We start from the raw sequence: 70,938 nt of genomic DNA, 5'->3' as shown, positions 1-70,938 counted from the left end.
CAGAAGCTGAGTATAACAAGAGTACCTTCCTCTATACCTCTACTCACTCCTATTCTATCGCTAAGTACTATAACCGAGCACTCAACCTCTCCTTTCTATACTTCTAGAAATGATAATGAGATTGTCCTAAACAACAATTTCTAAGACACTTTAGATGATTGGAAATCACTCTAGGCTTTTACACAAAAGTATGGAAATTGGTGTAAGGTATTTGCTTTGCTTTTCTCACAGATTCTTCGAGTATGAATTTGGTCAGTGTGATTGCTAGTTGAAGATCTGCATCGATTGAAGCAAATGGATGGCCTTTATATAGTGACACTTGAGACATCTGGTTATTTCGAATTTCGAAATAACCGTTGGAGGGAAACGGCTTCCTATCGTTGTCACTCTGTGCGTGCTCAGCGTCGTTGGCCAATAGAATTCCTGCATCTTCTGTCTTTGTCAGTCTTTGGCAGAATGTTTCGCCATTTATGGAAAAGTCCACGAGACAGCTTTCTGCGCCTTCTGAACTTTACCCAAAGTAGAAATACTTTGTCTAGAAGTTGAACATTTCCTGCCGCTGTCCTGACTGCTTTGTCGTCCAACTCAACAGCTTCATCTTGAAGCTTTTGCCACGAATTCTTCTCGATCCTTCTCTTGCTGAGTCGTCGTTTTAGTTGATACGGCTCCGTTTTGGAATCTTTTGGGCCGAATGATATTGATATGTTGACTTGGGCTTGACTTCCACTTAATGGGCCTTTGGTCTTTTTATTCTCAATGTCTTATATACAATTAAACTCAACATTGAACAAACACATTAGTGTAATAAATCAAAGCTCATTAAATTTAATGTGTTAGAATATTTTTACTTAAATAATTTTGTCAAATCAAAATCATGTGGAAAGGTGTTTCAACAAACTCCCCCATTTTGATGTTGGCAAAAATATTCAGTCGAAGAACTCAGTGTTGAGCTCCCCCATGATAGTTGTCCTAAAGTAATTAACTCCCCCGTAAGGGTTGAGCTACTGACTTAGTTTTACTCTAAACATTTCAAGGTTTAATTGAATAAGTCTAAGGTCAGTTTTCAGAGATAGGTCAGCTCATGGAACATATTCTATTTAACTCAGTTTTACGCGGAAGGTTTTAAATATCAGAGAGCGCTGAGTATGATTTGTTCAATGAGTTTTAGTTAAATCGACATATAAGAAGTGGTCAACATGCATGATCAACACAGCAGTCATATCATCAAATAATATAGACAGTAAAGCACAGATGATTAAATGAAGATGCGTTTTTAACAAATTATATTAATTACTTAAGTAAGAATCGCATAAAGGTAGTCATTTCGAAAGAGATAATTTGTTTTGAGTCAGCACAACAGAGTTAACAAAAAGAACAGATATAGTGGTTCAAAAGACAACAACTAGCTATCCTATTCTATATAAGCTAAGCTACTTTTGTTTGCCCTTGCCCTTCTGTTGCTGACAACCTGAAGCTTGCTGAGTTCTTGGGGCTTGATCTTTCTCCCCCTTTTTGCCATCATCAGGTTTGGGAATGAAGGTTGAGTCATTGGCAGCTTGAGCGAGATGTTGAGAAAATGCCTTTAGCTTTTTCGAGCTTTCATTCATTCCGTCGAAGATGGGAACGCCATCATCGATAATGTCTCGAGGAATACCGATAGATGCGGCACTCATCATGCTTAACACATCGGCTTGAGACTTGCCAATCCAGTGCATGGTGTCAGTGAGGATTGCAAAAGCTTGATGAAACATCTTGAGCAGAGATGAATCATAATACTCACGCTGATCCTGGATTTTGCGCACATCGCTGTAGATGGCTCGAGAATACTTCAGAAGCTCGTTTGTTTTAAGCTCGTCAGTGGCCATCTCTTGCCTATTCAAGTTCAGCAGACGCACAGCCTCAGAAATTTGCTCAATGGAGCATTAGGAGGAGGTGGAAAGCTGATGATTCGTTTTCTCTTGCTTAGTGTGAAGTTGGCGAAAGAGATGTTGGACTTCGGCAGAAGTGGCATATGCTGAGTTCGCAGCTGACAGTTGATGAAATTCCTATTGAAGAGAATTCATATGGTTGACAATGGTCAGCTGGAGTTCGGCCAGTTTTAGTATAGAGTCCTGCCGGGGCTGTTGAGATTGCAGTGTAGTTATAACACTCAGAAGGTCCTTCATACCTTTAATCTCGATGAGAAGCTGAGTGATAGATGAGAGTGAAGTTATCTCAATAGAACTGGATTCAGCGGCATTGGTACTTGATTTTTGGAGGTCCTGGATGAGAGCTTGAGCTGAGTCAACAATGCGTCTACCAGACTCAGAGGCAATGTTGTAATTAAAAGATCCATCCAGTGTTGGCCTTGATGCCGGAAGTGGAGTAGAACCGAGTAGGGGCAATGTTTGGTTCTGCTCGACATTGGTTGGCCCAGCATTGTCAGTTGAGGCTGAATGATTCTGATTCTGCACATTTACTTGGGGAAGTGGAGGATCGGTAGAAAGAGTTCCTAGCACTGTGTCAGGCTGAAGCTGACTTGGTGATGGAATTGGAGGAAGTTCAGCATCCACCTGGGCAGGAAATTCCTTGTTTTGCTCAACAGTTTGAGGAGCGGAATCTTCGAGCAATTGCTCGGCATTGCTTGGATTTGCGGAGGCATTCAAGTCGGCATGTTCCTTTGGAGAAACAGAGGCTTGATTTTCTAAGTGCTCTTGGTCAGACTTAGGAGGGTTGGAGAAGTATTTGAGATGTACCTCAGTAAGGTCAGTGATTTCATCTCTCAGTGGGGAGTCTCCCATTAGGTCAATGACCGGTTTTCGAACGGCGCTCTTCTTTCTGAGTCTTTTAAGCTTTGGAGGAGTGGGATCACAATGAATGGACTCCATAGAGTCATTAGGTGAGTTTTCCCCTTGAGCAGCAGGAGTAGTTTCTGTGTGCTCAGCTTCTTCTTCTTCAACCAACTCAGTGTTGATTGGTTCAAACTGCTCATCCTCAGTAGTTTCTTCAGTGTCATCCTGACCACTGTCTTCCGCATCTGACTCATCATCCAGTTCATCTTCTTCAGACTGGTCATCCAACTCTTCCTCATCAAGCTGACCGCCTACTTGATCTTGATCGTGTTCTTCCTCAGCCTGTTGCTCAGCGTCAATTCCTTGACTTTGTGCATAGTGAGAGTTAGGAGGAACGACGATGTCAGTCGGTATGGCTTTGATGGGTCTTAACTCAAAGTTGAGCTTCCTATTCTTCTTCTTACTCAGCGGTTGCTCTTCAATGTCGTCCCTTTCCTCTGTCTCAGGCTCATCTTCCTTAGGTCGTTTTGAAGCTGATCTAGATACACCCGGACTTTGCTGAGTTTGAGGTTGTGTTCCGGTATATACAACTTTGATCCTCTTTGGGGCAGAGGCACCTCTTTTAGAGGTGCTTTGCACAGCTTTCCTCTTTCGTTGTGTTCTGCCCTTGTGAGTCACAGCCCCCTCAGTGTTTTCCCCCTCAGCATTCTGTTCAGCTTCCCCCTTTCCTTCCTTCGGCACAATTGGTAGGTCATATGCCAAACCAAATAGGGCAGCATCTGTTATTTCAGTTCCCTGAATTCGAATCTCCGAAACCGTATCTACCTTGTGATCCTGGAGGATTCGAGTGATGAAGGAGCCCAACCTAAGGGTTCCTGTACTTCGTAAAAACCCACCGATGATGAAAACAGGCATATTGATCGGCGTGTAGGTCAGCATGTGCCATATGAAGCACTGCTCGAAGTTGGTTGCTGAGTTGGTGCAGCTTATTTTGGGGTAGAGGAAATTTGTCAGTATATAATGGGCCATCTTTTGATGCTGACCCATGGACGTGCTCGAGATTTCACCTTTGTGACCCTCATGTTTGCAGAAGGTATTAACATAGTCGGTTTTGTCATGGTCACTTGACTTACGAAGTATAGCTCCTTCGTTCTTTAACTTGAACAGTGAGGCAGTGTACGCTGGGGTGATGGAGATGTTCTTTCCTCGAACATTAGTGGCTAGGTAGTTCCTGTCATCTTTGGCGACCTTCAGGTTGGTGTAAAATTCGCGTACCAACTCAAGGTAAGTATAATCACGAACTGAGAACAGCTCGGTCCAGCCATTTTTCTTGATCCACTCGCAGAAAGGTTGCTCGGCATCCACGAATCCGGGTGAGAACCAACGAGATTGGTCAATCTTCCACCCCCTCACACTCTCAAAGACTTGAGTGTAGGTGCGTTGTACGACTTTCTTACCCTTGTCCTTCGTCTGCTGTTTCCCTTTAGAAGAAGTAGCTAGGACAGCTTGAGCTTTCTTGCTCAGCGTAACAGCTCCAGTGGGATTACGCTGGGTAGGAGAAGTGGGATTGTCATCGGAGTGGTTTTGGGAGTGACCGGCACCGGAGATGTTCATAGAGACTTTTGTCATATTCTCAGAGAAGTTTTGGGAAGTTTGGGAATATTTTGAGAGAGAAATATAAATGCCAAAGATTTCTAAGCGTAAAGAGATCATAGTGGGAATACATCCACTATTTATAGAGATATTGAGTCGATCCAAGACGTTGCGTTGTCAATTTGACCTCGAGATTCTCAATCGACAAGGATTCTGGCATTTATGACATATACGGCGCATGGCTTTTCTAATTATAGCCTATACGTCATCCTAGGTGGCTATTGAATTCGCGTGTTTGGCATTAAAGTTTGCAACGGCTCTTAACTCAGTGTTAAGAATTTCAAGCATTTAAAGTTCTGAGTAGTCAGTGTTTTGCAAAGGAATGGTTCTTATGCTTAGTAGGTCAGCTTGATATAATCACTCAGCATATATCTATCTACTTAGCAAGTAATAGCATAAATCATTCAGCATGGTGATTCACTCAGCATTTTGAATATATATTTAGGACTGGAATTTACTGAAGAGGATTAAACATACCAATGGCTTCTCTCAGTATGCTGAATTGCTCACGAGCTAGTGGCTTCGTGAAGATATCTGCAAGCTGCTCATCCGTTGGGACATAGGTCAGCTTGATCTCACCCTTGAGTACATGGTCTCTAATGAAGTGATGTCTGATGCTGACATGCTTCATCCTGCTGTGCTGGATTGGGTTCTTTGATAGATCAATTGCACTTTTGTTATCACATTTGACCTCAATTATCTTTGTTAGAACGCCATAGTCTTCAAGTTGTTGCTTAATCCATAGGACTTGAGCAACACAGCTTCCAGTAGCAATGTACTCAGCTTCAGTGGTTGACAGGGCTACTGACGCCTGCTTCTTGCTGAACCAGGATACAAGACAGCTCCCTAGGAAGTGGCATCCTCCAGAGGTGCTTTTTCGTTCAAGCTTGTCTCGTCCATAGTCAGCGTCAGTGTATCCAACAAGTGTGAAATCATGAGTGTTGGGATACCATAAACCTGCATTCACTGAGCTTTGCAAATATCTAAGGATCCTTTTTACAGCTATGTAATGAGATTCCTTAGGGTTAGATTGATATCTAGCACAATAGCATACTGAGAACTGAATGTCCGGTCTACTCGCTGTTAAGTAAAGTAGAGAGCTTATCATACCTTGATACAATTTGCTGTCTACCGACTTACCGTTCTCGTCAGCGCATAGGACAGTGTCAGTGCCCATAGGAGTAGATATTGGCTTGCAATTTTCAAGATCATATTTCTTCAATATCTCCTTGACATATTTAGCTTGACTTATGAAGATGCCATTTTTTCCTTGTTTGATTTGAAGTCCAAGGAAGAAGTTGAGTTCTCCCATCATTGACATTTCAAACTCAGTCTGCATTTGCTTGCTAAATTCCTTGCACATTGACTCGTTAGTGGCACCAAAAATGATATCATCCACATAAATCTGAGCCAACAGGGTATCTTTACCCTTCCTCTTAATGAATAAGGTTGTATCAGCTTTGCCTCTGACGTAATTTCTAGTCAGCAGGAAACTGGTCAGCCTCTCATACCAAGCACGTGGTGCTTGCTTGAGGCCGTACATAGCCTTTTTGAGTTTATAAACGTGGTTTGGGAACTTAGGGTCCTCAAACCCTGGAGGTTGATTAACATAAACTTCCTCGTTTATAACTCCATTAAGAAATGCACTCTTAACATCCATTTGAAATAATTTAAAGTTCATATAAGATGCATATGCACATAAAATTCTAATAGCCTCTAGTCTTGCCACTGGGGCAAAGGTCTCACTGTAGTCAATACCTTCTTGCTGACTGTAGCCTTGAGCTACAAGTCTTGCTTTATTTCTGACCACGTTCCCTTGTTCATCCAGCTTGTTGCGGAAGACCCATCTTGTTCCTATGGTCTTCTGACTCCTTGGATGTGGCACTAACTCCCATACATCATTTCTTCTGAATTCATCAAGTTCTTCTTGCATTGCACTCATCCAGAATTCATCGTGCTCAGCTTCAGCGAAATTCTTTGGTTCCTGAACTGAGACGAATGCTAAGTTGCTAAGGTATCTCCTGAGTTGATTTCTTGTCATCAGGGTATTCTCAGCGGCATCAAGAATAGCACTCTCTGAGTGTCCTCTTGGAATTCTTATCTCCTTTGGTAGGTTGATGTCTTGCGCTGTCTGTGTTTCAACAATCTCTGCAGGAGTAGACTGGTCAGTGAAAACAATTTTAGGTTCACTTTTACCTTTAGTCAGCCCTTGAGGGAATAACTCAGCGGCTGGTTCTTGGTCAGCGGGTACTGAGTGTGGATCATCCTCGGTCAGCGGCTGGTATCTACCTGCAGGGTTAGTTTCGTCGAACTCAACATGTACTGAATCTTCTAGAACTTGAGTTCGTTTATTGAAAACTCTGTATGCTTTGCTGTTTGTTGAGTAGCCTAAAAAGATAGCTTCATCAGCTTTTGAATCAAACTTAGCTAAGCTATCTTTGGTATTTAAGATAAAACATTTACAGCTAAAGGCACGAAAGTATCCAATGTTGGGCTTTCGTCCTTTCCAAAGTTCGTAGGGGGTTTTCTTTAGTATAGGTCTAACTAGAGCCCTATTAAGAATGTAGCACGTTGTGTTAACAACTTCTCCCCAAAAGTACTTTGGAAGCCTATGTTCACTCAGCATTGTCCTGGAAATTTCAACCAAGGTTCTGTTCTTCCTTTCAACAACCCCATTTTGTTGAGGCGTTCTAGGAGCAGAGAAATTATGGTCAATGCCGTTGGTTTCACAGAATTCAACAAACTGTTGGTTCTTGAATTCTCCACCATTATCACTTCGGATGTGAGCTAACTTAAGGTCTTTATCATTTTCAAGTTTTCTTACCAAATTTGAAAATGTCTCAAAGGTTTCATCCTTGCTACTCAGCAAGATGATCCAAGTATACCGAGAAAAGTCATCTACAATGACCAAGGAAAATCTTCTTCCACCCAAGCTCAGCGGCTGGACTGGACCGAAGAGATCCAAGTGTAGTAACTCTAATGGACACTTAGTTGAGACAATGTTTTTACTATGAAAAGATTGTTTGGTTTGTTTTCCAGCTTGGCAAGCGTGGCATAGTTGATCTTTTTCAAATTTAAGTTCTGGCAGACCCTCAACCAATTGCTTTCTTGCCAATTTGGCTAGGAGGTCCATGCTTACATGACCAAGTCTCATGTGCCATAGCCAGGAATTTTCTTCCTTTGACACTAAGCATACAGTTTTTGAAAACTTCTTTTCTAAGTTCAGCATGAAGACATTATCAATACGAGGGGCAGTTAAAATTAACTCATTTGTTTTACCCTCGAATATTTTACATCCAGTGTCATCAAATATAACTCTTCTCCCATTGTCACATAGCTGAGCTACACTGAGTAAGTTATATTTGAGTCCGCTGACTAGGGAGACAGACTCAATAGTAGGATTACCACCAACGGTTCCTGACCCTATTATCTTACCCTTTTTGTTGTCTCCAAAACTTACGCTTCCTCCTCATTTACGCTCAAACGTGATGAACTGAGTTTCATCACCAGTCATATGCCTCGAGCATGCGCTGTCAATGTACCACATCTTTGACTTCTCAGCACACCTCAGGCTTACCTGCAATATAGCTAGTTTCTTTTAGGTACCCAATTCTTTTTGGGTCCTTGCTTGTTAGGTTCAACAGGTAAAACATCATATTTTATTTTATGACGACATACTTGGACAGTATGTCCATTCTTTCCACAGAAGTCACAGCTGACCTTCCGTTTAGGATGTCTCACTGACTGGTCAGCACCCCAATGCTGAGCGTGCCAGCACACCTTTATGGTGTGTCCTTTCTTCCCACAGAAGTCACACTGGACATTCCGCTGAGGATTCCATCTCTGCTGACTAGTACTTCGGTACTCAGTGTTCAGAGGATTATTTCTTTTATTCGGAACCTTAAGTTGGTTCTGAATTAATGTGACGTCCTTCCTCAGTTTCTTAGAATCTGATTGGACCTTAGAGACAAACTTTTGCATAATTCCTATGTTACAATGCAAATCTGAGTTGTCCTGAAGAAGATATCGAAGGTCACTCAGTTTGACCTCCTCAACCTCGTCACATCGCCTGCTGAGTGCTCTAACCTTTTTTATTACACTTTTTGAGAAGTGTGTAGAGGTCACTCAGGGCATTAACCATTTCATTTCTGAGCAAGGGTAGTGATATTACCTCAGTTGAATGTTCCTCATCGTCAGATGCAATTGAGGGGTCAGCATGCTCAGAAACACATGGCTCAGCAAGTTCATCAGCCATGAAACAAATCTTTGCTGACTCAGTGGCATCAGCTTCAGATGATGATGAATCATCACTATCACTCCAGGTTGCCACCATTGCCTTCTTGTCGTTCTTCCTTTCTTTCCTCAGTGAGGGACATCTTGACTTGATATGGCTAGTTTGATGACATTCAAAGCATGTAATGGGCTTTGAGCTGTCCTTCTTGTACTTGCTGTCGTTGGAGTCAGCTTTGTACTTATCAAACTTCTTGTAAGGCTTCTTAGAATATTTGTCATTCTTTTTGAACAACCTTTTCATCTTTCTGGTAAACATAGGCATCTCTTCATCGTCTGTTGAGCTTCCATCAGTGGAGTCAGCTTTCATGACAAAAGACTTTTTCTTCTTGTCTTCAGACTTTTCCTTCACCTCGAAATTCTTCATTGAGATCTCATGGGTCAGCAGTGAGCCAATGAGTTCATCGTATTTATAGGTGGTTAAGTCTTGAGCTTCCTCAACAGCAGTCTTCTTCGCTTGCCAGCTTTTAGGAAGACTCCTAAGAATCTTCTTGACTTGTTCTTCCTCAGTGAAGATCTTCCCAAGTCTCTTGAGCTCGTTGATGATTTTTGTGAATCTTGCATTCATGTCTGAGATCCCTTCATCATCGTTCATTTCGAACAGCTCGTAAAATCTCATATGCTGGTTCACCTTGGACTCTTTCACCTTGTTGGTTCCTTCGTAGGTGACCTTCAGCTTCTTTTAGATCTCATGCGCTGACTCACAACCTGAAATCTTGTTGTATTCTGCAGCATCTAGTGCACAGTGAAGCATGTTTATAGCCGAAGCATGATTTTGTAGCTTCTTGAGATCATCCTCTGTCCATCTGGTCTCAGATTTGACAACCGTTTGGCCATCAACAATTTCAACAGGAACAAATGGGCCTTGGACTATAGATAGCCATGCACTCATATTTGTAGCCTGAATGAAATTTTTCATCCTATTCTTCCAGAAGGTATAGTTAGACCCGAAGAATAGGGGAGGCCGAGTTATGGACAGACCCTCAGGTAAAATCTGAGTTGTCAGATTTCCTGGGAGAAACCGAGTGCTGTTTTCAGCCATAGTGCGGATCAGCTCAAGGTAGTTAAACCATGCACAGTGAGCTTTTAAGCTCTGATACCACTTGTTGGTCCCTTATAACATAACAAGTATAGTTCCAAGGGGGGGATAGGAACTATTTTAAAATTTGTTCGTTTAGGCTGACTTCTTTTTCTTTATGAAGAGAATTACACAGCGCGCTGAGTGATTTTAAGACACTGGCTTAGTCAACTAGTGACTAATTCAGCTTCTTTCCTTGAGTCAGGAGATAGCACTTGAGTCTATTCCTGAACTCAGATACTCAATGCACACAACTCAGCGTGACCTCTTTACTTAGTCAGTTTTCAAGCAAGCAATATATATATATCAAAGGAGTTTAAGGTTAGAGAGATGTTACTCAGCAGATTTATCCAGGTTCATCCTTTATGCCTACGTCCTGTCCCCGGAACACGTTCCGAGCTTTCGAATTCTCTACTGAGCTCTTTAAAGGTAGAGCACCAAACCTTTTACAACCAGAAGCTGAGTATAACAAGAGTACCTTCCTCTATACCTCTACTCACTCCTATTCTATCGCTAAGTACTATAACCGAGTACTCAGCCTCTCCTTTTTATACTTCTAGAAATGATAATGAGATTGTCCTAAACAACAATTGCTAAGACACTTTAGATGATTGGAAATCACTCTAGACTTTTACACAAAAGTATGGAAATTGGTGTAAGGTATTTGCTTTGCTTTTCTCACAGATTCTTCGAGTATGAATTTGGCCAGCGTGATTGCTAGTTGAAGATCTGCATCGATTGAAGCAAATGGATGGCATTTATATAGTGACACTTGATACACCTGGTTATTTCGAATTTCAAAATAACCGTTGGAGGGAAACAGCTTCCTGTCGTTGTCACTCTGTGCGTGCTCAGCGTCGTTGGCCAATAGAATTCCTGCATCTTCTGTCTTTGTCAGTCTTTGGCAGAATGTTTCGCCATTTATGGAAAAGTCCACGAGACAGCTTTCTGCGCCTTCTGAACTTTACCCATAGTAGAAATACTTTGTCTAGAAGTTGAACATTTCCTGCCGCTGTCCTGACTGCTTTGTCGTCCAACTCAGCAGCTTCATCTTGAAGCTTTTGCCACGAAGGCTTCTCAATCCTTCTCTTGCTGAGTCGTCGTTTTAGTTGATATGGCTCCGTTTTGGAATCTTTTGGGCCGAATGATATTGATATGTTGACTTGGGCTTGACTTCCACTTAATGGGCCTTTGGTCTTTTTATTCTCAATGTCTTATATACAATTAAACTCAACATTGAACAAACACATTAGTGTAATAAATCAAAGCTCATTAAATTTAATGTGTTAGAATATTTTTACTTATATAATTTTGTCAAATCAAAATCATGTGGAAAGGTGTTTCAACAGTTGATTCCTCAAGTTCGTGATGGGGATATCAAGAGGATCCATGGGTGGTCCGTGCAACCAAATGAGGGGCGTTGGAAGATCATCCAAGCATTTATTGGGAAGTGGTTTGACAAGCTTCGCCAAGACATACCATTCGATGTTGGAAGAGCATCCGATATTGGTGGAGATGGGGAGATGAGTACCACGAAAGATGAAGTCCGGGGTGAGGCACTTATGGAGATATGGGGAAAAGATCGTGAGGAGAAGGTGAGTCCGACAATACGTGGAGTGGACTTCTTGAATTCATCTTGAACAACAATTTGGTTCGATTTGAGGGCTTGGGTTCATTCACAACGAACACGTCTCATCAATATGTGGCAATCAACTTGGGGTCAAGTTCTTTTTAAGAGAGAGTGTATGATGCGGTGCATCTTTCCCTAGGAACGGGTCCGGACGAGGGAAGTCGGAGGAAGAATCAAGCACGAGCAACAAGCGAGTAAGGAGGCCAAAACTGTGCCACACAATAAGTGGGGCACACTCCGTGTACTTGAGGGTTTGATCTAGAGAAAAGTCCAGGAGGCCATCCACGCGGGGCTTGGATCAGGCACGCTCCGCGTAGAGTTAAAATACGCTCCGCGTATAAGAAGAAATGATCCGGAGGAAGTTCAACAGCCAAGGCACGCCCCGCGTAGAGTGAGTACTGATCCAGAGAGGAGCTCATCAGCCAAGGCACGCCCCGCGTGCCTTCAGCTTAAGGAACTTGCTCCTTACTCCAGCTTCCTCCTTATTTACAATCCTACCACTCCCTATTTACACCTTTGCCACTCCCTTATTATAACCATGCCACTCCCTATTTACCACCTATGCCACCCCTTTATATTTCACCCATTTACCCCTTATCTTTATGTTTTAATTAGCTATGTAATTTGCCCTTTATGTAATTTGGCAATTAGGGTTTTTGAGATGATATAAATTCATCTCTTTATCTTTGTAATGCTTTAACTTTTTATCAATCAAATATAATTCTTCTTCAAGAAGCTTTGTTAAGGTTCTACCTTCAACAATGGGGATTTTATTATTCCTATGGATTTAGTCCATGAAAATTGGGATTCACTCCTTCTAGTTTAGCTAGAGAAGAACATCTTTGTTAGTTTACGATTAAAACTAACACGTCACGAATTCAGATAAAACCGATCTGTATCATATATATATATATATATATATATATATATATATATATATATATATATATATATATATAGAGGATGGCTCTTGTGAGAACCCTTTTTTAGGTGAGGACACTTTGTTATGTGAGAACACTCAAAACTACGTCGTTTTGAGTGTAAAAATTAAATAAAACAAAAAGTGCTATTGGTGGGATTCAAACTCAAGCACTCAGGTCTACACTCCATGCTGCTTACCACCAAACTAATTGGTTTTCTTGTAGATCATGTCGCGTGCTGCTTAATATACTATTATCCTTGTATTTTCTATTGTTTAATATTTGACGCATACACTTATTAATATTGATTAAATGTGTATAATAATGAATTATTAATAGAAAAAAAAAGAAATGTGCATTATAATGAATTATTAATAGAAAAATAAATCTAAAAACATGCTCCAATTTCTTATTTATAATTTCTCTATATTTTTGTCTGGGACACTTGCTTTAATTTGTTTATTGTACAATTCTTTTATTTATATATTATTAAGTGTCTCTGATTCTAAAAAAAAAATTAAATACTATATTTTTTAAATAAAAATACACTTGTTTTAATTTGTTTATTATACAATTCTTTTATTTATATTATTAAGTTCATTTGATGCTAAAAAAAATCCAATACTATATTTTTTAAATAAAAAATATATTATATATTTTAATAAAATTATATAAATATTTTTAGAACATACGATATATTTAGAACTTATGACATGAAATTTAGAACATATGTTTTAATTTTTAGAACACAAACTATAAAGTTTAGAACATACGATATATTTTTTAAAACATACGTTAAAACATATATTTGAACTTTTAGAACACGAACTATAAAGTTTAGAACGTACGACATATTTTTTAGAACATACTACGTTATGATTTTTAGAACATGCGTTACGTTTTTTCGAACATGAGTTATAAATTATATTATATAACAAATGCAAAAATGATCGAGATATTTACTGATTTTTTTAAACATTATACTGATTTTTTAGAAATTTTTTTATAAAGTTTAGAACATATGTAACATTATTTAGAACATCGTTCTTAATATTTTAAAACATAAATTATAAAAAATATTGAGGAATTAAATAAATAAGAAATTGGAGCATATTTTTGGATTTTTTTCTATTAATAATTCATTATTATGCACATTTCTTTTTTTTTCTATTAATAATTTATTATTACGTACATTTAATCGATATTAATAAGTGCATGTATCAAATATTAAACAATAAAAACTACAAGGATAGTGGTATATTAAGCAGCGCGCGACATAATGCACAAGAAAAGCATAACGTATGTTCTAAAGTTTATAGTTTGTGTTCTAAAAATTAAGTATAATGTTCTAAGAAAATCAGTAGATATCTGGATCATTTTTGCATTTGTTCTATAATATAATTTATAACTCATGTTCGAAAAAACATAACGCATGTTCTAAAAAACATAACGTATGTTCTAAAAAATATGTCGTACGTTCTAAACTTCATAGTTCACGTTTTAAACGTTAAAATATATGTTCTAACGTATGTTTTAAAAAATATATTTTCTTATAAAAATAAAATATTAATATGAAATTTTATTAAAATATATAATATATTTTTATTTAAAAAATATAGTATTAGATTTTTTTTTAGCATAGATGCACTTAATAATATATATAGTGAGGTGCCCGCTATGGTTACTTTGTTTTTTACAAAGTACCGTTACTTGGTGTGTTTTCACCATTGGATGATGCAGCATAAAATTAATCAAATGGTGAATATGAGCATCAAGTAACGGTACTTTGTAAAAAACAAAGTAACTAAAGAATTGTATAGTGAGGAAACTAAAGCAAGTGTATTTTTATTTAAAAAATATAGTATTGGATTTTTTTTAGCATCAAAGGCATTTAATAATATATAAATAAAAGAATTGTATAATGAACAAACTAAAGCAAATGTATTTTTATTTAAAAAATATAGTATTAGATTTTTTTTTTAACATCAGATGCACTTAAAATATATATATAAAAGAATTGGGTAATGAACAAATTGAAGCAAGTATCCCAGCGGTAGAGGCCGCGTGCGTCACTTCTTCTGTCCCCCTAGTCCTAGGTTCGAAAGGTGTCCTCATCTAAGTGAGGGTTCTTACTTGATCCCTCCCCTATAGAACCACCTAAAACTACGTAGTTTTGAGTCTAAAAATTAAAAAAAATACTGCTGCCATGGGTAGTTTGAACCTTGAACCCTTTGTTTACACTCCTTATTACTTACCACTGAGCTAATTACTTTTCTTGTGTGTTATGTCGCGCGCTGATTAATATACCACTGCACTTCTAGCTTCTATTATTTAATATTTGACGCATGCACTTATTAATATCGATTTAAATGTGCATTATAATGAATTATTAATAGAAAAAAAAAGAAACGTGCATAATAATTAATTATTAATAGAAAAAAATCCAAGAACATGCTCTAATTTCTTATTTATTTAATTCCTCCATATTTTTGTAATTTATGTTTTAAAATGTTAAGGACGATGTTCTAAATATTGTTTAATATTTGACGCATGCACTTATTAATATCGATTAAATATGCATAATAATGAATTATTAATAGAAAAAAAAAGAAATATGCATAATAATGAATTATTAATAGAAAAAAATACAAGAACATGCTCTAATTTTTTTATTTAATTCCTCTATATTTTTGTAATTTATGTTATATAAGAAAATATACGTTATGTTTTTTCGAACATGAGTTATAAATTATATTATAGAACAAACACGAACTATAAAGTTTAGGACGTACGATATATTTTTTAGAACATACGTCATGTTTTTTTTTAGAACATGTGTTATGTTTTTTCGAACATGAGTTATAAATTATATTATAGAACAAATGAAAAAACGATCGAGATATCTACTGATTTTTTTAAAACATTATACTTAATTTTTGGAACATAAACTATAAACTTTAGAACATGTGTTATGTTTTTTAGAACATGTGTTACGTTTTTTCGAACATGAGTTATAAATTATATTATAGAACAAATGCAAAAATGATCGAGATATTTACTGATTTTTTTAAACATTATACTTAATTTGGAGAACATAAATTATAAAGTTTAGAATTATGTAACATTATTTAGAATTCCGTCCTTAACATTTAGAATTCCGTCCTTAACATTTAAAAACATAAATTACAAAAAATATAGAGGAATTAAATAAATAAAAAATTAGAGCATGTTTTTGGATTTTTTTGTTCTATTAATAATTCGTTATTATGCACATTTCTTTTTTTTCTATTAATAATTTATTATTATGCACATTTAATCGATATTTAATAAGTGCATATATCTAATATTAAACAATAGAAGCTACACATGGTGAAGAATTTTTATGAAGATTGAGAGTTTTGAGATCTATCTCTTCTCTTTTAGATCTTTCTCTCTCTTTTAGATCTATCTTCTCTTTTTCAGATCTGGCTTCTCTCTCTCAGATCTGTTGTCATGGTGAAGAATTTTTATGAAGATGGAGAATTTTGAGATCTATCTTCTCTCTCTCAGATCTATTTCTCTCTTTTAGATCTTTTTTCTCTCTTTTAGATCTATCCTCTCTCTCTCAGATCTATTTCTCTCTTTTATATCTTTTTCTCTCTTTTAGATCTTTTTCTCTCTTTTAGATCTATCTCCTCTCTCTCTCTCTCTCGGCTAGGGTTCATGGTAAAGCGTGTTAGGGATAGATCTAGGGAGAGGGGGGCTGTGGCCGGCGAGGGGGGGTCGGATCTGGAGGGGATTTGCGGCAAGGAAGGGGGCGGTGGCCTGGTGGTTTGGGGCGAGAAGGGTGAGGCAAGTTTTGTTGGCGGCGAGCGTGCACCTAGTGTAGATCGGGGCGGGGCGCTTGGCGGGGTGGAGGCAGGGGAATCCAGGGGCGTCGGTAGGGATCTCGTGGGCATGGATGGTGCATCGGCAGGGTTCTCGCGGGCGCCGCCCGTGCGGCTGGGGACGGATCTTTGCGATCCACAGGCGGCAGATTCGACAAGGTTGTCGCGGCTGGGTGCGGATCAATGGGAGATACGGGCGGCTGGGTTTTCTGATGCCGGGGGTAAGGCTTCCCCAATCTCGAGGGGAGAAGTGGGGCCGGGGGTGCCTGGCGCAGGGCTATGCGCCGATAGTGCCGGGCACTGCCCAGGCGCTGCCGGCTCCTCGGTCGGGCAGTGGGCTGGGGCTGTCGGCGCAGTGCCTTGCGCGGGATCCTCTCCTCCGGGCTGTGAGGGGCAGGCAGGGGCTACGACGGGGAGGCAGGCTGCCTCGGGTCTGGATGTTTCTAATAATTCGGAAAGGGTGGGTGTTGTAGGAGTAGCTCATGGGAAGACGGTCTCCCCCAGACCTAGGGTTCAGATGAGCGAGATTGGTAAAAACTCTTGGAAGGACACGGTCATGGGGGTGGCTGAGGAAGAGCCGGTTTTAGAGGAAGTTTTAATGGTGGGAGATTCTGATGATATGTTCTCGGATTCTGATGAGGAAGATAATGGCCATGAGGATCCTCTCTGTCCGGTCATTAGACTTTCCGCTGCAGAGAAGCGTGAGCTTAGAGAGAAGTGGAAGGTGTCTTTGATTGTTACTGTCCTGGGTAAGCGAATTAGTTTTAACTATTTTGCCCAAAGAATACAAGCGCAGTGGGCAAGGAAAGGTAAAGTCAGTATTACTGACCTGGAAAATGACTACTATGTCATTAAATTTACTAGGGTTGAGGATTATAATTCGGTTATCAAGGGAGGCCCATATATCATTTCCAATCATGTTTTGGCCTTAAGGCCTTGGGTTCCTAATTTTAATCCTCACGACTGTTCGGTTAACAGGATCTTGACTTGGGTAAGATTCCCGGGCCTTCCCATTGAGTACTACAGTGAAAACTTTCTGAGTAAAATAGGAGGTTTGGTTGGTAAGGTCCACCATGTGGACAAGACTACAATTGGGGCCATTAGGGGTAAGTTTGCTAGGGTATGTATAGATGTTGATCTGGCTAAACCTTTACTTTCTAAGTTCTGTGTTCAGGATAAAGTGTTCTTTATTGAGTATGAAGGTTTACATAACATCTGTTATGATTGTGGCATGTATGGTCATTCTCAGGAGGGTTGCCCTAAAAGGGAGAGGGTTGTTATAGAGAGGGTTGAGAGTAGTGTGCGGATTACTGGAGGGAACCAGGGGTATGAAGGGAACTTTGGTCCCTGGATGGTGGCAAAGAGGCCCGCTAGACGTAGGAATCAACCTGCAGTGGTTTACAATCGTCCTCCTGATATCAACACAAATTCTAAGTCCCTTTCTCCTAAAGCTACTGTTATTCCAAATGTCAAGGAGAAGCCTGTCCTCAAAGCTAGAAAGGAGGCTGGGGTTTCTTCAGTAGCCTTGCCTGGGTCCAGATTTGGGGCCCTGATGATTGAGGAAGTTCAAGAGTCAGACCAAGATGAGAATCATATGGATGAGAGTATTCCAGGATTAGAGTCTGTAGATCCAGTCGAGAAGGTGGTTGAATCTGTGAACCCGCTTTTTGTCTCTAAGGATGAAGCCCAGGGGGGGACCCTGACCCTTGCAGCAAGAAGGATGAAGAATTCAAATGAGGTTAGTATTCCTGTTCCTGGTATTGATCCTGGGATTGGGAAATCTATGGGAGTTAACAAAACTAATATGAAAAAGCTTAAAGGAAAACAAAAAAGTGGCCTTAACACTTTGGCGTTTCCAGATAAGAGGGGGCCCGGGGGTACCTCGGTAAGGCTCTCAGGAGCCCCTAGTAAATACCTAGCTTAGGGTAGGGGTGTGGTCAGTTGTCCTCCTTTCTATGGATTTGTTATTTTGGAATGTTAGGGGTGCGGCTAGCAAGGCTACCCGTATCCATATTAATGATCTTATTAAGCAGTTTAATCCATCTTGTTTTGCTCTTTTGGAAACTAAGATTAGTGGTGAGAAAGCAGATGAGGTGGTTAAGAAGTTTAAGAACTGGCACTGTGTTAGATCGGAGGCAACTGGCCGGGCTGGGGGGATTTGGCTTTTTTGGAGGCCAGATCGGATTCATTTTGATATTCTTAGCATGGATAAGCAGTTCATTCATTGTAAAGTGAGTATTTCCGGCAATACTCCCTTTTTTATTACCCTTGTGTATGCTGACCCTATCTTGTCTAATCGAAAACGGCTCTGGGAGGTTCTCTATTCTATGAGTGTCAGCATTTCGGAGCCCTGGTTTGTGGCGGGTGACTTCAATGATATCGCCTTTATGAGTGATCAGAGAGGGGGATCCAATCATTATGTTAATCGCTGTCTGCATCACAAGAATAGTATGGATTTATGTGGGCTTTTCGATCTGGGGGCTTCTGGTCATAAATTCACTTGGAAGCGTAATAATACTTTTGTTCGATTGGACAAAGTCTACGCTAATGTTTTAGCTCTAACTTCCTTCCCCGAGTGCTCTGTGTTGAACCTCCCATTCCGTCATTCGGATCATTGTCCTATTTTGTTTAGACTTTTGAGAGGTAAGCATCCTAGGGGTAAGAGACCATTCCGGTATCAGTTGGCTTGGGAGTCCCATCCTAAGTTTAAAGAGTTCGTTCATGAGAGTTGGAGACCTCATTCGTATGTACTGCAAGCTGCTGAAGGGTTCAGGAATAAGGTGCAGGGGTGGAATAGGAATGTGTTTGGGCATATTATCAGAAGGAAGAACAAGTTATTAAAGAGGATGGAGGGCATTCAACGCAGGTTGGAGGGGAGGTTTGATCATAGCCTTGAGGGCCTCCTCAGAACCCTTCAGAAGGAGCTGGAGGCTGTGCTTAGGCAGGAGGAGTTCCTTTGGTTCCAGAAGTCTCGGAAGTCCTGGATTAGAGATGGCGATCGTAATACCAAATACTTCCATCTCTCTACCCTGATTAGAAGGCAGAGAAATAGAATTGAGGCCATTAAGGATTCTAATGGTGATTGGGTTTATGAAGATGAGGTTATTCGAAACTTAGCCCTGGATTTCTACAGAGAGCTGTTCAAAGAGGAACCTGTTCTTTTGGAGAGGGCTCACTCTATTGCTACATTTCCTTTAATCAGTGAGGATTGTAGTCAGGAGGCCTTTCAACCTATTTCCCGAAAAGAGATTGACCAAGCTATCTTCAGCATTGGGGCTTCTAAAGCTCCTGGGATTGATGGTCTTCCGGCGGGCTTTTACCATAAGCATTGGGATGTAGTGAAGGAAGGCATCTATAATTTTGTCTTGGGGGTGTTCAGTGGTTCGAAGGATATTGAGCTGGTTAATAGAACCCTCCTGGTTCTGATTCCTAAGATTGATAAGCCTTCTTCCTTTTTGCATATGAGACCTATCAGTCTTTGTAATGTTCTTTACAAAACTGTTACAAAGATTATGGCTAATAGAATCCGTGGCATTCTTCCTGCGATCATTTGTCAGAATCAGGGTAGCTTTGTGCCTGGTAGACAAATGATGGATAATGTGGTGATCGCCCAAGAGATGGTCCACACGATGAAGATTAGGAAGGGGAGGAAAGGCATTGTGGCTCTGAAGCTGGATTTAGAGAAGGCCTATGATCGAATTAATTGGGATTTCTTGATGGAGAGCCTTGAGAGAGCTAGAATCCCGGATAGCTGGAGAAGTTTAATTAAGGTATGTATTTCTTCTCCTGTGTTTCAAGTTATGGTCAATGGGGATATGTCGGAGGAATTTTCTCCGGGCAGAGGAATCCGTCAGGGGGATCCTATGAGCCCTTTCCTTTTTGTTATTGCTATGGAGAGGCTCTCTCACCTGATTCAGGATGCGATTGATAATGGGAGTTTCCACCTTGTGGCGATCAACAGCTTCTGTCCCCAGGTGACTCACTTATTCTTTGCAGATGATGTCCTTATCTTTCTTGAGGGTAATGAGGAGCAGTTGAGAGTCATTATGGATATTCTGGATTGTTTTTGTTCGGCCTCTGGGCAGAAGCTTAATATCCAGAAATCTAGGATGATGTGCTCTAAGAATATGAATCAGAGAGTCTGTAAGAGATTAAGTGATCTCTCAGGTATTCCTCTTACTGATTCTCTTGGGAAGTATCTGGGCGTTCCCCTCCATAGTGAGCGTGTGTCTAAAGGCTCCTTCAAAGAGACTTTGGATAAAGCTAATTCGAAGTGTGCCACAAGGAAAGCCAAGACTCTGTCTCTCGCTGGCCGCCTCACGTTAATTCAATCTGTTAATTGTGCTGCTCCCAATCACATCATGCAGGCTTGTAAGCTTCCGGATCCTGTGCTTAATGATCTTGACAAGATTAACCGTAGGTTCCTGTGGGGGGAAGCTGCGGAGGGCAAGAAGATCCATCTTGTGCCTTGGAGTGAGGTTTGCCAGCCTAAAGATTCTGGGGGTCTGGGTATTAGAAAAGCAAAGGACAATAATAAAGTTTTATTAATGAAACTCCTTTGGCGTATGTGGCAAAACCCCTCCTCTCTTTGGGTTCGCCTCCTTTGTGGTAAGTATCGGAAAGACAAAATCTTCGGGGGCCCGAAAGAGAGAGTTGCTAATTGTTCCTTCCTCTGGAAAGGACTTAGTGCTGTGTTTGATGAGTTCTGCTCGGGAGTTGGCCTGGAGGTGGGGAATGGTAAGTCCATTAGTTTCTGGTTTGATAACTGGATTGGGGATAAACCGTTAATTGAGGTGTGTTCTTCCCCCCCGCCTAGTGATATACGCAACTGGAGGATTGCCGATGTGGTTGACTCGGAAGGGGACTGGATCTGGTCAAAGTTTGATACTTTCTTTAGCCTTGAGACTCTCCTTAGAATGCGGGGAGTGAAGGTGAGTAATCAAGAGGAAGACTTGGATAGGCACTGTTGGGCGCTGACTAACAATGGAGTTTATTCTTGCAAATCGGCCTTTGAAGCTTTCTCTCTCTTTAGATCTGATCCTCCCTCGGATGTGTGGAAGTCGATTTGGACCCTTAAAGTTCCTTTCCGTATTAGGAGTTTCCTGTGGCTGGGCGTTAAGGACAGGCTTCTTACTAATTCGGATAGGCACAGAAGGCACTTGGCTGATTCTGGAGCTTGCAGTAGATGCAGAGGCCATGTTGAGACTTTGTACCATGCTCTTAGAGATTGCTCTAATAGTAAAGAGGTTTGGAGGAAAATTCTCCCACACCATATTTTCTCTTCCTTCATGGCACATTCTGAGGTCGACTGGTTCTCTGATGGTGTTAGAGGAAAGTTGCTTCCATACATGGAGCATGGTGACATTTTCTTTGCTATTATCTGTCACCAAGTTTGGAAATGGAGAAACGAGGAGATTTTTGGAGATAAAACTGTTTTTATGACAAACTTAGCTGATTTCTTCTCGAAAAAACTTTTCTCTATTATCGATAGTTTCAAAGGAGAGTCCCTTGCCAGAGCCTCTCAGTGTTGTGATGTCCATCTCGTGGGATGGAGCAGGCCAAGAGAGGGGGTTGTGAAGCTGAATACTGATGGTTCCTGCCTCAGTAACGGTAAGATTGCGGCTGGAGGTGTGCTTAGAGATGTAGGGGGCGTCTGGCTTTCTGGGTTCTCCCAAAATTTAGGGTTGGGTTCTTCCTTTTCTGCGGAGCTCTGGGCTATTCTTACTGGAATCAATCTTGCTAAAAGGCTGGGTGTTAAGAGGCTCTCTGTGGAGTCTGATAATTTGGAAGCAATCAAAATGATTTCTGAGAATCATTCTATGGGTCTTAACAGTCGCAACCTCATCAAAGCTATTATAAGGCTTTGCTCCTCCTTTGAGTTCGTAGAGTTCAGACACATTTTTAGAGAGCAGAATCGTGTTGCTGATCGCTTGGCGGCGGCGGGCCATGAAGGGACGTTAGGCGTTACTACCCTTCCTGTTTCCCCTAGTTTCATCTCTCATCTTCTCTTAGAGGATAGGATTGGGGTTAGCTTCCCTAGGCTAATTCCTGGGTAGTTTGTTGTTATTCATTTTTCTTTTCCTTTTCTACCAAAAAAAAAAAAAAAAAAAAACAATAGAAGCTACATGGATAATGGTATATTAATCAGCGCGCTCCATAATGGATAAGGAAAACAATTGTTGTTTAAAAAAACAGTAAATATATGGACCATTTTTGCATTTGTTCTATAATATAATTTATAACTCATATTCTAAATAACATAACGTATGTTCTAAAGTTTATAGTTTGTGCTCCAAAAATTAAATATAATGTTCTAAAAAAATCAGTAGATATCTGGATTGTTTTTTCATTTGTTCCAAAAATATAATTTATAACTCATGTTCGAAAAAACATAACACATGTTCTAAAAAACATAACGTATGTTCTAAAGTTTGTAGTTTGTGTTCCAAAAATTAAGTATAATGTTCTAAAAAAATCAGTAGATATTTGGATCGTTTTTTTATTTTTTCCAAAAATATAATTTATAACTCATGTTTGAAAAAACATAACACATGTTCTAAAAAACATAACGTATGTTCTAAAAAATATGTCGTACGTTCTAAACTTCATAGTTCGCGTTTTAAAAGTTAAAATATATGTTGTTTCAAAAAAAAAAGTTAAATTATATGTTATAACGTATGTTTAAAAAAATATATTTTCTTATATAACATAAATTACAAAATATAAAGGAATTAAATAAATAAGAAATTGGAGCATGTTCTTGAATTTTTTCTATTAATAATTAATTATTATGCACATTTTTTTTCTATTAATAATTCATTATTATGCACATTTCTTTTTTTTTCTATTAATAATTCATTATTATGCATATTTAATCAATATTAATAAGTGCATGTGTCAAATATTAAACAATGAAAGCTACAGTGCGATGGTATATTAATCAGCGCGGCACATATTACGCAAGGAAAGTAATTGGCTTAGTGATAAGTAATTTGGAGCCATGATCTTTCTACTCTCATTTACAATAATTAATTCAGAAAATGATGATTCATGGGAATGGTTCTTCAACCAGTTTAAACAGAACCACAATCAAAAACCAAAGATGACAATACCTCTAAAAAGCATGAAAGAAAAAAAAACATGCCACAAAATATTCCCACATCTACCACACTGTGTATGTATATTCCATTTTCTATAGAATTCGAAATTAAAATTCAAAAAGCACTAAGAAGATATGAAAAAGTACTACAACCTAGTATCAAGAGCATACACAATGCATGATTTTGACAAACACATGGCAAAACTGTAGAAAATCAACAAAAAAGTCCTAGAATATCTCAAGGAGATTGGTTATGTAAATGGAGTAGAATACGTGCAACAAATAACCGACATACAACCACAACATCAAATATTATAGAATCCAACAAAACAACTAAAAATTTATCGATAACATTACTCATCGAGTATTTACGCAGCATGCTACAAGAACTGTTTTAACACTAACTCAAAGGCACGAACATATGCTGCATGAAAACTGCATAGAAGTTGTAATACCCTTTTCGCAAACCATAACTGTATAGAACAAAAATAAGTTCCATTAAATATATCACTAAAACAGATACAATTAATCTTATTAAAAGCATTTATAAAATAAAATCAAGGGGTAATTTAAAAAATAATCCATGTGCTTTCGCTGATTTGTAGATGAGTGCTTGTGGTATCTTTTTGTTATAAAAAGATGACTGAGGGTCTCGTCTGTTTGCAAAACCAATGACCTCAAAATATAAATTTCTAAGAATTAATTTTGTTTAGTATCATATTTACCATGAAACCATCATTTTTGGAGCTTTCTCTCTCTAAATAATAACTTTCTCTCTTCTAACCTAAATGACCTCAAAACTAAAAAAGTTTAAAGTTTAAAGTTGCTTAGAATACCATCAATTCTTTGAATTTTCCATTTTGAGGTCATTAACAGTCAAATTGGCAGTGTAAACATAAATTTTCTTAGTTTTACAAACAAGCGAGATTTTTGGGCCTATAAAAAGTGGAATTTGTGCTTGTGGAAATTATCGAGTAATAAAAAATGAAAAAGAAGACCGAAAATTTTGTGAACAATGCGGGGTTGAATTTGTTGATTCTCGAAAAATGAGCCGAGCCGCTCATGGTCGGCTCGGTGGTCGGCTCGATAAAAGCTCGGTTTGACTCGACTCGATTTGTAAACAAGCCGCTCGTGAGCACGATTTACTGGCTCGGTTCGTAAACGAGCCGAGCTTGAGCAGGCTAAAGCCCGGCTCGAAAGCCCGTAAGCAGGCTCGATTAGAATATCTATGAACAAATTTTAGTTTTGTGTTAGTTCACAAATATCTAAACTTAATATTATTTCATTTGCTATTAGATGAGTTCGTTCACAAACATAATAAATGAGTAATAAACAAACTATTTGTAAGCATCTTATTTATTTATTCACGAACGTTGCTTTTGAGCTTGTTTATGTACACAATTAAAGAGTTATTTGGGAGCAAACTTCACAAATATAATTAACGATTTACTCACAAATAATTCATAGTTTGAGAATTTTCTTAATAAACCAAGTCCAAAGAGGATTTTGGGCTTGAAACAAGCTCGAAGCTCGGCTCGAGCTCGTTGAGCAAGCCAAAGTTCGACTAGGGCTCGAGCTTGTTAATCTTATAGCAAGCTCGGTTCGGGTTCGAGCTCGTTAATTTTATAGCGAGCCGAGCTTGAGCAGGTCAAAGCTCAGCTCGGCTCAGCTCGATTATAGCCCTAGACCTCCGATCCTCTTTTTGAAAAAAAAATCCACATACACCAATATCCAAATCAGCGAAAGCACAAGGAGTATTTTTCAGGATTACCCCTAAAATCAATAAAGGAAAAATCCTAAAGATGATGACTCTACATACTGGCTAATGTGAAACGAGCGTCACTAATTTTTTATTTCAAAAAGGTGGTGGTGGAAAAATGTGAGTTGCCGACTCAATAAGATAGTTAAGTAAATAAGTACATAGCACACTCACATATGCATACAATAATTTTCGTGAATTTAGTAGTTATTACTCATATTATCAAAGAGCATCCTTAACCTAGTTTAGTAATACCTATTGGTTGCATGATCATAAAAATCATATCATATCATGAGCGTACTTGTTGAGCGATTTCCGCAAGTGCACGGTTTTGCTTGTAGTAATAAAAATATCGATCCCACAGGGATACGTTTTTTTAACGAAAAACTTATTTTTGAATTTATTAATTTCGAACTTGTTAGATTTATTATTAATTATAAATGAAAAGTGAAATTTGTCTAATTGAATTTAGGAAAAATAATTGTTTAATTGAGTTTATGAACTTTGAATACTTGAAAAATGCTGGAATAAGATTTTATATTTAGAATAAATCGATTGTTAGAAAGATCTTCTGATTGAAGGATGAATTTTACAAAACAGGAACATTTAGAACTTTTTAGAAAAACAATGAATGTATTCATTTGCATTAAGCAAAGAAAACAACTTAAACTTTGTATCAATTATGATGATGAAATAAATGACGGAACCTCTAATTAATTGGCTTTGAACGCGACAAAACCCTTTCGGGATAGTTGCCCTTACTCAAATTAAAACTCTTTCGAGATGATAATTTGCCTAAGTGTTCAACAAAGTTTCCTTGTAATGATTTTGAATTCAACTGCGTATTAATGAAAACACCAGCCTCACTTATATTGGATTGGTTACCATAAGTGCTGCATAACGATTTGTCGAATAGAACGGACTTTATTAGATGAAATATAAATTGATACAAGTTTACAGAGAACATGGAGCATCGAGTTCTTCGAGGGCGTGCAAGTGAACGGCTTGATCGGTTCCTTTCCTTGGGTTTCCTTAGAGGTTGTCAGGCTCAGGGGCGAACACTCTACTCAATCTTCTCGCTGTAACTTCGTAATAGGGATTCGGTCGGCCACTACCATGATGCAAACTAAAACTGGAACAATGTCTAAACGCTACTGAGTTGTAATTAAACTATAAACAATATGTGTACCTCATCTTGTTTTGTACAGAATCTAATTTCTAACTCTCGAAATGTTTTTACTTAGAACTTAGACATAAGTTCTACGCTCTGATTCTATATCTATATTATAACATTTCATTGCATTTTTTCTCAACATCAACTCTTTATTTATAGATGTTGAAGGGTTGTGATTGAAGTGATGTATCCGTTGGTTAAGAGTCGTGTCCGTTGTGAAAGGACGTCTTTATCCACTTGAACGAACGCGTTTTTAGGATTTCAGCATGTGTTAAATGCTTTTGGCAAATTTTCTGCACTTACCGAGGATAGGAATCCTCGTCCGTGAATGACGTAGCATTAAGTTGAACGTTGGACGAAGGGGAGAAATGGCTAAACCACGCGTGTCGCGGCCGCGGGTTGGGGATTCACTGTCGCGGCACGGTGAGTTTTCTCACTTCTTTGCTTTCGTTCGTGTCCTCGACTTGGTGCTTTCGATTTACGTCGTCTTTGACTCCTTTTGTAGGGTTTTTCTTCTGTTTTTGATCCTTTTTCGTTCCTATTTGGATTTTACCAAATATTTAGGTACCTTGCAAGAAAGAAAGATATTCGAGAGTAAAAGTAATCTAAACAGATATAAACAACATAAATTTGTAATAAAAATGATGTAAATATTAATGATATTTTAGGTATATTTTGGGCTTAACAGATCTCCACACTTAATCTTTTGCTAGTCCCGAGCAAAATTTCACTGAATTTATTCCTTAACTAATCTCTTTATGAAAATAAAACATATATCTTTGTTTTTACCTTTTAAATTAGTTAAGCCGAAAAGACTAACTTCGCATGGCAAATTTATACGCAAAATATCAAACTAACTTAGTATAAATACGATATATCATTCGTCTTGTATTTCAATGTTTAAATTGAAGTATTCGGGACGATGTAAGCACGCATGTTATTGAGTCTTTCATCTCAAGGCATTTCAAAGCACCAAATTTCCTTTCCCAAACTTGAATTATTATATATGAATATTAAGTTTAATTTATTTGCTTAGTTACGCCCGAGATAAGGGTGGTCTCGATCGTAACTTTATATGCATTTGTTTTGTGTTCGCTTAAGAGGTACCGACCATGCCATGGGTGGACGCAATCGTTACTTTAAACTTTAAACACGCTTAATTTTTTCTTATTTAAACGTTCCTTCCATACCTCGATTATGATAAGGGTGGTCGCAACCGTGGCCAAAAGTACGCTTTACTTTTTTATTTCTTCCCTTTCATACCTCGACTGTGATAAGGTTGGTCTCAATCGTGGCCAAAAGTTAAGAATACGATTATGAATTATAAATTGTAAATTGGGAAAAAGAAAATTAGCACATTCATCCTATATTGACTTAAAATTTAACATGTATTATGGCTATAGTTTCCTTAAAAACTTCAATTGGTGTTAATGTAAGACAAAATAAAAAACCGAGCTAAAAAATTGTTAGTTCAATTTAATGCCTATAAATCTAATTGAAAATTTAAAATAAGATTTATTATATCATGAATTTCATGATATGAAATAGAGATTGAAAATAAAGAATTTATTACTTAAATACATTCACTCGAGACAATTTTTACTTAAAATCGTGTCGAAGATTTGTGAAAAATTTGAAAAATATTACCCGTATAGAAATATTTATTTCTATTGATAATGATAACCTAAAAATAATCATAAAAGAAATTTAACTTATGATTATTTGGTAAATGTAAAAATGATATTTCATAAAAAATGTTAAGTTTTTGTTTCATTTGTTGCAATATATTTAAAAGTGTTGCAATATACGTTGCATTTTGTATTTTTGAAAACAAACAAGTGTTGCATACATTCATTCATTCATTTGCATACATTCGTTCATTCATTTGCATACATTCGTTCATTCATTCGTTTGTATAAAATGATATATGTATATATCTCCTCCCACACTTAAATTGGACCATGTCCTCATTGGTGCAAAAATGAAGATAAAACGTTAAAGATAAAACAAACGGAAAGAAATGAAAGATATAGCAAAGAAAACATGCATCATAAAATTAATTTAAAACTGAAATTGTACGAAACATAAGAAATAAAAATGTACGAAACTGAAATTAAAACAAGATAAGATAAAAATAAAAGATAAAACCTAAGCATGCGGCGGGGAATCCGGAGGTGTTGGTGAAGTTTCCACATTTTGGCGACGGAAAAATGAAAGCATTCGATGCCGAGTCGATCTTTGCGCACGCCTCAAAGTATTGAGGTTGTCATTCATCACCATGTTGTTCTCCACCAAATCATCAATCCTCAAATTCATTTGTCTATTATTGGCATTGATTTGGTTCAAAATTCTTCTTAAATCCACCGGATCATTATCTTGAGATGCTTGGGCTTGTGGTGCATCTTCCGCTCCTTCCTCCGCACCTCCTTCCTCGGTACCTACATTATGAGAACTAGAAGCACCTCCACCCATAGTGCCATGAAGATGTGCAATACGGGTAGCATAAGAAATAAAAACGGGAGGAGCCGCAGAAACTAATAAATGAGCCCGCTCAAGAGCTGCAATGTCCAAAACCGGAACATATCCATGGTAGGTGGACATATCATAAGTTGCTAATTCATCCCGTGCTCCCAAAACAATAGCGGTGATTAAATTACCGATAGGGACTTGAGTGGTGTGAGCCCTCGAAGCACGATACAAATTGTCAAATATCATTCCAATGCTATCAACCCTTAAACCTTTGAATAAACAATCCCAAACAAACAAATCCCGGACTTGAATTTTTGAACTCTCAACACGACCAAAAAGTGAAAAACTCAAATACTTGTGAAAGAAGAACACACAATTGTCCTTAATCAACTTGCTCGAAGTGTTTTTAGAGTCAAAAGAGGTTTGATCGGAAAGAGTTTGCCAAAAAGAGTTATTGTCAAAATCCCGAGGCTTATCATAAAAATCACTAGTAGGGAAACCAAACATATTTCCCATAGCCTCATAATCTATGGTATAGGTAGTACCATTATTCCGAAAAGAAATTTCTGTCCTCTTTTTGTTCATCTTCAAAGTAACCAAAAACTCAACCACATACTCTTGAATTTGGGGAAAACGCATAGAAGCAAAAGTTTCCCACCCCAAAGTCTCAATAAAATCATCAATTTGAGTAGTGAAGTTCAACGTCCTTACCGAATCAAAATCAAGAAACTGCATGTCCACGAACTTACGATTGGCGTGTGAAAAATGCTTGAAACGTCCAACTTCTTCCTCGGAATGAATGTCGAAATAAGCCCCGCAACTAATACGAAGGCGATTAGCCTCAGTGACAGCCGGCTTGTGTCCAACACGCTTTGCTCTAGGCATGGTTATGGTGTTTAGGGTGTAGAGTAAAAGATGAAAAGAGAGAAAAGCTTGAGGTTGAAGATGAAGTAGAAGTTTTGTATGGAGACTTGAATTGAAAGGTTTAGGTGATTGAAAAGGGTAATGATGAAATTGGGAAGAGTAAAAGTAAGATATTGGGAAGAGGTTAGAGTAGGGGATTGGTTAAAATTGGAGGTGATGTAAGGTTTGTGTAAGTAATAGGTATATATAGGGTTGAATAGGAAGATTAATAGGTAGAGTAGGAATAGGAATAGGAATAGGAATAGGTAGAATTGGAATAGGAAAAAGGTTGTAAAATAGGCAAAAATCCGGACTTAGGAGTGCATCATCGTCGCGTGTCGCGACCGAGAACGGTCATCCGCGGTCGTGAATCGCGTTGTGCAGCGAATTTTTTTTCTGAATTTTAGAGGGATTTTGCTGAAGTTACCGAGAACTTAGTCATTCTCGGCCGCGGATCACCTCGTGGCTACCCAAATTCTGCATATTAACTCCATTTCGTGCAATTTCTTGATAAATTCTATCCTGAACTCCTTGAAAATGTTATCTGTACTTAAAAACATAAATGTAAAATATTAAATGATAAGGAAAACCAAAGGTTTATCCTTATTAATGGAAAAATAAATGAAAATGCTTTAATTAATGAATGTTAAATTAAGAATAGGAAAGGTTTGGAACTCAAATTAATTGAAGCATTTATGTTCATTTATTAATGTAAGTTAAATGAATCTTTATTTAAGGATTTGAAACTTAGTTATTAACATTTAATTAGTAATGAATGCTTTAAAGTTTTATTTAATAGATTCATAAGTGTAGAATAATGAGTTTCCATATAATCAAAAGAGATATAATGCAAAAGAGAAAGTTTTATTGATTTAGCAATATATACAAGATATTTACAAACAAAATAATCAAAGTTATGCTAGAAATTCGTCCCTTTCAATCGGGATTTTCTTAGCCCTATAGCGGTCTATTTTCATCTGCACGAAGGCTTGACGTTCTGGTGCAGAAAGAAAATTTGGGCCTGATCGAAAAACTCGTTTCACTAGACCTTCATATTCTAAAAATTCATAGTCTAGTGTCGGGAAAGATTCAGCATCACTCCAAGGAACAGAAATACTTCCCTTGGTCCCTAGTATTATTCCACATATGATATTACCGAACCCAACCTTCTTAGCCTTAGATCTAGACGCGGCAACAAGACCCTCCATCAAAATCTTTGAAGAATCAACCACGTTGCCTTGAAATATATCGCCAAGGACATAAAGGTCAGTTTCTTGGACGACACTACTGAACGTGCGACCGAACAGACTGTGACTCAGAAATTTATGCAAATATAGCATAGAGTTGGAATAAAAAGACTTATTATAGGCAAGTTTAGGGTTGAAAGGCCAGATGCCGGTGAGCATTCGCCAAATATCAGTGGATGTCATGTCTCTTCCATGATGACGTTTGGTAGTATCCTTCAAGGGAAAACCAAACCAAGCATGCAATTCAGGATATCCAAAAGTGAAAGTTTTGCCATCCCGATGAAAACTAAGACGCACCCGACGCTTGTTAACAAAACGAACCGTACAGAAGAACTCTAATATCCAGTCTCCAATTATAGGAAACTTCATATCAACAAATCTGGTCCATCCTAAACGTTCCATGTAGCGACTCATATCATCTTTAATTCCCAACTGATCGTTAAGAAAGTCATCCATGTATAGCATTCCTACAAAAAATGTGTATCGAAGCTTCAAGAAGCGCCTTCCCTCATCATGATTGAAGATAGGAAAGTTACATCCATAATGCTCTGATATATCAGTATGTTTATTGCGTGAAGCAACAACTTTCTTAGGATGAGTGTTTGTGGAAGTCATGGTGTTTGGAATGAGTAAGGAAGAAAGGTTCTGAACTTAATTTCTGGGTAGAGGAAATTGGAAGAAAATCAGAGAATTGTTCTGACAGAGATGAAAAAGAAAGTGACAGAAAACTGAACCTCTAGAACCTATTTATAAAATCCTAGGATGAAAAAGAGGTTGTTTTGAAGTGAAAAGGCATGAAATCAGACCTCTTAAAAATGAATAAGCTCAATTTTTCATTTCTGAAGAGTTGTGTCTGCTAGAGATGAAGAACACAGGTCTGATTTCTGCAGAAATTCAGCGTGTCGCGACCGAGGATTCTGACCTGCGGTCGCGACACGCTGATTTCCTTGCGGAAATCAGGCGTCAAAAACCCCTAATCTTTGATCCTCGACCGAGAATCCCTATCCTCGGTAAGTTCAGAAATTTTTCCTGTCTAATTGAAATCTATTGAAGTCAGAATTCTCAACTGAGAATCCCAAATCCTCTGTAAGTCCAGAAATTTTCCTAGCTAACCAGATTTACCCAAATTCTCAACTGAGAATTCTAAATTCTCTATAAGTTCAGAAAATTTCTCACCTTCTTAAGAATTCTAAATATATGAATTCTCAACTGAGAATTCCAAATTCTCAACTGAGAATCACAAAATTTCTTCTAATTCACATTAAATTCCTAAAAATTAATTAAAATCATGACTTGAATATATATTTTTTATATATCTAAATTTCTAACATAAAATGATATAATCAAAAACAAAAATAAAAATAAAAATAAATAAATAAATAACTATGTGTAGAAAAACGAAATGATTTATATGTCAGGAAATCTTGTTACGAAATTAGTTCCTATTTCGGAAATATTTTCGTAATAAATTTTACATCGATTACCATTAACTTTGAAACGATTACCGTTGGTTTCCTCAAGTTCTAAAGAACCGTAGTCGAACGTTTTGACGACTAAATACGGTCCGGTCCATCTGGACTTAAGTTTTCCTAGAAATATACGAAGCCGTGAATTAAATAACAGCACCTTATCTCCAACATTAAAGTGTTTGACTTTGATCTTGGCATCGTGACATTTTTTCACTTTTTCTTTATAAATCCTCGCATTCTCATACGATAGATGTCGTAACTCATCTAACTCATTCAAATTGAGCAAACGTTTCTTTCCTGCTTGTTGTAAATCGAAATTAAGTTTTCTAATAGCCTAATAGGCTTTATGTTCTAATTCTACTAGTAAATGACATGCTTTTCCATACACCAAACGATATGGAGTCATTCCTATTGGTGACTTAAATGCAGTACGGTATGCCCATAGCGCATTATTGAGTTTTTATGACCAATCTTTTCTTGATGACGAAACATTTTTCTCTAGAATCCATTTGAGTTCTCTATTTGAGATCTCCGCCTGACCATTAGACTGAGGATGGTATGGCGTTGACACGCGGTGGCGTACTCCATACCTTTTCATAAGCATATCAAAATTTCGATTTATGAAATGGGTACCGCCATCGCTAACAACGAATCTAGGACAACCAAATCTACAAAATATATCGTCAAGAAAATTAACAACTACTTTAGAATCATTCGTAGGGGTTGCAATTGCTTCAACCCACTTCGAAACATAATCAACGGCTACTAATATGTAAGTTTTACCATTGGAAGGCGGAAAAGGTCCCATGAAATCAATTCCCCACATGTCGAAGATTTCAACTTCCAATATGTTTTTGAGGGGCATCTCATCTTTCCTTCCTAAATTTCCCGTTCTTTGGCATTTATCACAACGAGTAATAAATGAACCAACGTCTTTAAACATTGTAGGCCAAAAGAAACCACATTCCAATATTTTAGCTACCGTTTTATTAACTCCATTATGTCCTCCATATGAGCTGGAATGACATTCCGTTATTATAGATTCATATTCATTTTCTCCAACACATCTCCTAATTATCCCGTCACCACATGATTTGAATAGAAAGGGATCTTCCCAAAAATACTGTTTAATATCGAAGAAAAATTTCCTCCTTTGTTGGGAAGATAATCCTTCCGGAACAATATTGGTTGCAAGATAATTAGCAAAATCTGCATACCAATGGTGACATGATATTTCTTACTTGATAGAGATGTTCATCGAGGAAATCATCTCGTATACCGACAGTTTCACCTATAGGACCGTTTTCATCTTCTAGTCTCGATAGATGATCGGCGACAAGGTTTTCTACTCCCTTTTTGTCTTTAATTTCTATATCGAATTCTTGTAACAACAAAACCCATCTAATCAGACGCGGTTTTGCATCTTTCTTAGCAAACAGATAACGTAAAGCTGCGTGATCTGTATAAATAATAACTTTAGATCCTAGCAAGTATGACCTAAACTTATCACATGCAAATACTACGGCTAACATTTCTTTTTCTGTTGTTGTGTAATTTAACTGTGCACCTGACAATGTGTGACTTGCATAATAAATAACATGTAATCTTTTATCCTTCCTTTGACCTAAAACACATCCTACAGCTAGGTCACTTGCATCACACATGATTTCAAAAGGCAAATCCCAATCGGGTTTAGCAATTATGGGTGCACTAACTAAAGCTGTTTTCAATGTCTCGAAAGCTTTAATACAATTTTCATTAAAATCGAAGGTTGAATCCTTCATAAGCAAATTAGTAAGTGGTTTGGAAATCACAGAAAAGTTTTTTATAAATCGTCTGTAAAAACCTGCATGTCCTAGAAATGATCTTACTCCCTTGACAGTTGTTGGTGGGGTTAATTTTTCTATTACTGAAGTTTTTGCTCTATCCACTTCTAATCCTTTTTCAGATATTTTATGACCTAAAACAATTCCTTCGTCAACCATGAAATGACATTTTTCCCAATTTAATACTAAATTCGTTTCTTCGCATCTAGAAAGAACTTTATCTAAGTTTTTTAAACATGCATCAAAAGAATCTCCATAAACTGAAAAATCATCCATAAATACTTCCATGATATCTTCGATGAAATCATTAAAAATTGCAGTCATACAACGTTGAAAAGTTGCTGGTGCATTACATAGACCAAAAGGCATTCTTCTATATGCAAATGTTCCATAAGGACATGTGAAGGTTGTTTTATCTTGGGCATCCGGGTAAATATATATTTGAAAGAATCCGGAATAACCATCAAGAAAACAATAAAATGCATGACCGGCTATCCTTTCGATCATTTGATCGATGAAAGGTAAAGGAAAATGATCTTTCCTAGTTGCCTTATTTAGGTTCCTATAATCTATACAAATCCTCCAACCGGTGGTGGTTCGCGTAGGTATTAATTCACCTTCATCATTCCTTACTACAGTTATGCCTCCCTTTTTGGGTACACAATGGATTGGACTAACCCATTCACTATCCGAAATAGGATAAATGATTCCATTGTCTAAAAGTTTAGTAATCTCATTTTTTACTACTTCTTTCATATTCGGATTTAAACGTCTTTGTCTATCCGCTTTAGGTGGCTTATCTTCTTCTAAGTGAATCCTATGCATTACAATACTAGGATTAATTCCTTTTAAATCTGAAATTTGCCATCCCATACTTCCTATTCTATTTCTAACAACTTCTTTCAATTTTTCTTCTTGATTTTCTGTTAATTTGTTAGAGATGATTATAGGTAGAGTATCACTTCCGCCTAGGAAAGCGTATCTCAGATGGTTTGGTAATTCTTTAAGTTCTAATTTAGGTGGAACTACTACTGAAGGCGGAACTGGTCCATCTTCTCGAATCAAAGGCTCTGGGTCCTTATCTTCTAATTCTTCACCCATTATAGGTTCTATTATTTCTTCTCTTTGAACAATGTCATTAACACATTCTTCAACTAAATCAAGCTTCATACAAGCGAAATCCTCCATAGGATATTTCATCGCTTGATTCATATCGAACTCGATCTTATCGTCACCTATTCGTAAAACTACTTTTCCTTCCGACACATCAACTAGAGCACGTCCCGTGTTCATGAATGGTCTACCAAAGATTAGCGGACAATTAACATCATAAGCAAAATCTAAGATAACAAAATCAGTAGGAAAAATAAATTTGTCAACTTTTACTAAAACGTCTTCAATTATACCATATGGTCTTTTAGTGGATTGATCCGCTAATTGTAAAACCATATTGGTACGTTTGATGTCTTCTTCTAAACCTAATTTTTCAAAAATAGACAATGGCATCAAGCTTATACTAGCTCCTAAATCACAAAGACAACTTGGGAATTCCATATTTTCCAATTTACACGGAATGGTAAAGCATCCGGGATCTTTGAGTTTAGTAGGTAATTTGCTTGATACTATCGAACTACAATCTTCAGAAAGTGAAATGGATGAAATTCCTTCCCAACTAATCTTTTTTGAAATTAAATCTTTCAAGAATTTTCCATAGTTAGGAATTTGCGTAATTGCATCCATGAATGTTAAATTTATATGCAAATTTTTAAGCTTATCTAAAAATGATAAAAGTTGTTTATCATGGTCCTTATTTCGGACCCTGTGTGGAAAAGGTGGTTTTGGTACAAAAGGTTTCGTACTAGAGTCAATTGGTGTATCTTTTTGTTTTAACGTATCTTCTTTGGATTTTGGTAAATCATTTCCAGGTAAAGTTGAATTTCCGGGCATTTCCGGACCTAAATAGTTTTTCCCTGAACGAAGAGTGATAGCCTTAACATGCTCTTTCGGATTTTCTTCCGTTTGGCTGGGAAGACTTCCCTCTTTGCGGGATGGAATTGATTTAGCAAGTTGTCCAATTTGAACCTCCAAATTATGGATGCTAGATGATTGGTTTTTGATAAGCTGATCGAATTTACTTTCGATCTGTTTAAAACCATCGTCTTGATTACTTACCTTTCCATTCATAGCATCTATAAATTTATCGATTTTTGAAGATAAAGTGCTAATCGTATCTCTTGTTTGATTTTGATAATTATTTACACGATATTGATTAGCATTTGCATTATTATTATTATTATTACTATCTTTCCAATTAAAGTTAGGATGATTTCTCCATCCAGGATTATAAGTATTAGAATAAGGATTAGTAGTTTGGTTTTGTCCTTGGACAAAATTTACCTGTTCTATCTCATTCATACCTTCGTAATCAATGTCTGTCTGGATCGGATCATTAGGATCGCACGGTGCCATAAACCTATCAATTTTGTGCGATAAGGCAGAAAATTGGGCTTGTAACATCGCAACTGGATCAAGATTCATTATACCTTTAACCGATGATGTACCTGAGGATGATGGTTTCGCCGTTGGTATATGTCCACGCTCTGCGGGCCACATACTGCTGTTGATTGCCATTTCCTCCAAAAGTTCTCTTGCTTGGGCGGACGTCTTCTTCATAAATAACCCTCCAGACATAGCATCTAATGAACCTCTAGTTGTAGGATTTAATCCATTATAGAATGTCTGCATTAAAAGTGCATCTGGCAGTTGGTGGTGTGGGCATAAACGTTGAAGTTCTTTAAAACGTTCCCAAGCTTCATAAAGAGTTTCATTATCATTTTGTGTAAAAGATGTCAATTCTTTGATGACTCTTGCGGTTTTTGCTAAAGGAAAATATTTTGATAAAAACGCTTGGGCTAATTGGTCCCAAGTTTCAAATGTTGCAGCAGGCATAGAAGTTAACCAAATTTTTGCCTTATCCTTCAAGGTGAAAGGAAAGAGGCGAAGTTTGATTGCTTCGGCTGTTACATCAGTAATTTTAAAAGTATCACAAATTTCTAAGAAATTTGTCAAATGTGCATTAGGGTTTTCGTTAGGTAGTCCATAAAACGTTACGTTGTTTTGCAACATATTAAGCAAAGCAGGCTTAATTTCAAATTGATTTGCGTTTATACAGGGTCTAACTACACTATTAGTTACACCGGCCATTCCTGGCCTAGCATAATCCATAAGTGTCGGTGGATCGGCCATATTTTCTGGCTGGATTTTTTTGGTTTTTATGGGTGTTTTGTCTTTGTTTTTGTTGTTTTTCTTGTTTTTCTTAAGTGTTCTTTCAATTTCTGGATCAAAAGGGTCTGGTGGCGTGCCCGAATTTCGCGAACTGCGCATGAACTTGAAATGGTTACACGAGCCAAACTACCTTCAAAACAAAATTGAAAACAAATATGTTATATAAACTGAAAAATAAATAAAATATAAAAATTGTATAAAAATAATGTGTAAACCTAGATTCGAAAATAAAATACGAAAAATAAAAATTTTGTCAAAAATTTTGGCGTATCCCCGGCAACGGCGCCAAAAACTTGTTGAGCGATTTCCGCAAGTGCACGGTTTCGCTTGTAGTAATAAAAATATCGATCCCACAGGGATACGTTTTTTAACGAAAAACTTATTTTTGAATTTATTAATTTCGAACTTGTTAGATTTATTATTAATTGTAAATGAAAAGTGAAATTTGTCTAATTGAATTTAGGAAAAATAATTGTTTAATTGAGTTTATGAACTTTGAATACTTGAAAAATGCTGGAATAAGATTTTATATTTAGAATAAATCGATTGTTAGAAAGATCTTCTGATTGAAGGATGAATTTTACAAAACAGGAACATTTAGAACTTTTTAGAAAAACAATGAATGTATTCATTTGCATTAAGCAAAGAAAATAACTTAAACTTTGTATCAATTATGATGATGAAATAAATGACGGAACCTCTAATTAATTGGCTTTGAACGCGACAAAACCCTTTCGGGATAGTTGCCCTTACTCAAATTAAAACTCTTTCGAGATGATAATTTGCCTAAGTGTTCAACAAAGTTTCCTTGTAATGATTTTGAATTCAACTGCGTATTAATGAAAACACCAGCCTCACTTATATTGGATTGGTTACCATAAGTGCTGCATAACGATTTGTCGAATAGAACGGACTTTATTAGATGAAATATAAATTGATACAAGTTTACAGAGAACATGGAGCATCGAGTTCTTCGAGGGCGTGCAAGTGAACGGCTTGATCGGTTCCTTTCCTTGGGTTTCCTTAGAGGTTGTCAGGCTCAGGGGCGAACACTCTACTCAATCTTCTCGCTGTAACTTCGTAATAGGGATTCGGTCGGCCACTACCATGATGCAAACTAAAACTGGAACAATGTCTAAACGCTACTGAGTTGTAATTAAACTATAAACAATATGTGTACCTCATCTTGTTTTGTACAGAATCTAATTTCTAACTCTCGAAATGTTTTTACTTAGAACTTAGACATAAGTTCTACGCTCTGATTCTATATCTATATTATAACATTTCATTGCATTTTTTCTCAACATCAACTCTTTATTTATAGATGTTGAAGGGTTGTGATTGAAGTGATGTATCCGTTGGTTAAGAGTCGTGTCCGTTGTGAAATGACGTCTTTATCCACTTGAACGAACGCGTTTCTTGGATTTCAGCATGTGTTAAATGCTTTTGGCAAATTTTCTGCACTTACCGAGGATAGGAATCCTCGGCCGTGAATGACGTAGCATTAAGTTGAACGTTGGACGAAGGGGAGAAATGGCTAAACCACGCGTGTCGCGGCCGCGGGTTGGGGATTCACTATCGCGGCACGGTGAGTTTTCTCACTTCTTTGCTTTCGTTCGTGTCCTCGACTTGGTGCTTTCGATTTACGTCGTCTTTGACTCCTTTTGTAGGGTTTTTCTTCTGTTTTTGATCCTTTTTCGTTCCTATTTGGATTTTACCAAATATTTAGGTACCTTGCAAGAAAGAAAGATATTCGAGAGTAAAAGTAATCTAAACAGATATAAACAACATAAATTTGTAATAAAAATGATGTAAATATTAATGATATTTTAGGTATAGTTTGGGCTTAACAGTACTCTGTCGTAACAAATACCCGTTACTCCATCTCATATCTTTAGGTACACTGTTGTAATAAATACCCGACACCTTGACACCATATTATAACAAATAATCGATGTATATAATTCATGCATGTGATCAAAATAATCGTAATTCACATTTCAATTTGCAACCATTAAATATACTATTCTAGATAAGCTTTCATTCTCATTTATAATTTCCACTTTTCATAAATCACTATAATCATCATCATTATTTCAAGTAAATATGTCGAACACATATACAACCAATAAACAATAATCATCATCAAGTTAACATAACAATACCTCATAATCAATTATCAATAAAGAATGAGGTAAATTACATACGTGATGTACAACCTTTATACAATTTCACATTTTGATATATAACCTTCAAATTTTGCACACTAAAATATACAACCTTATAGGTAACCTCACACTATGGTATATAGCCTGAAAAAATCATCAGTCAAAACGCCACTTCATCGGTTTTCATCTTACCCATTTATAAAAGTGGAACCCATAAACGCAATTGTGAGTGCCCCATAACCCGTTTATCCTTCTTAGCAAATTACCTAAACAAATTTAATTATATCATTGACTTTTTTATTATATATATATATATATAAAAGAGAGTAGATTTGTTTATTTAAGTGCCAATGACTAATTATTCAAGAGTAGCCATTTGACCATCCTTTATGGTGATATAATAAAGAAAAAGAATAGAATCTATTCATATGTTCAAGTTTGTGCATATCATAATTTATAATTCAAAGTTACTTTTATGTCAAGAAATGTAATTTTGAAAACATTAGGTTCAAAAGATATTTTTCAGGGGCATGAATATATTTTACCTATATACCTATATATTGGAACAAATTGGAGTTTTGTTTTTTCATTTGAAGCCCTGAAGTTGAAGGTGTAATTCAGACATGGGTAGGTAAAGTGTACAAAATTGCATTATCTCTTAGCAGACAGTTTATGGTGGTTGATGAATCAGAATATAACATTTTTATGGTAAGAAATTACAAAATTGATTCCAACTCCTTCAATTCTGGGTCTATGACTTGGGGAACTTCTTCTTCTTGAGGGTTTCTGTAAGCATCTGCAATGGCCTTCCCTTTATCTAACACATCAGAAGGTACAGTCTGGAGGAGGCTGTGTGTGTATATTTCATAAAACAAGTTTATAATGAATTAATGAATGAATGATATTCTGAAAACAAGAATAAATTTCTTATACCTTTGTATGGAATTGAGAGCTACATCAATCTCCGCCTTCATAGATTTGACTGAGGCTCCTCTATCATTTCTTAATGCACGCAACAGTAACGAATCAAGTTCTTCTAAAGCTCTACAAATGCATCTTCTTATCAAAATGAAATCTTTGAGCAGCCAAGGCAAGGCAAGGCAATTTTGGAATATATAATATTACCTGAGACATTGATCAACATCATTGAAAGCAGTGTTCCCACTTCCACCATCTGAAGCATATTGTGCTACCTGAAGTTCCCAACAAAATTTCGTAAGGAACTCATGCACACAATTACTGCCATAAACCAAATCCAAATGAGCCCGACTCCGAAACAAATACCAAAAGGATTACCTTCTCTTTGAACATATATGATAACAAAATATGCTAAAGGTATTCAGCTTTTTAACTGGATTGCTCTACAGATTATCCTTTATATGTAATGTATGGTCATTCAATGATCACTCCTTGCAATCTTTAAATTGATTTTGGAGAATGATTAATGCTCTATGACATCTCAAGAAAAATACTAAATTCAAAGCTTGACTTCTCTTAGTTCACTCTCTTAGGTGCACTTGTGTTGGATTTCCACATTGGAATTTTGTTCTAGGCAGGCACCCTATAGAAACAGAAATTGAACTTCCTTGATTCTCTTGTGATGAATTGAAACATATTACCATGTTGACTTCATGGTTAATACACTGTGCTCGCTGAATTAAAAAGATTAACACCATGTTGATGTAGAACTAGAAACCTTTCTAACATTTAGAGGGAAATGTCTAAGATTGTAACTTTAATCTCTACAATTATTTGTAGCATTTCTTAATCAAGATGAACAAACAGTATTGAATCATCTATAAAACATCATCCCTAGCAACCAAAAACAAAATGAATGCTATGAACATGATATTCAAAGAGGAATTTTACTGCTCTAATATTTATGCGAAGAGATCCAGCAGGACCAGAGCGTAGTAGAGTTCGACAACTAGCAAACTGAGGGTCCTCCACCTCCAACGATTTTTCTACAGAAAGAAAACTTAGTGATTTTGTTATTATGCACACACAACTTCCTTTTATAACTTATGAAGAGAGAAAGAGGAAAATTACCCAAATCCTTAATTTGCAACAGGGTCAATATGACAGCAGGCACATAAGCCTCAAGAGGATCAAGCCTTTTCCTGGTAATTATCAAATGCATTTGGATTAGAAAAGGTTGAAACTTTGTCTTAGTGAACAAATTCAAAGAAAATTAAAATAGTGAAATTCCTTACTTTTTCACATACTTATCCAAATAGTTCGCTGCAATAGCATCTGCAGAGCATAATCGATTAGGTAAGCATATAGCATCCAAATTCTCCAATTCTCAAATACTAATTAATGAGGGAAAAAGCAAAGAAAGCATACGGTTAGGGAGGATGAAACTATGGGAGAGAAGGAGAGAAAAAGAGACGAATCGCCTGCTACTCTCCCCCCACTTTGGGGCGGTCACGGTCACTGTCACAGGAGGTAAAGTCTTTATCTTTATGCTAGAATTTGAGGATAAAGGGCGAGGGTAAGCTGAGGGAATTAAAGGACTGGCGCTAATGTGCGCGGCAATGTGAGGTGTCGCCATTGTTGTAAGAGCATAAGAGCTGGATTCTGGTGTTTATCTTAGACACAAAAAGAAGAGAGAAAATGAGAAAAAGGAAGCTCTTCTATCCGATTCGTTACTTTTTCAATTTTCCATCTCACAACTCTTGAAGGACTTGTAATCACCGATTTGCCCTTGTTCTTACAGGTAATTTTTCTTTGTTCTCAATATTAACTTTGTTTAATACTTCAAATGATTGGTTATCAAATTGATCCAGCCATGATCAAAATACAACCTGAAATGATGATAAACTCTCACAAGTAAAAGTTTTGATTTTTTTGTACTCTTAGGAAGCGATACAACAAGTACTCCATGTGATCTCTTGTTAAAGAATAATTGTTTATAGGCATGTGGAGGGTATAATTGTAATTAAAGCATTAGGTGATTTGACGGCGTTGATTTTCTCTTGCCATCTCCAAAAACAAAGCCAGAGCTGTAAAAGAAGTAGACATATCACTCACTCTTCCTCTGTTTCAATCTCTCTTCTTAAAAAAGTCTCCTCTGCTCTTTATACAATATCCCAATGGCTACATTGTTTCTTTCACTTGCGCTTTTCTTCGTCTCTGTATCTGCCTCTGCTAATTTTCATGGTAAACCTCTTTTGTTCCAATTCTGCTGCTCAGTTTATGTCCTTGATCTGCTTTTCAACTTAGCAAATCTGCCTTTCTGTTTGTTTGTTTCTGTGGATTTCTCTACTCTAATTCATAATGTAGCTTCTTGTTTTACTTAATGAAGTTCAATCCAGTATTTAGTTCCTTAGTATTGTATCAGGTTTAGCTTAAACTATATTAATTGTCGTAATCCCAGATCTCTGCTTTAAGTCCAAGTCTGTTCCAAGGGAAACACATGTGCTAGTATTAGTATTTCTGCTTTTGGATTTTATTTGCTGATTGATTCTACAGAAACGTGACAATTTTAGATCTTGGATAAGGGTGTTATGATCGAAGCTTATTAAGCCGTGCATAGCTAGAAATGAGATTAAGAGAATTGGAGAATTACTGAAAAGAGGAATTGGAGGGAGAAGTTACGGAAGAAGAGGAAAGGATAGAGAAGAGAAGTTGGGAGAGAAGCAAACAGGACAGAATGGATTTCCTAGTATTCGTTTGGTTAATGGCAAAATGCATTTTCAATAAGTTTCAATTATAAAGTTCATAGGCTTAATGGAAAAAGGTTGAAGTGGAGGTGCTCAATAATATAAACATGTAAAGTCAAGGGGCTTAAAAATGTGTTTTGCCTTTGGTTTTACATCTCATCAACATTCATTTTATAGCCCTTCACTTTTTATTAGTAGAAATTAAGTATCCTAACAAATGTTTTCATCATTATGTCTGTGTATATCTGATAGGAATAGGAATGAACTTCACAAGCGGAAATTTCAAATCTTCACGAAAAAATTATGTTCCGTCCTTTCAATTGTATATGTGCTTGTGCTTGTAAAACCAACATTGTTGCGTTAGGGATACACTGACATAGTTACTGTACCTACTGATGAACACTTGTCTCCTAGCAAGAAAACCTTTTCTCGCCATTGCCGTAAATCTCCAAGTACCACCATTGCAATGGTCAAGAAAGCAGTAGGGCTATAAGAAAATCCCTTGTAATCACAATAATATGTATCTCCTAAGCATTATGAATGTTCTTTACACAAATTTAAGCCTTACAGGATACACATGTACGACTTCGAACACTGGGATTTTGTGTGCATCTCCTTTTTTGGATTTAACATAAATTGCAAGTTTCTCAATACTTGACATAATCATTACTTCATTTTATATAAGATCTGTGGTAAGATAGAAATGAGAAGATATCAGGAACTTCTTTACTTGGGACACCAAAAGGATGAAGAGGCTTTTCCTCTTCTCTGGCTGTCTTGCTTGTGGATGTTGATATTTTTTTTATGCCTATACGTGTGTTCAATAGTCAATGCAAGCATTCATTTCTAATTTGAGAAAAGCTGTCTATATTCTATCTTCTCATCTCTAATAGAGATTACGGTAATAGGAATAAAGGGTAGTATGGGAATTCGGGGACACATGATTTGGAACCTAGTGTGAGTTAGTTATAGGAGAGAAGAGTGCTGTAGTTAGTTTGAGAAGGAAGGTTAGGAAGAATCATGTTAGTAATAGTAAGCACTTTTTGAGTGTTTGTCCCTGCTCCTTGAGCGGAGAGGGAAGTATAACGTCCTGTGGGGGTTGAGACCTTTCTCAGCTCAGGTTATCTTCATTTTTCTTTTCTATTTATGTCGTTTTTAATATTCCAGCTTAGTATTATCAGTGAAGAACTATGACCACTATTCTATTTCTCTATTATCATATGAGAACTTTTACTAAAACATGAAGTTCCTGCCAAAATGAAACCACGGGCAAAGAAACACCAAGTTGACGTGAAAAGTAAAGCGAAAACACACACACTATATATGGTTTTGGTCTTATGTGTAAAATGTTGCTTTTATGAGTTTCGAACTGCTACTGTGCAGTTATGATGCTATTACTTACTAATGATGTTTTCCTTTTACCTCATGTATATTAGATGTTGTTAAAGTAACAAATAACCCTGCGGATCAACTGGTGGAAGTTGTTAACAAGAATAGAACTGCAAACAAGGGATCATCTTTGTATGACAATCCAGGCCTAGCTTGCATTGCTTTGCAGTATATAAAAGCATACCAAGGGGATTGTGGTGCTGTGGGAGGATCTGATGCCAAAAAACCTCCTGAATCTGAATTTGCTGAAACTTTTGCTCCAGCGTGTGGTGTTTTAGCCTCCACTCTCACTCCACTCACTGGTCGTATAATTGGCTGTCAATCCAAATATGTCGATCCAGATCAAGCATTCTCAGATTTTCTCGTTGAAGACAGCAAGAGCTTAGCAGTCATACACAATAAGAATCATACTGAATTGGGGGCTGGAGTCACGGGTACAGATGGTGGGTCTCCTTATTTTTGGTGTGTGTTATTCAGCAACGGTAAGCGTAACAGTAGCTATGTTTTAGAGGGAGGTGAAGCAAAGATAACAAGGCCTGGATGCTTTAGTGGTGCTAATGATGAATGCAGCGGTGCTAGTCATTGGTCTCAGCATCTTAGCCTATGGCCGTACGCCATTGCTGCTTTACTTGCTCTGACATGTGCCTTTGGTTTGTAGTTCTAGATCTCCTATGAATTCAAACTATTTTTTCTAGGCGTATATTGTTCCGTTATATCAGTAGGCTTGGCCATTGTAACTGTTTGTTGTAATACATTCTGTTTATTATTTCATGTAGTGTTGAGTGTGAGAGCTCAAGGTACTGTGCCATTCATTATTTTGTATTTACCTTAATCCGTTCAAGGAGATGGTTTTTCCTCCATTCTTGTCCAACGGAAAATTGTTTAAAATGGATATGAAGAAAGGAGCCATTCTGGAATTGTGGTTAGTTTGGTCTATTTGATTGTCTGCAACATTAACTTTCTGTTAATTGTTGAACTACAGGTTGTTTGCTGTGCATCAAGTTATAGTTCTTGTCGTTTTTGGCGACTCATTCATCTCTTCCCCACTTGTTCATACCTTTCCTATAAGGAAGAGGGTAACCGTCTTTTCTGCTTATAGGTCCCTTATCGTATTGAACAGTTGGGAAAATACTCTTCATTCTCTTCCTATTATGTCGAGTTCTACCAGAAACTACGTCATTCAACCCTTTTTGTTAATGACAGTAGTGATTTTAAGTAAGAATGGAGAGTTATTCATATGTTGAAATGGGTGTTTCTTTGAGAAATAGGGGATACTTGTTGAAGAGAAGAGCAAAGACTAATAGCAGAACTTCAAATCAAATACAGCAGAAAAAGAAATGAGTTGAAGAAGGTGCACAAATTTTGAAGGGATCTGCTTGTTCTTAAGTGTTATCATTCAGACTTGCACTTCAAAATAATTGCAAGAATTACAAGGATTATTATGATTCCGCAAGAAGACCCTCCAACTCTATGAATCCAGTTTGGATCAAACCTGGTAAAGCTCTGGTCTAAATACAGGGACAAACCAATAGCCAAAATCAGGAAAAACAGCAACAGAGGCAACCATGAAGTTTGGTTGGAAGATTGTTGTTCCAGCTCTGAAACACTGTCAGACCTCCTGTTAATGTAGAGTGGCGAAGCCACAGCTAAAAGCGCGAAGCCAATTCCCAGAAGCCTCTCACCTGAGGAAAACCTGCTACTCCTGCCAGGTTAAAAAGGATCATCATTATATAGTATCCCTATCTGTTGAGCTGAATCAAGGTAAGACCAAGACCATACCTGTTGAAGCTCCTAACTATGTAAACCAAGAAAGCAATGATCAAGATGAGCAGCAAAAGCAACCAAGAAGCAAGATTGGAGGGTTGTTCATCGACCTCCGGATCGGTAACTGATTGGTTGATATAGAGAGGTGAAATCACTGCTAGAAGGCCGAAGCCAACCAATAAGATCCTCTCATATGAAGAAGACCTCTTAGCTCTGCGTGAGGTTATTGGCTCCATACAAGGAAGCACAACTCAAGGAGGCTGCTCACTTTGTTCTTGTTTATCTCTGTTAATGGAATATCAGAACAGTGCATTGCAAATGTCAAGACACAGGATTTTTAAACTGATCCAAGGGCCAAAAGAAGTTCATCATAGTTTTCATCTGAAGCAATTTGAGGTGATCAAATGGTTGATAACTTTTCACCTCCACCAATGAAATGGAATATGCTTCAATTTTTAAGTTCAACCTTTAGTAAAAATCACAAGTGTGTATATAAATATACATCTAATAATCCTTCTGGAAACTTTGAAATTCTTAGCCGCTGCCTATCGGTGAAGTTGAAATGATAATTGAAAAGGTTCACCTTATTCCCCATTAACAAAATTAAAAACTGGAAGCCATCCGTATAAGTACTTGGAATCTGATTCTTTTAATGTCATTTGATTTTTTTCCTATCCTTTTTAATTATCATTTATTCATGTCTAGAAAATTATTTGAACTTAAACAAATACAGAGAATACGTGAGCAGCTTTGTAGACGATTAGTCTCAACTCTCAAGAGATCGTAACCTAGAGAGTAATATAAGATATATGATTGGACCTGTCAGAGCCTGTAGGACCAAACCGTCGAGGGTTCGAGTCCTGGCAACCTCATTAATTTGTGGAATTAAAACACATGGCGGGATGGGACTGCGTTGTGCACGCTGCAAGCCCAAGGGGCATTTTGGGGGAAAACAAAGAGAGTTGGAAAAAAAAAACAAATAATCTAAGAATTATACATAAAATCCAAGTATGGAATAACTATTCTTCAGTTTTATAAATATATATATTTCTTACATTAAGGAATAGGTTTTCATGGATCAAATATGAACCAAATATCGGAATTGCCCTCCTATTTCATGAAGCTAACATGGGGCAGGGGTTTAGGGTCAACACAGTCACTCAAGTGTAGCACAATGCTTTCTACATGACAAAGAATCTTGGACTGATATATATGTAGTTGTGAAATAACACTTACAATCAGCAAGTCCAAATCAGTTATTAGCCAGAACCGGAAGAGGAATACACGGTATTTGAAAGTGGCAGAAAAAAAAAACACTCAAAATGCAACAGTCTAATTGGCACCAGCAGAGTTCTGTGGCTTGTTTCCATTGAGTCTTCTCATCCATTTCTGCTGTGATGAAGTGAAAGTTGTGAACACTGCATGGCACAAATCATTTCGGCTTCGGGGAGCTCCTGCTTCTGGTAGTTCAGCAGGAAGTGCTGCAGCAGTGCTAGTAAACGCATTTAGAACCAGGAATGCCAGAATTGGAGATAGATCCAATGTCCCTCCCAATGGAGGGATGATTCCTCGGAATATGTTCAAGTATGGATCACACAGAGTACTGAATCCAAAACATGTCAAATCCAAATTAATTAATATAAATCCACTTGAATTATATAGATTAAGTTATGCAACCAATAACAAATTGACCTAACTAGAATTTTGTAAAAGGTCCAAACTTTGCCTTGCTGAAACACTAGTTATATATGCTCAATGAGGTCATCATCATCATCATCATCAATTAATGCAAGCATCATGCCAAATTTTGTCACTAATCAGCTCTACATCACGCAAATAGGACGAATTTGAATGAAATTTTGGATGCAGACCTGAGAGGACTAACGATGGCTGGAGGAGTGTTGGGAAACCAGGTCAAAACAAGCCTAACAATCAACAGCGTGTTGTATATGTTGAGAAAATTGCTAATCCCATTAACCACCACTATCCCTGCCACTGAATCACCCGGTAATATTGCAGCGAAGTTGTGATTGGACAAAGATTTTTTATTCCTGTAGTCCCTGCATTGAATCTGAGATAGAAGTTATATGAACACTCCTACTATAAAATAATAATCACAAAATAAGACAGATTTTTACTGCAGATTCTTAGTTGAATCAGTTAAAAATTTCGAATGTAGAAGCATAACATAAAAAAAATAAGTGTAAAGTTCAAATAAAACCCCTGTGGTTTCACTAATTTTCAGATAAAGGACTGTGGTTTACTTTTTGTCAATGTCAAAACGATGATTGAGGTTTTCAACTTTAACAAAATAAGGACTTTTTCGATTGATACTATTAAAATCACCTTTGACGACTTCAAAAATGACATATTTTAAGAACTAGTAATATTCTAAGCAACTTTAATTCTTCAACTTTTTTATTTTGAGATTGTTTAGATGATGTTTGGTAAAGAGAGAGAAAGTTAATGTTTAGAGAGAGAAAGTTCCAAAAAAGATGATTTTCGAAAATCGAAAATGTAGTTCCATAGAAAATATAACATTAAACAACTTTAATTCTTGAAAATTTTCATTTTCAGGTCGTTAAAGATGGTTTTAATAGCATTAATCCAAGTTTGAAACCTCAATCCTTGTTTTGACAAAAAGTAAACCACAGTCCTTTATCTGAAAATTAGTGAAACCACAAGGATTTTATTTGAAATTTACCCAAAAAATAATTATGGAATACCAGTGACTTCTCAGTTCTTAGCTTGAATATAAATCTTTCTTTGACGAATATACTACATTGCTTGCTTGAATCTTAGTTGTGTATGATTTAATCAATATAAATTTTGATTGGTTTCAGTTTTGCAACCTTTCAGCGTTGAAGATGAATCTAATGGAACTGAGTTAAAGCAAATTGGTACTAGCATCCAACATCGAAGTTCAAATAGCAAACAAGTGAACTACGAATTCGTAGTTGAAGTAGATAACAACTACCAATTTCAGAAGAATATCAGGAAAATAATAATTATGGATATGAAATTTTAGTTCTTAGCTTGAATATGAAAATTTCCGTTGAGGAATACACTTATATTGCTTGAACAATCAAATAAAGATATAGAGGCTTGGTTCAGTAGCCTGTAAATATCTACCACTCTGGACCGTCTTGTTACAGACCCAGCAGCTCAAGTTCGTCCCGAACCAATACATGGTATGTTCATCCCCGAACTAATACATGATACGTGGAGAGTCGGGTGTAATACTATTTCTAACGGTCTAACGCTTTGTTATGAATCCAATACTTTGACGAGGATACATGTAATAGAAATCCAACTTACTAATAAGGCTCCATTAACTCTCCCTTCATTTCAGATGTGAGATTAGCCATAGTCATCGTTAGAGCAGCTCCTTGCTCACCCTTTCTATTTGAGCCAACCACTCCAGACCGCATCTTTACAAAAACTACCCATTTCAGAAGAATATCAGAAGAATTTATGGATCACTACCAGTCACTTCTTAGTTCTTAGCTTGAATAAGAAATTTTCGTGTCGAGGAAGAGATTATATTGCAAATCAAATTAAGATGTCTAGCTAGAATCTTAGTCGAGTATAAACCTATAGAAGTTTGACTGGTTCAAAATCTGCAACCTTTCAGCCATGAAGATGAATCTAAGAGCAGCGAATTAAAGCTACTTGGTACTCCATCCAGCATCGAAGTTCAAATAGCAAAACAAATAAAGTAAGAAAGCAAAAGAGCACATAATACATTTTCACAATCATGATGCCTTGTACTCAACTAAACCGCATTCTCAGAATACAAAATAAAATAACAAAAATCAATGGTTGAAACTGAAATATAAATTGCAAAGACGAATAGATAAGAGGGGCTTGCCTGGGTAATTAGATGTCGCTTGAAATCGGAAGAGAAGGAGAGCATTCTCTTGAGAATTGGATTCTGAGAGGCAAACAGGTGAAGAAAACTAAGGCATTTGTCAGATGTGGAAGCGAGTGAGCTGTGAAGGTCACGCATCGTAGAATTTGGAGATGGGAGATTGGGCTTTAATGGTCTGAGAAATGGATTTTGAGAAAACCATGAGGAAAGCAAGAGACAGTTCGGAGTAGAACTTGGCAGCGTGGCCTTCGAATTCTCCACCGAAACCTCGCTCGATGTCATGTTCATGCTTCTTTACTGCTTCGAGCTGAGCAATAGGTAGCGAAGAAGATAACGAACTGGATATATTTCTTCCAAGTCTTGCGTCTTCCACGTGATACGCTTTTCATTCCCACCACTTCGGCTTAAACGCACCGTTTTGTTACGTTCCTTTCCATTTTATGAAATTCTAATTTCCCTTCAAGTCTTACACGTTGACATGGACCTTGATGACGCATTTTAGGATTTTAATATATCTAGATCTAACGGTGAATGACCAAATTTATGTGAGAGTCCATGTAAACGCAACTGCAAATCTTACGCTTGTTATCTTGAAAAGAATACTTGGAATGATGTTTTATCAATAATTTTTAAAACCCCATTTAAAAAAGAAGTCTTAGAGGTTGAACAGAAATTTTAAAAATTATATAATCATTTATTCTTATAACATAATAAAATATTAACAATATTATATTAGTATAAGGCGTTGTTGTGGTTGATCCCATCTACGAGCAGATCATCATTAGAAAATGTTATTTTCGAGGTACGTTTTAAAGTTTCAACCACCATGAACCACCTACCATCTAGAGTTGGATTCTGATTTGCCGAAAGACCTTACAAATCTTTACTTATTTCATTTCTATGCTCTTTTGAAGACATGAGCGATTCTCACACAGACATCTGAAACAAGGATGTATCCATCTGCTTCTCCATATTATCCAATTTAGGTTTGGTTTTGGCTACTCTTACCCTTTTTCTTTGGCAACCTTGGGTTCCTTATCAACTACTTCTGATTGGAATACCTTACCTGATCTGGTAATATTGTTTATTGCGAGTGACTTTCTTTCCCTAACCTCATTTTCCTGATATTCCTCGTTTGAAGAATCTGACAACAAACTGCTATTCTGAGACGCATGCCTACTAACCTTTATAGTATTGCAAAAGAAAACATGATTCTCCTTCAATCTTGATTGAATCATGTTAGTATAAGCAAACAAGTGTGATAGACAAATTCTCATCATTTCTCATATGTTCTTTTTTTTTTTATTGCTACCCCCTCATTGCCTATTAATATTGGGTTACTAAGACTTAACTCTTTCTTCATCTTGCGCTCACATTCAATTCGGGATGCCACTTAGACCAACTCTTTATACGAGCCTAAGTCTTGAAATCATACGATTTTCTTGATATAAGGAAGCACTCTTTTTTGCCAAACTACCAATCATCTCTTCACCAGTCGCACCATGAGGCTCCAAGGTATCTAGTCAATAGTTTTCCGTCATTGGGTCAAAAAATGGGTGTTCGCACTAGCCTTGACCCAATGATTCATTCTCTAATTTTTTTATCGTTACTTTGAATTTCTGAATTACATGAAACAGATTTGTTAGATTCTCGACAAATGGAGCTTAAATATCAATTAAAAAGTAAATTTATTATGCAAGAACGAATAAGAGATTTGAAAACCTTGAATATACTGGAACTCTTGTTAATAAGATGGTTTAGACGAGATATCACGATACTTTATTATTGGCACTAATCAAGTTAGCATTAGTCTTATTATTATAATTGTTACTGTTGAATAAACTTTCTAAACAATGAATATCATTAAAACATATTTGCGTAATAGAATGGGAAATGTATTTTCTTTTTATTACGTGGTATGTTATGATGAGAAAGTTATATTTTGAAGCATTCAAAGTATTATTTCACATTTTCACAATATACAAATTCATAGATTTCAATTGTCACATTTTCTCGCTCTCAAAACCAATAGTAGCAGTGTAATACAAAAAAGTTGTTAATTTGTTATATTTGTCTTGTTGAATTATATGTTAACGAATTTATGTTTAATTTTTTTAACAAAATTCACTTACAATATAAATAAAAATATATAAAGTACCTAAGAAAGTTTTGTTCGAATTATAAACTCTATTTGTAGTCCTATTTCGGTGATGATTTCTATATACGATAAGAGTTCACTTACGTAATTTATTGTATTTTGAGAGACGATCATCAATAGCGATGAAATGTGTCTTAAAGAGAACGGTAACATAAATCTCAGATTTCTCACTTCGTGTTTTTAATAAGGGGAGTTAATTTATAAAATAAATAAATATAAGGACAAAATTAATTGTTTTCTTTTTTACTTTTAGTTAATTTGGCATGTATTTGCTAACGGAACGAACCTCTATGTATCAGTTTGTAAATTTTTAAACCATAAAAATACCGATCGAAAACAAATGTAACCACAGAGTTTATTTTTGTATTTTTTACTTAAAAAAAACAGTTAGTTAAACGTTATTGCCGTGCAACACGTGGGTTACATTAGCCGCCAAAACGCCAAAGGAAAGAAAAGGATATTGTTGGTTGTCTCACGCCTTTCTCCTCCATCACTTGATAAATATTCAACGAACACCTCTACTTCCTTTACCGGTCATCTCATCATCTCCTCTCCCTCTCTTTCTTTTCTCAATACAAAATTCTCTGCCCATTCAAATGACCACTGATCTACTGCGCCTCTCCATCTCACCTCACCACAACTTCACCTTCGGCTACACCACCAGACTCTGCTTTGACTTCAATGCTCACCTTTACAAACGTCGCCGTTTTCCCCTCAATCCTCGCTCTATTCCTCGTCTCTCTATCTCCAATTCCCTTGAAATCAAACCTGAACTTCAAGACTCGCCGTTTCAACCCCCGCCAAGCCTCAAGGACTCCCCGATTCTTCTTGATGTTACAGGAATGATGTGCGCCGGCTGTGTGTCCCGAGTCAAATCCTTGCTCTCTTCTGATGACCGTGTTGATTCCGTTGTTGTCAACATGTTGACTGAGACTGCTGCCGTTAGGTTGAAATCGAATGCTGTTACCAACGACATCTCGGCGGATATTGCGGATGCTCTTGCTCGGAGATTGACTGATCGCGGATTCGATTCCAAGAGGAGGATTTCGGGACTGGGAGTCACAGAGAACGTGAAGAAGTGGCGAGAGATGGTACTGAAGAAAGAAGAGTTGCTCATCAAGAGCAGGAATCGCGTGGCTTTTGCGTGGACTTTGGTGGCCTTATGTTGTGGTTCGCACGCTTCGCATATTTTGCACTCTCTAGGCTTTCATGTTGCTCATGGTAATAGCCAATTGTCATTTTATAGCTTCACCTTTTCATAACTTCTGATGGAGATTGCATCACTCTCTTTGACAATGTGCATCGTTAACGGTTTAGGCCCGTTCTGGGAGGCTTTGCATAATTCGTATGTGAAGGGTGGCTTAGCGTTGGCAGCTCTGTTGGGACCAGGAAGAGGTTAGATTGTGCTACTTCTTTCTTTCTTTAAATTCAATCCGTGTTTTCTTACTGTTCCCAGTGATCTCACATGGCGATTAGAGACACAGTAAATTTGTGATTTGTAAATTTGCTTTCTGATATATACTTCTCGTGCTTGTACTTTATCAGTATGTGACACATTGTTTTTTTACAAGATTTGATTTATTATATTCTTATGTTAGCTATATGGCTATGGTTATTCTTCTTTCAATATTTTGTCTTCCAAATGTTAATTCGATATAAGATTCTTTCGAATCCCAAAAACCACATACATTTTGTTATATGCTTTAAGATCAAAATTAAATTCTTTTGCAGACTTACTTTTTGATGGTATAAGGGCCTTAAAGAAGGGATCACCAAATATGAATTCTCTTGTGGGATTTGGATCAGTCGCTGCATTTGTCATCAGTGCGGTGAGATAGTCACCAAAGCATTGAGATATCAGTTTTATACAACCTGCTGTGTAATTTAAATTTGCTAAACGGTTAGGCTCTTGGATTACTCTCGTTTCAGGTCTCACTTCTTAACACTGGGCTCGGATGGGATGCATCTTTCTTTGATGAACCGGTGACTTGCTTACTTTTGGTTAACCTTTACATGGTTGTTGATGTTTTTAACTGAGCTCTGGGACTTGTTGCTTAATATGGCTAAACTTTAATTTTTTGACATAAAATCCCACATTTTATCTCTTAGTTTAGACGGCCATTTATTGGAATACTCTACTGCGTATATTAAAAGCCATTGTATAGTTTTGATTTGTTTTGGGTTTTAGACTTCTCATGGATGCCTCTTATCTTTTAGTGTGCAGGTCATGCTTCTTGGTTTTGTGCTTCTAGGACGTTCTCTTGAAGAGAAGGCAAGGATCAACGCATCCAGTGATATGAATGAACTTCTTGTAAGTAGAACCCCTTTATATCGTTTACTGAAGATAGTGACTGGAATGCTTACTTCAGTCCTTTTCTGCAAATTCTGACTTGGTTGATCCTGGTACATGGTTTTTGTAATAGAATATTTATGTTCATTTGATACTCCTTTGAACTTCTATTTTTTCTCACGTAAATGTGATAATCATTGCCATATTTTTGTTTGAGCACTGGTGTCTTAGCATAACTTCTTGAAACAAGTGGTGTAGTTTCATAAAAACTAAGCATAATCTATGGTTATTTTATTTTTATTTTTACCTCTCTACCATGGTTATCTTTTAACCATAACGAGTCATCAGTAATCATTTTGATTATCCTGTATGTGTTTTAATCTGCAAGCTATATTCTAATCAAGGTTAAAATTAATATTTTCTCTTTCATATCTTATTATGATATAAGAAATGTTAATTACCACCTGTTCATATTTACTTGGTTGGGTGTTTTTCAGTCACTTGTATCCACTCAGTCCCGTCTTGTTATCACGTCATCAGATAGCAACTCTCCTGCTGACACTGTTCTTTGCTCTGAAGCAATTTCTGTTGAAGTTCCAACTGATGATGTTCGAGTTGGAGACACTGTGTTGGTTCTTCCTGGAGAAACTATTCCTATAGATGTAAGATTTTCAGACTTTTTGTCAAGTATTCCACTGCCTTAAATGAAATATTGATTGATGTCTTTTATCATGTTTTAGCTCTAGATATAAATGTGGTAATGAGCTTGCAAACCAATGTGTGCATGGCTTTTTAGGGCTTCATTTTGTACAAACATATGATTTTATAGCTTTGGAATACGTTTGTGTTTTATCTTAAGCAGGTATCTTTACTGACCATCATTGCTATAATGCAATTAGTATTATTGCATAATACTAATTACATTAAGCTTTACAAATTATTTACTTATTTAGTGCCAATTAAATATTTTGATAAGATCTGATGTTCAACTATTGACTCAATATCTTATGGGTGTTAAGTAAGACAATGACTGCAATAATATGAAACTCAATAAAAGGTAGTTTAAATGCTGAACTCATTGCTTAAGAATGTATATTATTATTCAGAACCAAAAGGACCCATCTGATGATATTTGCTAATATATTAAGCCAGCTTATCATAAGAGGAGGAAAGGGGCAAAATATGACCAATATTTTGAGCCTGCAGTTAGCCAGTTACAGATGAACTTCTATAGTTTGATTTCTGAATTCAGCTGATTTTTTTTTTCTTTTTTTCTTTTTATGGACAGGGTACAGTTCTTGCTGGAAGAAGTGTTGTAGATGAATCCATGCTTACGGGGGAATCACTTCCTGTATTTAAGGAAGAAGGCCTCAAAGTCTCAGCAGGAACTATAAATTGGGTATAATCGTAATTCTTGAGATTTCAACATTTTTTTTTCTAGTTGTTAACCCATAAGAAGCAATGGCTCTTTCTCTACCTGTATATGCACTTCCTTGATATAACTTGCATCAGTCAGGTGGGGGACCAGAGCGAATCATGGCAGTGTAGTTGTTGCTCTTTTATAATTATGTTAGTTCTGGTTAAATTCACAATCACACGAGATAAAAAGATCCATCAGATGTCAGATTTTCTGCAGTTTTAACAGCAGCCAATTTTCAAAAACTATTGCAGGATGGTCCTTTAAAGATCGAAGCCTCTTCTACTGGCTCCAACTCAACAATATCTAGGATTATTAGCATGGTTAGTAATTCTTTATTATTTTTTCTCACTTTCTCGGCCCATAAGATGCATCTGAGGCATAGGGAACAATAGTTTATAACTTCTTTTTTTGTTTCACTTTATCACAATCAACGGCATGCTCTATTCATAAACAAAATTTAGTGATCCTGGAATTTCTATTGATAAGTGCATTCTGCATGTTGCAAGTACATATATGTGAATTTGCAATATCATGAAAGGGAAAGAAAGGGAACGGAATTGACATTTTGTAGGTGAAGTTAGCAGCCATCTCAAATTTCATATGATTCTTTTGTTATAGTATTTCAATCTGAGATAAAATTATTATATGACTAAGTACTTGCCTTTTTCGGGTTATGAATAATCACATTTTATTTGATTGAAGTCTGTGTCAAAAGCATTATATATTAATTTCTAGTAAAGTATTATGTGTACTGTATTCATGTATATATACACTTCAATGCAGATTTTCTTTGATTCATGAACATTTTGCAAAATGTACTGTAAGTGTTAATACACTGTATTATCTTAGAGTTTTTGTGATAATTTTTTTAAGGATAATTCAAATCCAAAAAATGCATTTTTAGATGTATGGAGTAGAATAGATATTCTCAAACATCTTATAACAGTTACTAATAGCACAATTTATATTGAAGTTTGGTGCCTTCACCAGACTAAAAGTTCTCCTTTATAAGTTAAAAACATATTTCTATTTTGAAAGGTATTTTTGGATATAACAAGAATGTCTCAACATTTCTTTCAAATTCGTGAACATAGCATTTGATTTTTTAGCATCAGCAAATGATGTATAAGTATCACCTTAACATTACCAAAAGCTTCAAGTTGCATGCATAAAATAGATTATGTAGTTTCAGACGGAAGTTATTTATTTAGCGTTTATTTGGGACTAAAATTCAAAGTTAAATAGCTAAGCTGGTCTGCCCTGAAGGCATTGTTATAGGCTGTAATATATGAAAATAATTTGATAGGGAGAAGAATTTCTCAAGGGTTTACCACTATGTAAAATTTGCAAGTTCGGAACATAATCCATTTCTTAATATTCTATACTATGTATTATAGCTTATGGTGTAATCTCCAGGTTGAGGATGCTCAAGGCCGAGAAGCACCCATACAAAGACTTGCAGATTCAATAGCTGGGCCATTTGTATATAGTGTTATGACTATATCAGCAGCAACATTTGCTTTTTGGTACGGGATTGTTTCATATCATGTATTGTCAATTGTTATTCAAGTGGATCTCATATTAATGGGACTTTATGACTAGATTGAAAGAAAATTTGAAATTTTACTCTATGAAATTTTCTCTAGGGATCATATGACAAACTTGATGACAGTGAATCAGAGTCAACATGTTAAGAGTAAAGAAATCACATCATATAAATATTAAACAAATGAAGGATGTGTAGGATATTTGAATCTCATCATATAAAACTTTGAACTTTTGGGTTGGCATCAGTACTATCAGCTCTGCACCTTATTCTCATGTGTGGCAATAATTATGAAAGTAATGAAGATTAAGTGATGTTTCAGGAACCACCACCTAATGGTGTAGACTTTTGGATTGATATTACCATCTTTCTCACAAATAAAAGATTGGAATGAATATTTCTCACAAATGATGGATGAAATAACTCTATATTTGCTCACTAATAAAATCTAGGAAATTCAGTGGTGTCACATCTGAGGAAAGCCGTCTCCTTCTTGGGACTCGGCTGTTTGAAATCTCTTTAGCCTTTTTGTGTTTGCCGGAGCATAATTCTTTTCCTATTTTGGCCACTGAGTCTCTTATAGATTTAAATAACTCCCCTTTATTGTATCCCTTTCTTGGTGCTAGCTTTAACTTGAAGCAGATTATCAATTTTAATGCTTATTAGTGGTAAAAGAACTTCCTATCTCTAAGTTAGATGATAGATGGTTATTTTCTAAAAAAAGTATTTGTTTGCAGTTATTAAATTTGTTGATTTATTCTCCTTACTTCGTTTTTTCAATTCCAATGCAGGTACTACATTGGCTCGCATGTCTTTCCAGATGTTTTGCTAAATGATATGGCCGGTCCTGATGGAGATGCTTTGCTTTTGAGCTTGAAACTTTCTGTGGATGTCTTGGTTAGTGATAGTTGATTTACTTGCTAGAGATTTATTCTTCAAATATTACAATGATGCATTACTGATTTCCAATTCTTCAATATTATACATGCTCGTTTATTTTATTATTAGTATTTTTGTTGGCTTCCACAAATAAAAGAACAGGCTTGATTAGTATGTTTTGATGGATAATTGACTTTTGTATATGAGATTTTAAGAACTGTCTTAATTAGACAGAGACTATATTGATGAATAATTGACTTTTGCAAATGAGATAATCTGACTGTGTTGAGGGATTATTGACTTTTGAGAACTAGATTTAAAGGTACCTTTTAGTGCGTATATTCACATCTGTGCTATTGTTGATTAGTTTCTTAATACTGAGAAACTAGAAAGTTTTATGATCTATAGCTAATGCAACGATTGCCATTTGGCAGTGCTTCTCAATATTATTTTCAATGGTTCACATAAGTAGTTTAAAGATGTAGCTGAAGCTTATGCTTGTATGGTCTGCAAACATTTATAGCCTCCATAAATTGTTGAGTGGCGGTGTTTTGAATATATATATATATTAATTGGATTGTGCTGGAGATGGAAATTGCATGTGTATTGAAGATGGTTAGAAGATGCCAAGTTATGGATGCTGTCCAGAAATACACAATCTTCGGCCAGTCAAGGATGGCCTGTAGCTAGGACTGATTTTACTTTATAATCTTGTCGGACTGAATGGCTTTTATTAGCTGGTATTCTCAGTGCCAGGCCATTATCTAAATATGGCATGGCTACTTCCTCTAATATTGCACAGAGCCATTTAATATATTGATGATCCTTCATATGGTGGTTTAGAGGGGACAAGAAGATAAATTGTACAATCTATATATTCTAGCTGGTGACATTAATTTTCTTGGTCCAGGTAGTTTCGTGCCCCTGTGCACTGGGCCTTGCCACACCCACAGCAATTCTGGTTGGAACTTCACTGGGTATAGTGTCTAACTTTGTCAATATTTTTAAGCTAAATACTCTGCACAATAAGCTTACATCATACCACAATTAACTGCCGGTGATACATGGAGTATCCAAGGATGGGTTTGTGGTAGTATGACTGAGAACTGTTCTTGGGTACTGGAATTATCATTTATAAATTATGAACTTTACCATTTTAACACAGTTTTATTTTCATTCTTTCCGATTTCTCACTGTTGTTATGTTCAATATCAAGACTATTGCAATATGGGGTGTGTTTAGGGAAATTGTTTCAGCTGCAATTGGAAACAACTCAAGGTGCATTGTCAATTTTGGAAATATAATTTTCAAAACATCTTTCTCTCCCTCTCTTTGTAGAGAGGATTTTTGAGGAGGCTGAGTTTGAATCTTAAGACCTCCCATCTGCATTTGCTACAAGTGTACCAATTGATACTAATATGCAAATCTTAAAACACTGTAAACAAATTCCCAACTGTTTTTTTCACGAGCATACACAGAAAAACGCTTTTTTAGTAAATCAATTATAAATGAAACTGGAACTAAAATATCTTAACGAGTGCCCAAATTCTAGCTTAAAGTGCTTGCAGGGCTTTCAAATACATATACACATCTTTTGGTTGGAAACATTGTTCTTAGGCTTTACAAGCATATGCAAGAATGTCCCTGCTTGTTGTCTTGCATTCAATGGTCACTGTTTACTCATGCCCTAGACTTTTCTGTTTATTTCAGGGGCTAAGCAAGGACTTCTTATAAGAGGAGGAGACGTATTGGAACGCTTAGCAAGCATTAATTACATTGCTTTAGACAAGGTAATCATGCAATATGGTCTCTCTCGCACAGTCGACCATTCAAGCACTTGCACTCTAACTTGAAATTTAATTTCAGTTTGAAATTTAAAATAAGTATAGAAACTGTACTGCTAATTAATAAGAACTTGATATACCATTTCTGGCCACTATTTCATTCTTCAGACTGGTACCCTTACTGAAGGAAAACCTACTGTTTGTGCCGTGGCTTCAATTGCTTATAAAGAATCAGCAATTATTCAAATTGCTGCTGCAGTAGAGAAAACTGCATTGCATCCAATCGCAAAGGCTATTGTAACTGAAGCAGAATCCTTGAAATTGAGTATTCCAGAAACAAGAGGGCAACTGACAGAACCGGGTTTTGGAGCGTTAGCCGAAGTAGACGGGCGTTTGGTTGCTGTTGGTTCTTTAGATTGGGTTAATGAACGATTTCAGAGAAGGACAGACCTAGCAAATATATGGAAGCTGGAGACTGCAGTAGCATATGAATCCTCAAAAAATATTTTATCATCAAAATATTCAAAAACTGTTGTATATGTTGGACGAGAAGGGGAAGGGATCATTGGTGCCATTGCAGTAACTGACAGTTTGCGCCATGATGCTGAATCAACTGTGAGTAGGTAATTTGCTCTTCCATTAACAATATGCAAATATTTGGTATTTGCGAGTTATAAGCATTTTCATCCATTGATGTTATTACTTCTTTGGACATTTAGACCAAGCTTCTGGATTTAAGTTGTGAGTTGGATAGTGCTGGACTGATTTTCACATCTGGCCCTGAGGGCATTTTTATATCTCAAAAACAAAAGAGAGTAAAAAAAAAAAAAATATTTCTCCAATAAGAGAATGTTTTTTTGAACTTTCCTGGCACATCTATGTCAATAAAATTCGGAAGCAGTTCCTTAAAGTTTAGTAATAATAAAATGATATATCCAATTGCACTTGATATTACTCTTTCCTTAATGTCAGGTTGTTATAATGTTGACTTGCATAAATTCTCTATTTATATCGCTTTATTTTAGATATGGTCTATAATCTGTGATTGGCAGAAATCAGTTTCATATCCCTGCAGGGGTTAGTGCAGAATTGACATCACTTCTAGTGAGGTGTTCTTATCGAAATTTGTCTTTCTTTGATCAGTGAGGAAAAAGAAGTCTATAGATCAACTGTGCGGCTATGCCTAAAGAAGGATCACTTCTCATGCACGTGATGTTTACACAGGAGTTTGAGAAATTATTATCGTGTGACTGAAGGTCACGGGTTCGAGTCTTAGGAGCGGCCTCTTGCCAAAAAAATGGCAAGGGAAGGCTTGCCCCCAGTACACCCTTGTGGTGTGGGACCCCTCCCCGGACCCTCGCTTAGCGGGGACGCGTAATGCACCGGGCCGCCCTTTATTCTGCTTATCCCAAAACCAAAGTAACATTGAGAATATGTTTATCATTTGAGGTCTCAAGTGATATCCTTGTTAAAGAGTTGTACTGTTTCTCTTGAACAAAAAAAAAAAAAAGGAACTTTAGATGATAAGAACAGTGTGAGTAAATACAAGTCAGGAAATTGGCAGGAAAATAATCCATTTCTTCAATCTCTATTACTGTCATCTTGGTTTTGCACTTGCCTTTTACATGCTACCTAAGTACATGATTTTGTTTTTTACACGTTCCTCATGTGCTTGTGTTCATAGGCTCCAGATGAAGGGCATTAATACAATAATCATATCCGGAGACAGGGAAGAGGCAGTTGCAAACATTGCAAACAGGGTTGGAATAGAAAGTAAATTCATCAATGCATCATTGGCTCCACAGCAGAAATCTGGTGTCATATCAACTCTCCAGGCTGCAGGGAATCGTGTTGCCATGGTAATCCTAATTTATCATATTTGTATTTAGTCCCTTGGTTTTACTTTTACTAGGAAAACATTGGGGGAACACATCTGATCTTTAGATGGTAGAAAATGTTTTCTATCAATTGTTAATGGAGATGATTTGGAGGAATCATTTAGCTCTTAATATTTTTAGTCCAGATTTGCTACCATGACAATCTTGTCACTGAATGCTTATTACTGTATTAGGGTGGAATTGTGCATCTACTATAGCTGTTTTGCAATTTTATTTTTAACTGCGCTACTATAGCTTAGGTGGAAATTTCTAAGCTGATGTACTAGTTTTCTGAAGGTAGGTGATGGGATAAACGATGCACCTTCTTTGGCTCTCGCTGATGTCGGGATTGCCCTGCAGCATGAAGCTCAAGAAAATGCTGCATCTGATGTAGCATCTATCATACTTCTTGGAAATAGACTTTCACAAGTATGATTTCATTTCTTCCATAGTCTCTTCCCCATTTTTATTTTCTTAATTAATATTATTATTATGTAATTACATCCTAATCTGAGTTAACACTTGATACAAATTAGCTAAAATAATAAAACTATTCAACAACACAGAATCAAAATGAAGCAGCCATCAAATTTATGGACTAAAATAAATTTTTGAAATAAATAATATCTATGATTATCCATCGAGCAAGAAGAACAACTAAATTGTAAGTTAAAAACATAAAATAGATTAATAGACAGCTCTGGTATCACTTGAAATGAGATGATTATACTTCTCTGCAATAGGCTTTCAGTATGATTTCATTTCTTCTCATAGTCTCTCTCCCTTGTATTTTATTTATTTATTTATTTTGTATGTGTGGGGGGTTTGGGGGGATGAATCTCAAATCTCTAGGTAGCCCTTAAACGCATCTCATTTGTTCACCAGTATAATTAGTTGTACTGTGGTTGCATGGAAATTATGCTTTTACATATTTTCAATTCTTTGGTAAAATGGATTGTTTAAAAGCCAAATGAATACTACTTTGTGGTCCATGAAATACCTATCCTAGTATAATAAGGTGAGATGGCCAATTTGAGAAATAACATAATTGGTCAAGGATAGTTTCGGAAGACAAAAATAAATAATCAGTTATCATGCCAGAACCCTAGGTAGGAACTACATATCATTTACTCTTAACATTTATATATGTAATATATTGATCCTAATTTGGAGTTTAGAAAAATATAGTTATTGCATTGATCCTCTAACCCATGAAAAAACTCCTCAAACTAGTTACTTTACCATGGGAAACCATCATCCCATTTCCTTGAATTGATAATCTTGGATCGCCTAGGAAACAACCTTGTAGGAATGATTTTTTGCTGCCTAACCTTACATCCATTTTGTTGTTTGAATGAATCATTTTGAAAGCATCAATCTGAGCAGAAGCTAGAATGAGAAACCAGTAGGTTTTGAAGTCATTGATGATTGAGGAATTTGAATGATATCCACTTGATGACAAGAGCGCGTCATTATTGATTAAGAAAAAAAAAATGAAGTAGGACCTGAAATGATGAAAAATGAGATTTATTCGTGGCAGGTTGTAGATGCCGTGGAACTTGCACGGGCTACAATGGCCAAAGTGTACCAAAATTTATCATGGGCTATGGCATACAATGTTGTCGCCATCCCAGTTGCTGCTGGAGTACTGCTTCCCCAATATGATTTTGCCATGACTCCATCACTGTCAGGTGAGAAAAAAATCTCTCATTCATTCCATAATTGAATATTTACTCTACCCTAAAGAACAGAGAAAAGGCAAATAATGCAGAAATCAAAACATATCATTCTTCCTTTACCATCTAATCTAAGTGGACCTACAATAATAGTTGTTTTCTTGATCTAAAAAAAATTAAAGTGCATGTTTTATAAATCTGGTATTTGGTTTTAAACAGGTGGACTGATGGCGCTGAGCTCAATATTCGTTGTCACTAACTCATTGCTTCTACAGCTCCATGGACAGGACAAAAACAGATAAACCTTCCACCTTAATATCCTATATATGTCTATGTTCTTGCTGGTTTTACATTCTATTAAGAGTTTGCTTCTGTAACCTCGAGTTAATTTTCATTGGAAAACAAAGAAAATAAATTTAATAACAATTTGCTTGATGTTTTTGTAAGCTGGTGTAATGGTGTTAGTAGAAGTGGTTATAACTTATATCACATCTACCACAACCCATGAATTAGAGATAAAGAATGTACAAATTTAGTCGGGATTTAGCTTTTACATACAAAGCACTGCAATTTTAAACTTAATGTCCTAACTTAATGTTTACAGGACGGTACAATTTTAAAATTTGAGTTTCTTTCCGTGTGTAATGGCCACCGCTCTATCAATGAGAATTGAAAATATACTGATTTGGTAAATGTTAGTTTAAAGATTGCATTGTTAAGCCTAAACCCCCAATAAGTATATGGGTAAATTGGCAAGTTATCCCCGTAAATTGTGAGCACAACAAAATGCAAGTTAGCGTTTTAATATAGGGCTATAGATTTAGGGTTGAGTTGAAAATGAGATAAAATTTAAAATTTGTATAAACGGTGGAAATTGTTTAGGAGTGAGCAAAGATTTGTTGATTCAAAGATGGAAGTGGGACAGAGTAATAATGATCCAAGTGTGTGTAGCATAGAAATCTGTTTAGAAACGAGAATGAAAGTGAATCCATGGCATGGGTGATGTGAGCTGAGCTGGGAGAGAAGAGAAAGGCATGTCTGTAGCTGGACCACTCTTCGAGGTTCACTGTTCATTGCACAAGAAGGATCCGTGCCAGTTTCAAACTTTCTCTCTCTCTCTCTCTAGCAGAATAGAATAGTACTAAAAACAATTTAAAAATAATAATACTGATTTTGGCAACTTGATGTTTTTAGGCAGAGACATAGTACATGACAAGTCCATTTCATCCTTTTTCTTTTATCAAGAATTGTTCAGTTCAATTCTAGGGGTTAAATTGAGACATTTAATAGATAAGATAATAATAAAATGGGTCCATTATCAAAGCAACATTTAATAGGCACGTGACTGGGAACATTTGTTGTTGTGTTCTTGAGCCTTACCCAAACGCTTTACATGTGAATTACGGGCCCTCTTCTTCCTTTCTTATTTACTACTACATTCTCCTTTTTCTATTATTATTACTAATTAAACCTATTTAATCCTTATCCCTCCCATAAATATACTACACTTTACTCTATAATATGCAATTACAATTATCGAACTATCATATACAGAGTTATTGGAATTATGTGTTTTATTGAACTAGGTAAGCTAATTTTGTCAAAACAAAATAAATAGGACTTAAGTTAATACAAGTAAGAATTAGATTATGAAAATATAAAGATGATATTTATATTTCAAAGAAGGTGGATAAAACTTTGAAGCACACAATGGCGATATGTTTTCTAAAGAAAAATGGTAAGATATAAATCAAATCATATGGTTATTAGTCTCGGAGGAATTTATCAAATTGTCTTCTAATTCATGTACATGTGCGTTATTTTATTACTCATCAATCACAAATATATGTATGCAAGTTGGACAATCAAATTTAAAAATATTAATCTTCAATTCTATTATGAATAATAGAATTTCCAAAAATGTAGATTTTTTATTGTAGTTACAATTAATATAGAATTAGTATATAATATGGAACATAATATTTATGTTTTATTAAGATGTCTTAAATTGACTCTAGTAAATAACAGTCTAAAGGTGGTGGTCCTGATTCAGGGATTTTTCACTTCTGGAAACGAATTAGATATCCAGCCACCATTCCCGCTGTTTCACAAATCTCTATTTCAATCATCAATTCAATTTAATATTAGTATATCTTATTCTTTTATTCTCTTTTTTAAAGCTTACTACTTTGTATGCCAATATAATCTTGAACTGATCCACTAATTGATTTGCTAATTAAGAATTGCAAATCAATTTTAACTTTTTTTATTTGTTAATTATTTTATCATTGATTTTTTTTTTTTTTTGAAGAAATTTATTTTATCATTGATAGTTTGATATGTGATGTCATCATCACTCATCACCAATTCCATACGGAAAATTAGTGACAGGTCAAAGAGGATGAGGAGGAGGGTTGTACACCCACTAATTATTACAAAAACGTTTAAAACTCTATAAAAGCTGTTACAATAAATAAACCTATTTGTGGAGGAGGGGCATTCCCAAGTACATACCCAGATCCTTAGTTTGGGGGAACTCGAGAATATCACAAATGCCTCTGCTAGTAACATTTGAGACATTAGAGGAAAAGAAGACTCTTGACTTTTGCGGACTGATTTTTTGCCCCGAGCTGACACAAAACCGATGAAGAACATCTCTGATTACGAGAGCTTGATTCACATTAGCTTCAGCCAAAAGAAGTATATCATCCGCGAAGAAGATGTGAGATAACAGAGGGCCTCCGCGGGAGAGAGCAATAGGGTGCCAAGCCTTATCCCAGATCGCATCAGAAATAAGATGATTAAGCCTTTCGAGGCAGAGCACAAACAAGTAAGGGGATAGGGGGTCTCCCTGTCTAAGGCCACGAGAAGGATTGAATCCCTGAAGTTGCTCCCCGTTCCACAGAAAAGTGTCTGAACTTTGCCGGTCGCCTCACCCTTGTCAAGCACGTGATTGATCGAGTGCATTCTAAACTTGCCGGGTGGAAAAAAAAGTGTCTGAACTTTGTCGGTCGCCTCACCCTTGTCAAATCGGTAATCTCAGCTATTCCTAGTTACTTTATGCAGACCACTCTCCTCCCTAAAAGTATTTGCAACAAAATTGATGCTTGTAACCGGGGGTTTCTTTGGGGCTCTCAAGGTGGCCAACGTCGAATTCATCTTGTAAATTGGGGTACTGCTGGTTTGAGAAAAGCCAATGGAGGCCTTGGCATTAAGAGTATGCGGTGCTTCAACTTAGCAATGATTGGAAAGCTTAGTTGGAAAATCCTTGTGGATAATGACTCGCTCTGGGCTCAAGTTCTTCATGCTAAATACTGCGGTTAGAGGGTTGGCCTTAATAAGTTCCAAGCGAATCCTTCCCATTCATCCGCTTGGAAAAGCATTATGGCGGGCAGCTGTGTGATAAAGAAAGGAGTGGGTCGAATCATTTTTAATGACAGGGATACCTTGTTTTGGCAGGATTGCTGGTGCGGTAACGTTAATCTAAGTTCTATTGCGATTATTCCTCTCCCTGACGAGATGATGACTGCTACGGTCTCTGATTATTGGGACAACGAGAATAACTCGTGGCTTTGGTCGGTCTTTTCACATTTCGTGAGTGCATCTAACATGCTCCGAATCGCTGCCTTTGCTATTTGTCCGGACAGCTCTATTAGTGATTGTTGTTCGGTCTATCTGGAGCGTGATTTGGAAACTTAACCTCCCGGAGAAAATTAAATGTTTTTTTTTGGCAAGCTTCTCACAATGCGATTCTTTGTAACGTGAATAGAGTGAGACGTCATCTGTCCTTGGATGCTTCTTGCCCTCGCTGTCCTGTCCCGGAGAATCTGCTACATCTGTTCCGTGACTGTGCGGTTGCTCATCGCTTTTGGTGTTCTGTTATACCTCACAGCTTCTATCATAATTTCTTTATTGTTGATCTTCATGCTTGGCTTTTGGAAAACTTGAACTGCTCCTTAGTCTATAAGAATATTCCTTGGTCAATATTTTTTGGTTTTGCAGTTTGGGGGTTATGGAAAGGGCGCAATGACTTTATTTTCAAAGGGTACTCGATTGTGGTTGTTAATATTGACAATGTGTTGAAACTTTGCAATGATTTTTTGAAAGCTCAGGAGATGTTGTGTGCCAGTTCTATGCTGGTGCCTAAATTGGTTTGGATTCATTGGGAACCTCCGGTTGCAGGTTGGTGGAAGCTAAATACTGACGGGGCTTGTAAAGGTAACCCGGGGATGGCCTCTGTGGGGGGACTTATAAGAGATATGAATGGATGTTGGGGCGGTGGGTTTGGACTGAATATTGGCTTCTGTACTTCTACTGTCGCTGAACTTTGGGGCCTTTACTTTGGTCTACTCTTAGCCTAGGAGAAGGGCCTTAAAAAGGTGGTGATTGAGATCGACTCCAAAGTGGTGCTGCACTTCATGACGGACATGGTTGCAATTCATCATTCGTTCTCCTGGCTTATTTATAGATGTATCTCTCTTCGTGACAGGGATTGGGATATTCGGTTTGTCCATGTGTTTAGGGAAGGGAATAGAGCGGCTGACTGGTTGGCGAACTTCGTAGGTTCTTGTTCTTTGGGTCACCATGAGTTTGGTGCGCCTCTTGCAGGCCTCCAGGAAATCCTCTCAGATGATCACAGGGGTTCTGTCCGTAGTACAGTTGTAAGGATGTAATTTGTTCTTGGGTTCTGTTTCTCCCGTGGTTCTTCTGGGCTTCTTGCCTTCTTTGTCTAACCAAAAAAAAAAAAAAAACCTAAACTAGCAATTGTAGTGTCGGTTATGTACAGAAAGGGTATCTTAGTTGTAGGCTCATTTTCTCTTTTGTTTTTCTTTTCATTCTGATCCGGATGGAAATCAAGATGAGGATTTCAAATCTATGTTTGAAGCAGTTAATTCCAAATAAAATGAATAAAAAAGCTAAAGATTTTAATTTCATAAAAGTTGTTATTTATAACATATAAAGAAGTTTATATACCTCTTCTTAAGTTAAGTAAATATATTAAAATGCTCCCAATAGGCTTACAAATTAAGTAGAAGAGAATTGGGGTAGAATGAGGTAAATAATATAAATGGCAATAAGGGAAATAAGCCTAATGGCAAGACAATAAATAGTGTAGTGGTAAAACAGTAAATAAAGAGATGTCAGTTTGTGTCTCCCCTGATTCCAGCTTGGTGAAGAAGGCAACACAAAATGACCCATACGCCGAGTCACCTATCCCCTACAGCGTGTGGGTGTGATTCTGCTTCTCCATGGCGTGTCACTTCAATTCTGCCATTTTCGTTGTTTCACCTCCTCTCGTCGGGTCTGTGTTGGAGACGTCTACATCATTTACCTCTTCTTCAAAGGAGTTGGACCCTAACTCATTCCTTGTAGTCTCAAGATGTCCATCCGGTTTCCATAAGCTTAAATCTCGCACATTGAATGAGTTTGACATCTTCCCGAGCCAATTGAAGAGGGTGATATGATAGGCATTAGCACTCACTTTCTTGGTGACCTTGTACGGGCCGTACCTCCTCGGTTTGAGCTTGCTACTTGGAGCACTTACAAGCCTTTCTTTGCTTAGATATACCATGATCTCACCTCCTACCTTAAATTGAAGATCCCTTCAGTGTTCATCTACTCTAGCATTGACCTTGCTATTCCTTTCTTCAATACTTTGCCTCACCTCTTGATGTATTTGGTGGTAGTCGTTGGCCAGATGTTGGGCAGCCACACTCTTCTTTTCTCCTTTCGAAAGGTCTCCTAAATCAAGGGGATGGTTTGGAGTTTTTATGTATACAACCTCAAAAGGTGATTTCACGGTGGTAGACCTCACGTTAGAATTGAAGGTAAACTCGGCTTGTGCTATCACATAGTCTCACATCTTGGGTTTGTCCCGACATTTACTCCTCAATAGATTTCCCAAAGTCCGGTTGCTAATTTGGTTTTCCCATCCATTTGCGGGTGAGCGGTAGTGATAAACTTCAAGGTTGTGCCAAGAATAGCCCACAAGGTACGCCAAAAATGGCTAACAAACTTTGTGTCCCTATCCAACACTATGCTCTTTGGGATCCCATGTAGCCTCACCACTTTTCGGAAAAACAACCTAGCTATTATCGTGGCATCATTTTTCTTATAGCATGGGATGTAATGAGCCATCTTGGAAAACCGATCTACAACCACAAAGATGGAATCCACACCATATTGAGTCCTCGGTAGCCTCTAGGGAGAGGTCCTCCCAAATAGATTCCGGTACCGGCAAAGGCATGAGTAAACCCGCATTGGATGCATGCCCATTATAAGTTTGGCAATCTCTCCACAAGGTAAGCCACATCCCTCCTCATCTTCGGCTACTAGTAACGGGGACTCATGGCTTCAAAGGTCTTGTCCCTACCAAAGTGTCCTCCCAAAATTCCTCCATGTAACTCTTAGATCACTCTCTCTCTAATCGACGTACTTGAAAGGCACAATGGACTACCCCTCATGAGATAACCATCAAACAATTGATACTCTCCATTCTTGGTTCGACCTTTACACTTCTCCCAAATACTACCAAAATATGGATCCTCCCGATAGTCCCATTTGATGTGCTCAAAGTCTTCTAGCTCAAGTGCTACTGTTTTGAGGAGTGCAACCCTCCTACTTAAGGCATCCACCACTTTATTTTGTTGATCCGCCTTATGGAGAAGTTTGTAAGGAAACTTGTCCACAAAGGCGGACCATCTAGCATGCATGGAGCTTCAAAGCTAATTTTTACTCCCCAAGTACTTGAGGGCTGGTGATCAGTGTATAAAATGAACTCCTTGCCTATAAGATAATTCTCCCATGTCTTTAAGGCCCAGACCACCGTATAGAACTCCTTATCATAAGTTGCCCACTTTTGTCTCGAGTCACACAACTTATCACTAAAATAAGCAAATCAACACTCCCCAACTCATACTCCACTTGCATCACACTCAATTTCAATCAACTTATCAGAATCTGGAAAAGCTAACACCGGAGCTGTGCTTAGCTTTTTTTTATCGAGACAAAT

At 36.9% G+C, this 70,938-nt stretch overlaps 5 protein-coding genes and 1 non-coding gene across 7 annotated transcripts; 3 read left to right on the top strand and 3 right to left on the bottom strand.

Annotated features, from left to right (window-relative positions):
• The first annotated feature begins 36,915 nt into the window (after positions 1 to 36,915).
• On the top strand, positions 36,916 to 37,022 carry LOC136204317 (small nucleolar RNA R71). The gene has a single exon (XR_010675162.1). It is a non-coding gene; the product is annotated as a small nucleolar RNA R71 (small nucleolar RNA).
• Positions 37,023 to 40,160: 3,138 nt separating this feature from the next.
• Positions 40,161 to 42,410, bottom strand: LOC136204103 (uncharacterized). Its single transcript, XM_065995300.1, has 7 exons — positions 41,954 to 42,410; positions 41,821 to 41,860; positions 41,657 to 41,727; positions 41,477 to 41,571; positions 40,733 to 40,800; positions 40,541 to 40,651; positions 40,161 to 40,456 (listed from the first exon to the last, which is right to left on the bottom strand). The coding sequence occupies exons 1-7, from the start codon at positions 42,159 to 42,161 to the stop codon at positions 40,324 to 40,326; spliced, it is 726 nt and encodes a 241-aa protein (XP_065851372.1). The 5' UTR covers positions 42,162 to 42,410; the 3' UTR covers positions 40,161 to 40,323.
• Positions 42,411 to 42,569: 159 nt separating this feature from the next.
• LOC136204104 (uncharacterized) lies at positions 42,570 to 45,469 on the top strand. Its single transcript, XM_065995301.1, has 2 exons — positions 42,570 to 42,769; positions 44,709 to 45,469. Exons 1-2 carry the CDS (start codon positions 42,703 to 42,705, stop codon positions 45,317 to 45,319), a joined length of 678 nt encoding a protein of 225 aa, XP_065851373.1. The 5' UTR covers positions 42,570 to 42,702; the 3' UTR covers positions 45,320 to 45,469.
• Positions 45,470 to 45,692: 223 nt separating this feature from the next.
• LOC136204105 (uncharacterized) lies at positions 45,693 to 47,355 on the bottom strand. The gene is made up of 2 exons (XM_065995302.1): positions 46,441 to 47,355; positions 45,693 to 46,363 (listed from the first exon to the last, which is right to left on the bottom strand). Exons 1-2 carry the CDS (start codon positions 46,659 to 46,661, stop codon positions 46,054 to 46,056), a joined length of 531 nt encoding a protein of 176 aa, XP_065851374.1. The 5' UTR covers positions 46,662 to 47,355; the 3' UTR covers positions 45,693 to 46,053.
• Positions 47,356 to 47,611: 256 nt separating this feature from the next.
• On the bottom strand, positions 47,612 to 50,647 carry LOC136204102 (ylmG homolog protein 2, chloroplastic). The gene is made up of 3 exons (XM_065995299.1): positions 50,297 to 50,647; positions 48,297 to 48,496; positions 47,612 to 48,028 (listed from the first exon to the last, which is right to left on the bottom strand). Exons 1-3 carry the CDS (start codon positions 50,582 to 50,584, stop codon positions 47,758 to 47,760), a joined length of 759 nt encoding a protein of 252 aa, XP_065851371.1. The 5' UTR covers positions 50,585 to 50,647; the 3' UTR covers positions 47,612 to 47,757.
• A 2,299-nt stretch (positions 50,648 to 52,946) lies between these two features.
• Positions 52,947 to 64,361, top strand: LOC136203704 (copper-transporting ATPase PAA2, chloroplastic). 2 transcript variants are annotated; one of them, XM_065994914.1, is made up of 17 exons: positions 52,953 to 53,675; positions 53,772 to 53,849; positions 54,186 to 54,283; positions 54,384 to 54,437; positions 54,679 to 54,765; positions 55,242 to 55,406; positions 56,033 to 56,143; positions 56,416 to 56,484; positions 57,581 to 57,690; positions 58,502 to 58,607; positions 59,500 to 59,566; positions 60,300 to 60,379; positions 60,542 to 60,996; positions 62,058 to 62,232; positions 62,548 to 62,679; positions 63,791 to 63,941; positions 64,146 to 64,361. In XM_065994914.1, exons 1-17 carry the CDS (start codon positions 53,051 to 53,053, stop codon positions 64,226 to 64,228), a joined length of 2,646 nt encoding a protein of 881 aa, XP_065850986.1. In that variant the 5' UTR covers positions 52,953 to 53,050; the 3' UTR covers positions 64,229 to 64,361. The 2 variants fall into 2 exon arrangements, with proteins under 2 accessions (XP_065850987.1, XP_065850986.1); XM_065994915.1 differs by lacking the exons at positions 62,058 to 62,232; positions 62,548 to 62,679; positions 63,791 to 63,941; positions 64,146 to 64,361 and adding an exon at positions 61,517 to 61,907 and having other exon boundaries at positions 52,947 to 53,675.
• Positions 64,362 to 70,938: the final 6,577 nt, after the last annotated feature.

This window comes from Euphorbia lathyris, chromosome 8 (assembly GCF_963576675.1).
Source record: "Euphorbia lathyris chromosome 8, ddEupLath1.1, whole genome shotgun sequence".
Taxonomy (NCBI): domain Eukaryota; kingdom Viridiplantae; phylum Streptophyta; class Magnoliopsida; order Malpighiales; family Euphorbiaceae; genus Euphorbia; species Euphorbia lathyris.
This window is presented reverse-complemented; position numbering and strand designations above follow the sequence as displayed.

What these genes read in the sequence shown, in the direction of transcription:
- LOC136204102 (XM_065995299.1), bottom strand. Translation starts at nt 50,584, where the DNA reads ATGAACATGACATCGAGCGAGGTTTCGGTGGAGAATTCGAAGGCCACG. An exon ending in AGCGACATCTAATTACCCAG is followed by an intron (nt 48,497 to 50,296) that starts GCAAGCCCCTCT and finishes CTTCTATCTCAG; the next exon opens with ATTCAATGCAGGGACTACAG. An exon ending in GCCATCGTTAGTCCTCTCAG is followed by an intron (nt 48,029 to 48,296) that starts GTCTGCATCCAA and finishes TTTTGGATTCAG; the next exon opens with TACTCTGTGTGATCCATACT.
- LOC136204104 (XM_065995301.1), top strand. Translation starts at nt 42,703, where the DNA reads ATGGCTACATTGTTTCTTTCACTTGCGCTTTTCTTCGTCTCTGTATCT. An exon ending in TGCCTCTGCTAATTTTCATG is followed by an intron (nt 42,770 to 44,708) that starts GTAAACCTCTTT and finishes CATGTATATTAG; the next exon opens with ATGTTGTTAAAGTAACAAAT.
- LOC136204103 (XM_065995300.1), bottom strand. Translation starts at nt 42,161, where the DNA reads ATGGCGACACCTCACATTGCCGCGCACATTAGCGCCAGTCCTTTAATT. An exon ending in TAGTTTCATCCTCCCTAACC is followed by an intron (nt 41,861 to 41,953) that starts GTATGCTTTCTT and finishes TATGCTCTGCAG; the next exon opens with ATGCTATTGCAGCGAACTAT. An exon ending in GTTGCAAATTAAGGATTTGG is followed by an intron (nt 41,572 to 41,656) that starts GTAATTTTCCTC and finishes TTCTTTCTGTAG; the next exon opens with AAAAATCGTTGGAGGTGGAG.
- LOC136203704 (XM_065994914.1), top strand. Translation starts at nt 53,051, where the DNA reads ATGACCACTGATCTACTGCGCCTCTCCATCTCACCTCACCACAACTTC. An exon ending in AGGCTTTCATGTTGCTCATG is followed by an intron (nt 53,676 to 53,771) that starts GTAATAGCCAAT and finishes TTAACGGTTTAG; the next exon opens with GCCCGTTCTGGGAGGCTTTG. An exon ending in CATCTTTCTTTGATGAACCG is followed by an intron (nt 54,438 to 54,678) that starts GTGACTTGCTTA and finishes TTTAGTGTGCAG; the next exon opens with GTCATGCTTCTTGGTTTTGT.
- LOC136204105 (XM_065995302.1), bottom strand. Translation starts at nt 46,661, where the DNA reads ATGGAGCCAATAACCTCACGCAGAGCTAAGAGGTCTTCTTCATATGAG. An exon ending in ATAGTTAGGAGCTTCAACAG is followed by an intron (nt 46,364 to 46,440) that starts GTATGGTCTTGG and finishes TTAACCTGGCAG; the next exon opens with GAGTAGCAGGTTTTCCTCAG.